At 38.1% G+C, this 72089-nt stretch overlaps 2 protein-coding genes and 1 pseudogene across 2 annotated transcripts; all 3 read left to right on the top strand.

Moving 5' to 3' along the window:
- The first annotated feature begins 7866 nt into the window (after window positions 1–7866).
- LOC125190995 (mitochondrial pyruvate carrier 3-like) lies at window positions 7867–9921 on the top strand. The gene is made up of 5 exons (XM_048088444.2): window positions 7867–7917; window positions 8035–8133; window positions 8202–8254; window positions 9138–9211; window positions 9735–9921. The coding sequence occupies exons 1-5, from the start codon at window positions 7872–7874 to the stop codon at window positions 9778–9780; spliced, it is 318 nt and encodes a 105-aa protein (XP_047944401.1). The 5' UTR covers window positions 7867–7871; the 3' UTR covers window positions 9781–9921.
- Window positions 9922–28106: 18185 nt separating this feature from the next.
- LOC148926578 (uncharacterized) lies at window positions 28107–29566 on the top strand (annotated as a pseudogene).
- A 13270-nt stretch (window positions 29567–42836) lies between these two features.
- LOC125189573 (calcium-transporting ATPase 12, plasma membrane-type-like) lies at window positions 42837–45569 on the top strand. Its single transcript, XM_048086837.1, has one exon. The coding sequence runs from the start codon at window positions 42837–42839 to the stop codon at window positions 45567–45569; it is 2733 nt and encodes a 910-aa protein (XP_047942794.1).
- The last annotated feature ends 26520 nt before the right edge of the window (window positions 45570–72089 follow it).

Below are 72089 nucleotides of genomic sequence, written 5' to 3'. Positions count from 1 at the left end.
CATGGGGAATTCCACCAACCCCTGAAGTGTGTATTGGTCCCTCGCGACGGAACCCCGGCATCGGACGGAAGGAACACATCAGTCAGCGGCGACTTTCGCCTCGTGATGACGCCTCGCTGGAGCCGTTACCTGTGACAGAACAACAGCCGCTCGACTCCCTAACCCAGGGTTTCGATTGCATCATGGCCCGATTCGACAAGTTGGAATCACGTTGGGAAGAAATCAATCGCCGGCGTCGAAACGTTGTTTATCAGCAATGGCAGCAGGAACAGTACACACCGCGTCGCACATGGCAGCACGATCACTCCTCCTGGCACGAACAGCCTCCCGGCTGGCCGCCACTGCTACGACAACGCTCGCCCCCAACCGGCTGGCCCACACAGCGGCGTCTGCACGCCTACGAGCAGCAGGAGCGGCGCTATGCCTACGGGCAGCAGCAGCAGCAAAATCCCAATACCGAAATCATAATGCTGCTTGACTACCAGCCCCCGTGTCCACCATATACAGACCCGGATTCATATGGGCAGCCACGGAATTTCGATGATGGTTATCATCCACTTCCGCTGCCGGAATATCAGCCCCCACGCCCGCTGCCGGTCTCTGACTGTTCGTTGCACCCGCCTCAACAACCCAAGAAGTTTATTCAATCGTCCCAGCAGCGAGGTCTCACCAATAATCCCGCCCTCAAGGTTCGATCGCTCTCGCCTGTCCAACAAGCCGCCATCGACGATTACAATGAGAAATTACGTGTTTATAGGTTGGAGCAAGCTGCATTGCTTACCCATTTGAACGCGTGGTTTGAGGAGAACACTAGTGACGAAAATCTAGCCGAAGAGAAAACCAATATCACTCCCGTAATAGTATTGGGTGATGATCCTCCCAATGACATTACCGGTGTTCCCAATGATGGCGCTACTCTTGATATTCCAAACAACGAGTCCGTTGAAGAGAACCTCAAGAATGAAAATGAGTTACTGCCAGTGCTCGTCAAGGCATATGATGACAAGATTGGTGATCTTTTTGTTCCAACACATCCGAAAGTGGAGATAAAAGTTGATTTGGAGACTTTACTTGACAAGTATGTTTCTTGCCATGGGGATTTCACTATGATTCTAGTTCACAGTCAATCGAATGGTCATATTAGAGCAACAAATGTTCACTCCAAGTGCTCAAGATCCCATATTTTGTTCACAGCCAAAATTAAATCATGGTTCAGTTTTCGGATACAAAGTCTTATCTATTACCAACATTGACCGTGCGTATTTGATCCAGGAGGAGAACTTTCGACTCTCTTTGTTTCGAAGTTTCCACCTTGAGGACAAGGTGAATTTCAACTGCGAGGGAGTTGATACGAGACCATTCCATATCTCCCATATCTTTTTATTTAATCTAGTATTTTGATTCACCATATCATTCCCATATAAGTTAGGTTCGAATTCTAGACTTATAAATAGGTCTCTTGTTATCATTTGGATTCAATCAATCAATTATTGAAATACAATATCATTTTGTTTAGTGTGCTATACGCCACTCTATTTGTCTCACCGCCGACCCATGCGAGCAGTGGCGGACCTAAAGAGGGTCATGGGGGACCCATGGAAACCCCAACCATTTTACTAATGATTATGTATTATCTATATTAAAAGCTTTTTTAAATAGTTCAATAGCCCAGTTGGCTTTTTACCAGCCCTGGCAAGTGATTGCCCAGATATCAATTCCAATCAGAACCAACCCCCCTATTTAAGGTTTTAGCCTTTTTTACTGATTCTTCCTATTATTTTTATTTTCCCTTATTTTTCTTATTTACTTTTCCTTATGTTTCTTATTTACAATAGATCTTATAAAAATTATACTTTAATATATGCCTTTTAGAATCTTATTCTCGCTATACTAAAAAAATTTCATACATTTTATATTGATTCTCTATTATTTATTTTATGTGTTCTTATTTGTAGTATCACTTTTTTGTTTTACATTTTTATTTAGCTATAATTAGAGTACAATTCAAGTCTTTTCTTACAATAATTTATTTTTTATTTTTTGACAGTTATTTTTTGACGTTGCATCTATCAACAATCACCTTACCCATATCTCTATCTTTTGTAATTGATTCTCTAAATTATCGACACAAAAAATACCCTAGTACTAGGAATACGTTTGGACCCCCCACCTTTAAAATCCTGCGTCCGCCACTGCTTGCGAGGGCGCCGGACTTTATCGTTTCATTGTTTAGCACCGCCGACCCTTCTCCGGGTGCCGGTTTTGACTTTTATCCAACGAGAAGTTAGCTTCCCGGACTTGTTACGGAGCACGTCTGTAACAAAAATCCTCGTGAATCTGGCCGGAATTTCGATCTGAATGTTTCCGGAAACATCGATGCGAAGGGAGGTGGTGGACTTGAACGAGGGAGTACTGAACTACATTCTCAACGGAGAAATCGATTCCACACCAAAAATCCAGAGAAATCGATCTGAATCTAGATTTTACAGCTATGGATTATCAATTGTATGTGGGGTCCAATCGTCTCATGCAATTCCAAGCACCGGCTTCTTCCACCAGTCTGGATATCGGTGGAGCTTCTATGGTAGATTTCCTCTCAGTCTACGCGTTTGTGAGATACTTCAGTGTCGCGCTGCTCGTGAGCCCGTTCCAGATCGCAATGACTCGACGCCGCTGTTCGACGCTGTACATCTGGCGCTCAGATCACATCTCACATCCCTCGCTGATGGAGAATTCGCGTTTGCATCTGTGTGCCTCAGGTAGAAGTTGCATGACATCAAATTGTTTTTAATTTTAAACAAATTAAAAGATGACATACCAATATTTTCAATTTCATCTGATTTTGCTAAATTTGCCTTCATGTTAAAAAACGACGATGTTTTAGTAACTTATTCGGAACTTAGTAACTAAAATGCTATTCTTCCTTTGGTTTTCTAATAATTTTAACCATGATGTTAAGGATATAAATTCAATTAAATTTTCGATTAATTTTTTAATCTTGGTCAAATTAAGTTGAATAATTTAGTCAATATATTTTAAATGAAAATGTTTTAATTTAATTCTTAATTTTAAAAAAAATTAATTTAAATTTTATTTTTAGTGATGATTCAAATAAACGACCTATGGATAAACAAGAAACAGTTTTTATCATGATGCTAAGGCTCAAAACTATTACTAACAATTTTTGACAACGCAGGTGGGATTTGCTGGACTTGATAACGTGGCCGGTATTCCTTATAGAGTACCTCCTCTTCCACAGTCCAAAGCACATCCCTGGTTTGGATCTCTTCCAGAGCGAGTACTACGCAATGCCGGCCCCAGCAAAGGTCGCCATCCTACGCCATCTCTGCGACGACGTCTTTGAATCAAAGGCTTTCAAGGCCGAGGCCCACAAGAGGGCGCTCATGGCGGAGAAGCAGAGCTGGAACTCTCGCTATTTCAGCTTCAAAGGAAAGAAGAATAAGCGGAAGGAGTTTCTGAACGACTTCGTAGCCGATGGGAATGGCGACGAGTGCTATCTGTGTAAAACAGATGGTAACTTGATCTGCTGTGACGGCTGCCCTGCTGCGTTTCATGCTAGATGCGTTGGGGTCGTCACCAGCCAATTGCCCGATGGCGATTGGATTTTCCCTGAGTGCACCATTGAGAGGGATGCGTCTTACCAGCTGAGTAAGTCTATCTGAGGAATGGAGCTGCTCGGGGTTGATGCTTATGCCCGACACTACTACAACTGATGCGGTTACTTGTTCGTGTAAGTTGTCACAACAACAAATTCGTATATACACTCTAACTTTATGTAACTACCTTTCAGTGTTTTTAACATATGGTCCGAACTTACATATAGCTCACACTCTACCGCGATTATTTGCAGGGTGGACTTGTGTGAAGACAACTACTGGTTTTCATTGTACAACAAAGACGATATGTCAGCTGTTGTTGCAGCGCTAGAGGCATCATCCAGTGTGTATGACGTAATAGCAAGTGCAATCCGGAGGAACTGGAACTTAATTCTTGGAGTCAGTTCTGAAGTTCCCGAGGACACGGTAAACCCTAGAGATGAAGGAGCTGGTGCCGGTGCATCAACCAGCTCTTCGGAAGTGGCAAACTACGCCAATCTCTACGGGTTTGCTCGTATGTCATACAAGTTCTCCAAGGGGTTGGCCTCAAAATGGTCAGAAGAAGAGCAAGCGACGAAATCAGCAGGAGAGATAACTGGGAGGCAGATGAGGGTGATCTCCAACAAGTATGCTGCATTTTTGTGGCCGAATCTTAGAGATATGGCTCTGGCCACCACCATGAGGGAGAACTGCGGATGGTGCATCTGCTGCAAAATTCCGCAATTGGAAAAAGATTGCTTGTTAATTGCCGGTGATAATGTTCAAGCATCACACAATTTTACGAGCCAGGATTTTGGGTATTGTGCCAGGTCCGGATAGTAGGAAGAGCCATCAAGTTGATGTCATATGCCATCTTATCTGGATCGAGGATCGCCTCGGTAGCCTTCTATCCGGCCTCTGGTTGGATCAAAGCTATTCCGGCCGTTGGCGGAACAATGCAGTTGAGGCTGCCCATATTGGAAGCCTGAAGCATTTGCTCCTTGAGGTTGGTCTAGTTTCTTTAATGTGTATTAATCAATTTTCTTGTATTTTAGTATTCATAATAGAGAAATTGTATTAAAGTAGATTGTGGTGTTAAAAGAGTTTCTATAGTTGTACCTTTATTTATGGCCCGGGAAGCGCCTTGCAGCGCTGTCCGGGCCATTTTTTTTTTCAAAATATAGGGATGAAACGACGTTGTTTGGTCATTTTATTTTTCTCTTATTTAACTATTCTTTCCATTTATTTCCCTTTTACATTTTTTATCTTTTAAAAACGGCGTTGCCTGAGCCTTTTTTTATTTTATTTTTAAATGTAAGGTCAAAACGATGTCGTTTGTTATTTTTTTTAAATGTACGGCCAAAACGACGTCGTTTGTTCTTTTTGAATTTTCTCCTATTTTGTTATACAATCAAAATGGCGACTCATTGTTCGTGCCTCCTTTTTATATCTTCTATTTTTATATCTTCTAAAGGTGGCCTTGCCTGAACTTTTTCTTTTAAAACGTAAGGCAAAACGACGTCGTTTGTTCTTTTTAATTTTTCTCCTATTTTGTTATATAATCAAAATGATGACACATAATCCGTGCCTTCTAAAGCTAAAATTTCGTCGTCCTTAGCACAATTTTCAGTTTAAAACCTAAAGCTAAAATGTCTCCGTTTGCTCTTTCCATTTATTTTCTTTTTTTTTTCCTTTTTATATTATATAAAAGCGGCAATGCTTGAACCTTTTTATTAAACCATAAGGCCAAAACGGCGTCGTTTGTTCTTTTCCATTTATCTATCCATTTGGTGCATATAAGGTCAAAACGGTGTCGTTTGTTCTTTTTATTTTTATTTTTAAAATATATGGCCAAAACAACGTCGTTTGTTCTTTTTGATTTCTCCTATTTTTTTATATAATCAAAATGACGACTCATTGTTCGTGCCTCCTTTTTATATCTTCTAAAGGTGGCCTTGCCTGAACTTTCTTTTTAAACGTAAGGCAAAACGACGTCATTTGTTCTTTTTAATTTTTCTCCTATCTTGTTATATAATCAAAATGATGACACATAATCCGTGCCTTCTAAAGCTAAAATTTTGTCGTCGTTTGCCCAATTTCCAGCCCAATTTCCAGTTTAAAACCTAAAGCTAAAATGTCTCCGCTTGCTTTAGTTGTTGATTTTCAGTTTACTTTTGATGTTATCGACTCCGGATGTTTTCGTTTTAGTAATTTTAGAGTTATGGTTTCATTTTCAGTTGATATGTTCTCTTTTCATGCATGTATTTCTGATCTGTTTTCTGTTTCCGTTTTATGTTGCTTGTCTTAGCTCAAAATGTTTTGTTTCGCGTTGATTTGGTCAGATTTGAGTTTTTGAGTTCAGTTTCTGTTTAGTTGTGAAGGAAAGTATGGGTAAATATGTTTAGGATGTCTAGATCTAGTAGCTAATGTTTTATTTCTGCATGATCTTGGGTTAGTTTCGAGTTTACGTACTCGTACTTTAGATTTTAGGATTAGATTTAAGTTTTCAAGTTGTTATGATGTTTCGTTTTTCGTAACCTTTCAGATCTGTTTTTCACTCTACTTTTCATGTTGATCTTGTGAGGAAGATGAAGTTGTTAGAAAAGTTTTATTTTACAGTACTTTTTGCAGGAGACTGACAGTCGTTCATTTTATGTTGTTTGTCCATTTATGAAAAGTTTAGTTGAGTTGATCAAGTAGTTTTAGTTTTGTCTAGTGAGTAGATCAGTTTGAATTGTTTAATCTCTCAAGTCAAGTGGTTTAACTTAACCCACCCCTAGAAAGTGTGGCCGCAGCCATTCCCATTTCGTGTCTAGCAATCAAATGTTAAACACATCATCTCTGTGGGATCGATCCTTACTTCCCTATATTAGTTAATAGTATTGTGGGTTAAGGTTTTGAAAACACGCTTTCGAGTTCTTCCATTCATCTCACTCAAGTCAGATTGAGTACAGTTTATCAGCCTGAATCTCCACTGGACCCACTCATCTGTGTTCACAGGTAGAAGGTGTACAATTGGCCATCCAGATCAGTTTGACAATCCAACTTGAACAAGCCACAATGATAAACAAAGATGATACGAGTGAAGAAAGCGAAAATGCACAAAAACCGAGTTTTCAGATTTCAATGTAGTTCTCATAAATCTTTCTAATCTGGGTTTATATTATTTTCATCGAATTTTTCGTACATTATAAAATTTGATGTTATTAAAATGGCCAAAGTTAAACCATGTTTTAGGATTCTACTAATTTTCCAATAATTAATGAATTAATGACCCACTCATTAATTTGGTTCAAACCTTGAACATTAATCATAAAATTAATGAATGAAAAAAATAGGACTAGTTGTTGTATTTTATCGCTGGAGGTTTGACTTCAAAAGTTCTGTCGTATTAGTATAAATATATTCCATTCGTCCCATAAAAATATGTATACTTTTTATTTCCGCCCGTCCCATAAGAATATATACATTTTTATTTATAAAAAGTTATCCCCACTTTATTATCTATATACATCAATTTATTTATAACTTATACTACTATAACCACCTTTTTATACAGAAGAAGCAATATAGAAATTAATTTTATACAATATAGAAATTATTGAGTTAAACTAATGTTGATTTGACTGCACCAAATAAAAACTTTGGTAGTCATTGAAATAAAGTATAGACATTATTGCACAAGTAGTCTGAGTTTTGAAGAAAACAGATTTTTTATGTGTAGTTGTTAATACGAAAAAAATTAATTAAGTTGGTTAAGATTAGACTTGGCCCAAGGTTTACAGAATCGGCGGTTAAAACCGAAATCGTAACCGCCAGTTGCGATTCCGAACCGAAACCGTGAGAATTTTCCCCTTTTCAAAACTGTCAATTTTTGAACCGTGGTTCGGTTCATGTTAAAAAATTTTCGAATCGAAACCGTGCCGGAACAACCGGTTCCAAATCGGAACCGCGAAAGACTGCCGGAAAACCATGAAACCAAGCCGGAACCGCAAAAAACCGGCGGTTCGGAACCATGAAAAACCATAAAAAAAACCGCCGGATCGGAACCGCTGGGAGTTTTGGAACCGGAACCGTAACCGCGAAACTCCCTCGCAGTTCGGTTCCGGTTCTGCAATTTCTAAAACCGTAACCGCCGGTTCCGGAACTGTGGGCACCTCTAGTTAAGATAGTTGACTTTGATTTTTGTTTAATGAGGGAGGCAGTATTCATTCAATTAAGCTCTATATAAATAGAGGTGTATTAATTGATGTTTGAGTTCCAAGTCAACCATTAATGGCAGCCTCCTCCTTGTGGAATCATCCTGCCGGCCCCAAAACCAGTAGTTCTCCTATCCTTTCTCTCCATCTAATTAGGAATTAATGTTTTATTTTGTGTTTCAATAGCTAGTGGAATGTCAATTTAATCTTAACTAGTAATACTATTACACATTATGCAGTTCACTTCTGGGCCCCAACCTTCAAATGGGGTTTAACAATAGCAAACGTTGCAGATTTTAGTAAGCCACATGAAAGCATCTCATATCCTCAACAAATAGGTATGCTTTGCGTTTATAATTCTTGTCAATTTAATTAAATACTTAAAACCGAATGATGTCTTTTATAGCTCTTGCTGCTTCTGGACTCATATGGGCTCGTTACAGTACTATAGTTACCCCGGTTAGTAAACCCACCACTCTCCTAAAAAATAAATAAATACATACTTCCTCCATCCCAAAATAAGCGAATCACTTCTTTTGAACAAGAGAACTAAGGAATTGATATTTAAAGAGTTGAAGTAGAGAAAGTAATATATGAAAGAGAGAAAAAGTAGAGAAGTAACGAGAGAATAAAGTAAGGGAAAGCTTTTTTGCTAAATTGTGACTCATTTATAGTAGGACATTTCAAAAAGGAATATGACTCGCTTATTTTGGGACGAAGGGAGTATCACTTTTTTTGTATGTTTAGGTGTATATATTGTTGAAACAAATTATGGTCTATACATAAAATGCACAATGTTTAACATAAAAATTTAATAACTTCACATTTGTTTGGAATTGTTCAACATAAGAATTAAACTAACAGCTTGCAATATTAATACTTGCATCGGATTGGAATTGGAAATAAAACGAGATCTTCCCAAAATGCATGAATATATCTATCTCAATAACTAAATTGATATAATTTGAATTAAGAGATATAGAGAGCGAATTGATATAGTTTGAATTCAGAGATAGAGATAGAGATATATGATTATAGCGCAAATAAAAAGAAAACAATCAAATTAATTTTGTATAAAATGTAGCCATAAGACCGACAAAATTGAGTTGGAGATATGCTCAATTTTATTTATTATCAAATTAACTGAGTATAGTAGCAATGATGATTATTTTTAGTTTACTAGTACAAATTGATCTAAGTAAAACCGAATGTGTACGACATAGTTGAACTAGGTCTACCAATATAAATATTCTCTGTATTCATTGAAGTGTATTAATTGTAGTTGTAAAGCAATTAAAGAAAATACTACTAGTAATTGAAAATGATCAATTTGTTGTCAAAGAAAAATTGGAACTTATTCGGTGTGAGCTTGGGAATGTCAGCCACAGGGATTTGTCAACTTGCCCGCAAGTCTTGGTAAGTACTCTATATGTTAATTTAGGTTTGCGACTTTATAATTAATTATATGATTTCATATTACACATATGTATGTTAATGTTACTTTTATCCTGATCAAATTATAATTATGACTATGCTTAGTTAAGGATTGATCATTTTTATGTGAGAATTCATAATAAATTATGCATGGTGCTCGCTATTTAGGAGATATTATCAGGCTTTTTACAATGTAGTCATTTCCCTAACTCTCATATTATTTATAAAGCTTCTAAAGTTTAGAAAATTTAATAGTATTTTCAGGTAATAACTTTTTGTTAATATTACCTTATATTATAATTTTACTTGTCCCAGTCCGCGAGCGAGTACACAAGGTGTTGTAGCTCTAATTAAATTTTTTTAACTGTAAATGTCAGCTTATAAAAAGTACTAAGTTAATGTATTCTTCAAGTGTTTCAACTAATTTAATAATTTTTTTATATCTATTATCTACGTCTACGTGATCAATATTCTGAAACATGGATATGGAAATTTTCAATTTCAGGCACGACTTCTACTCTGAGAAGAATACAACTAAAGCAGAGGAGTAATGTCACTTGCCAAATAATATAGTTCACCGTTCAAATTACATTAATGAGTGCACCTTTATTTTGCAATTGCATGCATGGATATACACACTTAATACTTACTCTATGTTTCTTCAGTAATAATAAAGGCTATTTTTCTGTTAAATGAAATGTTATTCTATTTAACTTTGCATCTATCAACATACCTCGAATCAGGAAAGTGATCAATCGCTAACTCAATCTTTAATTGCTAATTACAATTAATTTAAAAAAACAATAACATATGTAGAGATTTAGTGGTCTAGAAATTGTCATGTGTAATTGATGCACTATTTTTTAGCACTAAATAAACCTACAAATATACAGAGTATATATAGTATAACTAACGGTCAGTACCGGATATCGAACACGGGGAAGGCAAACACGGACTATCTATTTCCTACTAAAACTCAATTACTATATGGAAGAACGGAAGGTTTTGAAAACTTTTTGAAAACTGAAAACAATTGAAAGCAAATAACAACTAAATGCAATTAAGACACAGAGACAAACGATAGAGATAAGGAAATTTCAGGGATGTGCGTTCACAGTTATGGTTATACAAATTCCAAAACTACAATACCCTAGCACAGTTATTACTTTGGTAGGACGAGTCACCTAGCTTATGCTCATGCGAACGTTGATTACAAAATTAGGGTTGTCAATCCTAATACGTAACTCCATAAAGCTCCTAAAATCCTTGAAAAGTCCTCACTTTCAATTAACAGTGTCATTTTAAGGGAAGCTAACTGTAGCGTCTACTAAGTGGATCTAACTCGCTAGAACTCTCTCACAGTTATGAAGCAAGCTATATTAAATCATACACGATTGTGTCACTCAATCATGAAGCATCAAGATTAACTTAGGGAATAAAAACAAAACGGATATTAAATAGAAAAAAGAATTGTATAACCAAAGTCGTTACTAACACATCCATAGAATCCTATGAGTTTAGCTATACACATAGATTGAAGGGAAGACAAATTGAACATAAAACTAAAGCTAATAAAACCCGTAGGTTAAATCCTTGTCGTTCTTGATGTTCTTGAAATCCTTCTTCAACTCCTTGCGCGATTGAAGTACTCTAGCTTTCGATCTCTGTGAATTATTTTGCAAAAAAGAACTCTATGGTTGATGAAGCTTGAGGTCCTATTTATAGGGGAAAGCCAATCCTTATTGTAGAAGGAAAAGATCTTCAAAATATGATAAATCTTGGAGCAGATCTAGGGCTAATCGGATTCGTCGCCTTTCTTCAGCGGGCCGCCGCATCTTGGACGACGTTCGCCGCGTTGGAGTCCAGAGTCTCTGTTCCTTCGGCGGCGGACCGCTGCACGACTTCCGGCGGTAGCCGGGCGAGACTCTCTTCCAAGTGTAATTTTTCCGAGGCGGGCTGCTGAATTGCTCTGGCCGCCAGGCGCCGTACAACTTTGCGGCGGTCGCCGGTCGCCGTCTGACTCCAGATTTCCAGACTTGGCATTTTGACTCCCTTTTTCGGCTCAATTATGCACATTTCTCACAAAACACGTCAAAATACCAAAATAGATAAAATATACAAATAATGGACGTGTAGAGTGTCTTTGACATAAAAAACGGACCAAATAATGGCCTTAAAATAGTACAAAATCCGAGCGTATCAGTAATTTCATTTTATTATTATTTACATTTAAAAAGATTAGAAAACTACCAAAATTATGATTTTTTATCAAAAAGTCAATATAGTGTATTAAAAATGTCAATACGATTTATTGAAAATGTCAATACAATTTAGTATTGACATTTTATATGTATTATATTGACATATTATGATAGGTTTATTGACATAAAACTGTACTTGAAAAATACGAAAGTTAAAAAAAAAAAATTCAAATTTTGACATCGGAACATATGCAAGTGAGATCTCGTTAGAAATCCTTATAAAATTATCTTTAATTTGATATATTTTCTATAAAAAAATAATATAAATTGAGAAAGTTATAATCATTTAAAATTTAGAGATATTTTTTAAAAGTTAGTTAAAACTAACTTATTGTTAATTGACACTAATACCCCTAATTGATATTTTTGTGCTTCTTATTGATATTCGCAAATGAATGATCTTGTGCATTGATTTAATGATCCAATGCATATAATTTAGTTGTAGTTAGCAATTTAAGAATTAATTAGCAATATAACACCCCTGTGGTTATTAATAATATTTCTAACTATCTTAATTATTTAGATCTATTTTTACTTCTGTTTTCTAGTATTAACTATATTTGGTTTCAACGATATATGAGGCCCGTCAATCTAATTTCGATCATATTTTTGTTTGAACTATATATATTGTGATGAATAACCCTGTTCACACTTTAATCATCTAATTGATATGTTGTTGGTTATGTTTTCTTTGGATTTTTTTCTACTTCACATGTTACTATTTGATTTTTTAGTATTGATCTCACTAAGAAATTAGGTAGAACATGTTGGAAATTGACATGTTTGATCACATTGTTTGAAAATTTCATATTATGCTCCATAATCGATATATTGTTGATTATGTTTGCATTTGTGATTATTGATGAGTTTAATAATGTATGTTGTGATAACCGTCTCTTTAGTCCAATGTTTATATTGTTAATAATAAGATTGGTTTGGAATATACTAAACTGATAGCACATTATAAGTTCATTCGGTTAATACAAACAATATCATGTGTTGCCCGAGTGAGAGATTGCTAGAATTATTAGACTGCCATATGACTTATTTAATGTGTATAACCATCTTTTAAGTTGATCAATTAAAATAATCTATTAAAGTTTAATTTATGGGCTTAATTGTAGTATTAAATTATTACTATGACCTTAAGTCTGGATACTATACTTAATCTCTATTATGGACTAATTTAATCTATATTTGTTGATGGACGAAATAGAGAATAAATGATCATATATTTTCTATATAAGATAGGATTATGGTGCTGGGGTTTGGTGCCCCTTGCATAGCGGAAGACTTGTACAAAACAAATAAATCAGATGTAGGATCTATTTGACTGATTATGCGATTAATCAATTCACATGTTAAGCAGATAATTGCATGCTAGAACGCAAATAATTCATGCTCAAAGAAAGTAAATCCTAAAACATGAATTCTACGGTTTAGAGTTACCGATTTGATTCTCTAAAGAATCGTCGATTGCTCGCGCCTTCTCCACGTGATGATCTTCAATACTAGACCACGGATCTTCTCTCTGGTTCCCGAACTGTATCTCGATATCAGGGTGGGCTGATCTTATCAAAATACTAGGACTCGAATAAAGAAGATAGAAGAAATCCTTTTGGGAAAAAGGAGTAGAAATCGAAATCTCCTTCAGCTGGGGGGCCGAAAATTTCGAAAATTTCAAGTATGAAAATTGTATTTTTCTGTCTCCTTTATTCTCCTATTTATATTAAGTTCCTTTTGGGCCCAAACAGGGATCTATGGAAGGTTTTGGATATGGGCTCGCCCAATTAGTTTTTTACTAATTAAATTGAACTCAAAATTTAATACAAGCTTATATTGGAATATTACGAGCAGCCACTACAGAAGTAATATTGAACTCTCCCCATCCAAATCCGAAATTACAAGTAATCCGGGTTTCCGTTATTTATTACTTATTTCCCGCGCTTAAGATATAAATGTCCATAATTAATTAATGTCTGCTATGGACTTAATTAATTAATATCTTATTAATTCCAAGAGTGGACTTAGCAAGAAACATTTATTTATTATTCATAGAGTAATAAAACTCCAACTGGCCAGTTTTTCGAATAATAAAACCTTGTTCGAGCTCCTCTTGAGGACATTATCAAACGAGACTCACCTCGCGCACGTTTCAACATAATAGCAATCCTAGCACCGCTAGATATTAATCACCACTACCCAATATATCAGGATTATTGGGTTGCGAAAAACCCGCACCATTTGATAAGTCAAAGTAGTGCATAATCAATACCGTATGCTCAATGCTAACATATGTAGATTAAGAAATAGTATTTTATCAAGACCTAGTCTTTCAGTAGATAGCATAAAGACACGTCTTGCTGTTAGATCCGTTCAGTGCTATACCACACCAATGTCATCTTATTTCAGTAAGGCTTAGAAATATGCGGACTGACATAGCAACCTTTAACGATAGGTAGCCAAAGCCTATCTAGGTTGTGAAATTCTTCTTTTTCTTTTGCAAAGCATTGCATAGATCTGACCGTGTTACCTTAAAGTGGACGACGCCCACAACCGGTCTACTAAGCAAAAGTCTTAGACTTTGTTTGCTTCTTATACATTTAAATGTTTATAAAACATCTTATAAATGTACAAACAAACACAATGTAATAATAATAGTGATTCTATTCGTGCGGAACTGCTCGAATAATACTGAATCGGGTTCAAAGTGGATTGTAGAGTTTTACGTATACAAGCAAGATTCTATTCGAGCGAAACTTGCTCGAAACATGCTTTTCAGTATACCAAACCTAACATATGGTCCATAGATGTTAGAAGAACGTAATCATATTCCTATATTCAATCTACATATATTTTCTATATAAGATAGAGTTATTGTAACAGCCCGCCCTCCTAGGGTACAATAAATGCGGAGACTGCTACCAAAACAGACTCAAAGAAATGAACAAAGGCTAGGGTTCCATTTAAAGAGTGCTGACCAAAAGATTAGAAAGAACTATCAGAGCATGTAACACAACAACTTAAACTAGAAGCTTGAATAAGAAAAAGGAAGGTATCATAAATTACGATAAAAAAATCTCAAGAGTATGACATAGTCTCCAAGATAAAAATCACAAGATGTCTAAGGCCTCTAAACCGAAAGGAGAGTGCAAAATATTCGAAATAAACATAAGTGTATCAAGAACTCAGCGGAAAGCGACCAAGAGAAAGAGTAGCTATGTATGAAGATACAACTACGCTTGAAGTTCAAAACAACCATCTTAATTAATTATCATGCTCAACACCCGCCACCGCTCGTCATCGTTCAACCTGCACATAAGGAAAACACATGCAGGGCTGAGTATTCTGAAATACTCAGTGAGCTCATTGCCAAAATATTTTATAAGTTATGCCACTCTTACCAAGTGAACTCGAGTTTTAAGCAGTTGTAAGAGAATATCACGAGTATCACAAAATATATTTTCCAATAGACTGGCCAGTCAAAAATAACTCCCCACTTTTCTCATCAAAATTCCACAATCACAATCTTTCCATGGTGCGACGAAAGTGTGGCCACACTTTTCGCCCACGAGACCGGCCGACTAGCAAGGACGGCTCCCGATTCCCTCGTGTACACAGCCTGGTAGGGTTTGCGGCCCATACTCAGACCCGAATTCGTTAAACATATCCATAGCCCTATAGCCCAATGGAGCGAACTCTCAAACTGGGCATCAGACGCACAATATCACGATAAAACAGACATAGGCATGGCATAACAGTTAAACCACCCTTATTTCTCCACATTCATAAATTTTGCACATAAAAGAGTTTAAGAGTAAAGCCCACCTCGACTGCTTAGGTTTCAAGTATGTTCTTTCCTTTGTTATCCGGCTTCGCAACTGAGGTTTCACCTTTTTAATCACATAGGCACATATCACAAATCAGATTCAATACAACTCCTAATTCATGCATGTCCCAACGCTTTTTTTTTTCTTTTCCCATCGATTCATCTTATTATCACTAATCAAACTTAAGTCATGATCATCATATAAATTCCATTCGCATCTCAACTCTAGATCTAACATCAACGTATGCCACACAAGAGTATTTTGCCAACATACACACACACACACACACTCACAACACGCACGCACACACACGCACGCACGCACACGCGCACACACACACACACACCACATGCATACATATTTACATATCCCTTTTATCCCACTTTCACTCAAACAAGATGCATGAGGGTTCAAGAATACCGATTAATCGGTTAGAAAGAAGAGGAATCGTGTAGAAAGAAGAAGATTAACATAAGAATACCTTTTTAAGAAAAACGAACGGTAGAAACAAAGTAAAGACTTGGTTCTTCAAGATTCTTGAGGTTCAAACTCTATTTCTTCACAAAAGATGGAGGATTATTGGAGAAAAGTAGAAGAAAATTGAGAGAGAGTGGAGAGATGAGAGGGGGCGAAAATTATGTGATGGCTAGGGTTATGTTTTTGGCTCCTTATTTATAAAGTTAAATAAAATCTTTAGGTAAATAAATAGAATATTTGGTAAGATCTTATTCTCCACAATTAAATAAATAAATATTGTGAAGTAGGGAAGAAGAATTAACAAAAATAGACTCTAGGGCAAAATCCCATGATTTTCGAAAATTAGGCTCTTAATTAGCCAAGATTTCGTTTTGAATATTTTACGGAGTAGAATAAAATATCACGAAGCAAAATAAAATAAAATCCTCCAAGTATATAGGGTAGTAGGCGTGTATTTTGGGGTTCTCCCATAAGGAATATATTTTGAATATTAACTAAAATAAAATAAGGCAAGATCTCTTGAGGTATGGAAAGATTTGGTAGAATATTTAAATTCTAGGTATGGAAGGAAATCAAATAAGGGATTAACTAAAATAAAATAATTCTTTCCTTCCCACAATAGGTGATTTTTGAAAATCACCAAGACACAAGGGGCTCGATTTTTCTCCATAAAAATAAGGAATAATTGGGTTTTGGATTTAATTTGGATAAATATCCCAAGAATTAAATTAAATCCGAAAAATTATAATTCCTCCTCCAAAAGGCCAAGGGGGTCGAAAATCACAAGAATTGGGTGGCAAGTATTTATGGAAATTTTCTCTAATATTCTCACTCACCCTTAAACAAATAATTCATCTCATAAATTAATAAATCACATGCCACATCATATAAGCAACAAGTTTGACTTTTCAAACCTCCAATGCAAACCCTAGACTCGACTCGGCCACATCATCTCATGCAATAAATGCATTCATAAATTAATTCACGTCTCCACGTCATCAAAATAAATTCTAGGGCTCTAAAATTAGGGTTCGGGAAATCGGGATGTTACAGTTATGGTCCCCAGATGTTAGAAGAACGTAATCATATTCCTATATTCAATCTACAGTGTATTGAGAAGAACATTTATGATCGTCTAGAAGACTAAGATCGATTCAAAGCCACCTCAACACAATATCATCACTCATGGAGTCTGACACGTTTCTCCTTTATGATTTATGTTTTTCTCCATGTACCTCAGTTTATCGTAATAGAGAAGATTATATGATTAATTAGTCTAACAGATACTGAAAATGGACGAGTGGTAGAATGATATCTATTGCATACTTTTAACTTTGGTGTTTTCCTGGTTTACAATCTTGTTAATTTTTTAAAGATTAATGTTCAAAATTGGTCTATACATTTCTTCAAAACTACTTTTTGATCCTATACATTAAGTATGTTAACTTTTGGACCTAAATATTTAGTCCGTATTTTAATGATTCCGTAAAAATTAACAGTCAACCGCGTTTAAGGTCTAAAATTGGTCTCTTACAACTGCTCAAAAAACTTATTTGGTTCTATACGTTTAAATATGTTAGTTTTTTTCCTAGATAAATATGTTATCAATGAACTCAGAATGTGATTAACCGTTAATCTATGAAAAAACAGATAAATATGAAGTCTAATATAATGTCTGGGATGAAAAACTAATATTCCTTCATCCCAAGGAAGATGGCTCCTTCCATGGGCGGCACGAGAATTTTATGTAATTTTATTTTGTGTGTTAAGTGAAAAGAGTAAAGTAAGGAAGATGGAATAAAGTAGAGATAAAGATGTTTTCATTTTTAGTAATGAGTCATCTTAATTGGGATAAGCCAAAAAGAAAAGTAAGTCATCTTAAATGAGACGGAGGCAGCATTATATAACATAAATATTTGTTTGTGGCAATGTATGCTACTAGTTTTGAACTTTTATTTTTAAATTTTGCAGCAATTAGCATCCAACGTGTTTTTCTTTGAAAACATATATGCGAATTTCCTCCTTCAAACATTGGTCGGTTAAGTTGGTATTGTTATGTGACATGACATCTTTTAGTAAAGAAACAATTGTTTTCTTATCAAGCACTTTATTGATTAGAGTCCCATTATCCACAAATCCACTCTTAAAGATCGAACCATCGAACCCTATCAAATTAGGGTTTTTAGATCTAATTTTTTATGGATAAGATACAAAAATTTATAAATTATTTTCGCCTTCATCACGAGCCTATTTTAATTCATCTGAAGGTAAATAAGTCATACTAACATGTTACGAAGATTTAACTTCGTTCCAGAATATATTACTTCATTCTAGTAGGTTTTTACTTCATTCTAGTAGGTTTTTACTTCATTCCAGTAGGTTTTTACTTCATTCTAGTAGGTTTTTACTTCATTCCAGTAGGTTTTTACTTCATTCCAGTACGTAAATGTGGTTTCGGCGTCGCGTGCCGTTCTTTCTCTCTACAATATCTATCACCAACGCCATGACGCTAATATGGTTTAATAAACACATGGAATAATGTAATAAATTATTGGAATGAAGTATGTGTAGAAGCATTTGAAGTACAGAATGAAGTAATAAACCTATATAATGAAGTAAAATGGGCTTGTAATGAAGCCGAAAAAATTTTCACAGCAGCACATCTCATAAAAAAAACTAGATCTAATGGCCCAAATTTGGCCTCTAGTTCGGTCTTTAAAATTGGTTCGACATTGATCACAACCCTTATTGATTATATAGGATATTTGACCTGATCTATATCAACCACATTTGAAAATAGAAATGTCAATTTAGTCATAAATGGGGACCAGTCGACTCAAATAGATAGAAAGGGAAAGGGTAGAAATAAGACTGATGCTAAATAGCCATAGTTATAAAAATAAAATATTAATAAAAATCTGTACATTTAATGCTAATCTACTTGAAATTAGTCCATCTTAAGAGTATCAATGATGCTAAATAGCCATAATATGAAAAGTCACAAAAATAAAATATTAATAAAAATCTGTACATTTAATGCTAATCTACTTGAAATTAGTCCATCTTAAAAGTATCAATATTTCAAGACTAATTTACCCTTGTGCATGAATATGAATAGGGGTACAGTAAAATTAAATAGGGAGTATTTATCTTGGAAATAATGAATAGTGTAAGTGCATGTTTCTTTTATGTCATATTTCTTTCCGGTTTTTCTGTTTTACTTTTTCTGTTTATTATTTAATTTTTATTATATAATTACTTTGAAATTAGAATATAAATATATTCATGATATTAGAATTCTAATTGGTATTTACATTCACTTACAAATGAAATAATTTAAACTATTATATATTTAACATATATTTAAATAACTTATAAATAATATAAATAAATAAATTTAAACATTACACTATATAATTATTTTATATAAAATTAATTAAAATATTTTGAGGAAAGATTGTTCCAATATTAAAAGCATATATTGAAATTATATTATTATTAAATAATATACTGGAATAAAATTGATGGTTGGAGATTAATTGAAATCGTTAAATAAATTTGTGTAATTAAATTAGTAACTTAAGTGTAGTAAGGGGACACTTAATAAGAAAATATTTAATTAACTCTTATTAAATAGAAATAATGCAAAGTAGTTTAGGATGAGCCAAAAAAATGATAATAGCATTAGACGGATAAAGTAGTACTCCCTCCGTCCCACTTTAGGAGTCCCGGTTGAGTTCGGCACGTGTTTTAAGAAATGTAAAGAAAAGTTGATGAAAAAAGATAGTGGAATGTGGGTCATACTTTTTTATTTAGTTTTATTATAAAATGTGAGAGGAAAAAGGTGGGTGGAATGTGGAGCATGATACCATTTATGGAATATTCCAATTGGGACTCCTAAAGTGGGACACCCAAAAATGGTAAAACGGGACTCTTAAAGTGGGACAGAGGGAGTAACTAGTACTCTCTTAGTCCACAAATATATGCTCTCTTATTTTATCAATTTTGCATTAAAACTCGTGTCAAACCAAAATGCATATTCTTTAGAGATGGAGGGAATAATAAATTATACCAAGTTAATTGTCATTTAAAGGTACAAATGATACGATAAGGTCCTACAATGCAAGGAATCATTATTGTTATAAACAAACTCAATAATATTACAATATTATATACAATCGAATCTATAATATAACACCATAAATCTATAATATATTGAAATTCACAATCACAAAAACTGAATCAAAGATAAATGGTATTTCCACCTGAAAATTAATCCAAGTATTCCATCCATCACAACTCACGTGATTTATTTATTTTATTATTGTTATTTTGGAAAAAAATGATAACAAATAATGTAGAAGATGACTTCCTCTACATTATTCTCCCTTTCACTTTAGTTTCTATTCACCTTAACTATTTATTACTCCATCCGTTCTAAGATATTAGAAACCTTTCTTTTGGGCACAGGAATTTTGGAGATGTTTAGTGGTGTAAGTGGAGTTGGTAGTAAAGTAAATTTTTACCATAAATAGAAATGGCTCAAATATGTTGGGACATCCCAAAAAGGAATAAGGGTCTAATATCTTGGGACGGAGGGAGTATCATTTTCCCAAAACACGTGCCGAAAACAAGTCAATTACTTAAGCTGGGACGGAGGGAGTATAATTGTTGTTGAATCAATGGCTAGTCTTTGATTGATCTTAAATTCAATTAGATCTCAATTAATCTTCCATGCGATTGTAATTTTTATATGATATTGGATTTATTCCTAATTTCTACTGATCTATTTTGATTTTTTAGTTGTGGACTATTGCATATTATTCCATAGTATATTATTAAATTTGAGTGTTGATTATTAAGCATTACTAGTACTTAAGTTAGTGTAGAAACCGATTAAGATTCGATTATGATTTCGATAATAGGGAGCGAAAATCGATAAGTGGTTAACTGGAATCGATAGACTAAGCATACCTCGTTACAATATACTACTAACATAATAATGTAAATAGAAAAATATGTGCAAATCTCTCTATTTACATGACATTGAGACATATTACTGTTTATAATTCAATTGTTTATAAAAATATAATGATTGTTATGATAATTTGAAAACCTAAGTTGTGGCATTTACACGATTGTAATAATACTTATTATTGAACTCATTTGGGGTCTCGGTTTATATTGATTCAAATGTAAATTTTCAATGTTAATTTGAATTTCAATTGTTCTTGAATTTAAGAGCAATTTTTATTGACATCTAATTCATTTATATAAATAGAAATTTAAATATATGAAAATGTTAAAATACTATATTACTATACTATACTACTCCATAATTTTCATACTAATTACTAAGTGTACACACGTAAACACCTATATAACACTTGGTAGTAATATATTAATCCATTAAGATATACCATTTATATATGATGCTGATAAAATACGGATCGGAATTACATTAATATTATAACTTAATCTAAAAGTTGTTTTTATTTTAAACGGTACAATAGAAGTGCCTACAAAGTACTACTCCCTCCGTCCCAGAAAGATTGTCCCAGTTCATTTTTTGCACTCGTTTTGCAAAAATAATAATAAATAGGTAAAGTTGAAAGAGAGTAAAATAAGAGAAAGAATAATGTAGGTAAGATTATTCTCTATATTATTCTCTCTTTTACTTTACTCTCTCTCTACTTTAACTATTTATTATATTTTTTGCAAAACGGGTGTGAAAACGGAAATGAGACAATCTTTCTGGGACGGAGGGAGTACTACTTAATAAATTAGGTTAAGTAATAGATTAAACTTTATAACTCCCACTCCAGCCATTCCTAAGACCCATTCGCCAGACGTGAGTTTCCGTAACTCAAACTCCATTAATACTGTATTAATTCTGTTAGTTTAGGGCAATTTTGTAAACACAACGTAATAATTTAAATAGACTTATTAATTTATTATTTATTTCTTATATGTTTAATGACCAAAATATCCAATTATGGCCAGCTATAATGTGGCTGCGTGGCTGCATAGCATTAGAAATAAAACTCTAGCTAGAGAAATACTGTTTCAGCCAAGTAAGTTGGTCATATTGACATTTCATTATTCAATAAACGCTATATATTTTAATAACTAGTGGAGTAGTAATTAACTAAGATCCTTGTTTTAAAATTAGAGGCGTTAAATTTTGGAAAATTATAAAACGTAAATAATCTTCACACAAGTGCAAAATTGAACGTGTTTAAAAGTCATACGGGGTACACATATATGGAGTATTTTTACCCCAGCCCCCTATCAGTTTTGATTTTACATCAAAATCGAAAAGAAGGATATAAAAGAAAATAAAATTTGTAGTTCGATCGGATCGGATCGGATATTATACTAACTTGGGTGAGGTGCTTTCAATACAGAATACTAGTATAAAAAAAAAGGCTCCATTGGTACCTCTATTTCCCAGTGACATAGTATTTATTTGTCGTAACAGGAATTTAGGAGTTATCGTATTTAATTTGAGATAACAAAATATAGTTGTATGTATTAAATAGAGAGAAAAAGAGTTAAATATTTTAATTGAAGAAAAAATAGTTAAGCGACTTGGTTAGAGAGAAATTTAGTGTATTATTTAAAAAATAGAAATGTATCTTATCTTAGTTAAGACGAGATATTTATAATATATTCTAAAACTGACACACATAAGTATATTATTGGAAAAGAAGGAGATCAATAATTAATACTCCCTCCGTCCTCATAAAATATACTCATTTCATTTTATAAAAGATATCACACTTGTGAGATGATACGAGATTTTAGGAAGTTTTGTTTTGTGTGTTAAGTTGATAGAGAATATATAATATTTATATTAATATGAGAGTAAACTTTTTCCATAAATGTAAATGTGACATCTTTAGTAGAATACACTAAAAAGAAAAGTGAGATATCTTTTATGGACGGAGGGAGTACAAACTTGTAAATGACACAAGTTTTAATGTGCAATTAGTGAAAAGAGGGAAAATGTATTAGTAGATTGTGTGGCCCACATTATTAGTAGTGTGTAATTTGTTAAAAGTTTTTTATATTTAGACTTTGTCTAGTTTTGTGGAATAATCCATAATGGTAAATTAGTTTTTTTTAGGATGAACGGAGTAGAAATTAATACTCCCTCCGTCTATTAGAAATGAAACATTTGCATTTTGGTACGGAATTCATGTAGTGTTGTTTTGTGAGTTATGAGGAGAGAATAAAGTAAGAGATATGAAAAAGTAGAGATATACTCCCCTCGTCCGGCATTAGGAGTCCCGGTTGAGTTGGGTGCGGATTTTAAGAATGTTTGAGTGTGTAATAATTGGAGTGTGTGATAATGGAATGTGAGACCCATTTATAGGGGGAATTCTTCTTTTGTTCTAGACTGTTAATTGCATTCCATCTTAATGAAGAAGAATAGATTTGTTCCCAGTTAGGGAGTGACACATAAGCATTATGCGTCACTGTAAATGAAACGTATAACAAATATGCGTCTTTATGGGGTGACGCATAACCATTATGCGTCTTTAGGGGGTGACGCATAACCATTATGCGTCTTTCAACTGGTTTTAATCGGGCAGAAGCAGCGCACAGACCAGAACAAATTTCACTTGTTCTTCCTCACGGGTGTTTGCGATTTCCAGTGATGTCCGGCGATTTCGGTCGATTTCCTACATTTTCTCCATAAGTTCCGGTAATTGTTCTTCAATTTAGCTACATTCATCATTATTCATGTTTATTTTGCTCTAGTTTGTTAGTTTTACCCAATTTATTAAATTAGGGTTTATAGAAAAAATGTCCCTAATTGTTGTTTTTGAAAAATATTTTTGATGCAGAAATCATGCAAGTATTTGTGAGTTTGTATAGGGGTGGTAGAGTAGTTCAACTACCACATATGGGTATTGGTTATGATCCACCTCGTGAGATGAGCTCCATCGTATTAAATTCGTGTGTTTCCTATTCTGAATTGGTAGCAATGATATGTGATGCGATGAGAATAGATATGAACCAACACACTATTGAATTATTGTGGAGACAATGTATAATCTTTGCTTCCGGTATGAGTTATACATGTTCTGTGATTTGCAATGATGAAAGTGTAATGTTTATGTTCAACAATGCTCAAAATTCAAGTGGGTGTATTGAATTATTTGTTGAGTATTCACCTGTGACTCAGAAATCCCACTAGTTGTTGATTGTGGTATTGGATCATCTGCGAGGGTTGAACTTATGAGCTCTGATTGTGGTATTGGATCATCTGCGAGGGGTGAACATATGAACTTTGATCATAGTATGAATGAGCAGAGAGATGTTGTAGATGTTGTTGATGTTGGTGTTGGATTGAATGATGAGGTAGATGTAGCAGATGTTCTTAATGAGCCAACAACACTATCTGAGACTGAGCCAGAACCCGATCTCTGTGATGGTCATGGTTCTTCTGATGATGGTGATGGTTCTTCTGATGATAAGCTAATACTATGTAAACCTGTTGTACAAGGTGAACAACCACTTCCGGAATACAACACTAGAGGGTTGAAATTCTTTCGTGAATTACCAAGTCGTCCTTCTGGAGTATCTGATGATGTTGTTGATAATGAACACATCAATTTGTATTGGGATGAAAAAGAGCCGCATCGGATTGTGTTGGGAACAAAATTTGATTCCAAGCTTCATGTGAAGACCGCTATAACTATGTGGAGTTTGTGGCAGGAAAAACAGTTTAAGGTCGTCGAGAGCAAGTTAAGAAGGTGGCATGCCGTATGCAAATTTCCAGCAGGAACGACAGCAACTAGACGTCACCACGGTTCGTGAACCGCCGGTTCCGGTTCCCAAAAATATGGAACCTGAACCGGCCCGCCTAGGGTCAGGCGGTTCCGGTTCCGGTTCACGCACGGTTCCAAGCCGGTTCAAAACCGGCGGTTTCCAAACGGTTCCGGGCCGGTTCCAGTTCGGACCGCCGGTTCAGTGCCGATTTTTTTTTTTTAAAATTTTATTCCGGTATAGTACTAATTGTAGAGTTGTAGTTGTAGTTGTAGTTGTAGTCTTGTACTATCGAATAAATAAATAAAATGAGAATGACAATTGACAAATGGAGTAGAAGTCGACATTGGAGTTGGAACAATTGGAATTTTATTGAAACAATCATACATAACAATCATACAAATTTGAACGATATGTGAATGTCGATATTACAAATACAAATGTTGAAATTTGAAAATTGAAATTACAAAAGAATCAAAAGACTTAAATAAAAAAAAGTTGAAGTAAAAAACAATAAATTATAAATGTAAATAGATAGTATATGTATATACTCTTAGTCGGCGAAGGAGATGTTTCTAGAAACTAAATTGAGGATACCTTTAGAAATTCAACCTTAATTGTTGAGTTTAATTTTAACCATCAACAATCATGGTAGAATTGTCAGAAGTCTCCCGGATTTAGTTTTATAGAGAAGTCTTCTTCACCGATTAGAGTATATACAAATACAATTATGTAATTGTATTTGTATATTTTAAAATTGAAACAAATTGAAAAAAAAAGAAATAAAGGAAAAGGACTTGAGCCCAACTTAAATTTAAAATTTAAGTTGGGTTGCCTACGTATCCTTAATGCCCGATTACATTAAGGAATCAAAGTCCACATAGTTCTCTTACCTTAATTACTTATCCGGCTATCGGCGGACGGCGGTAGACCTCCAACTCATTCTTCTTCTTGTTGTTCATCTTCGTCGGGGTAGTAGTCTTGGTCATTTTGTACTTGGGTGTTCCAATCTGGCTCTTGGTCTCTAATGTCAGCCGAACACCAATCATCAAGTAACATGGTGGCTTCCATATTTTGGCCGGTTAGTCTTCTTCTTCTATCGTCCAAGACGTTGCCTCCAACACTAAAAGCGGACTCGACGGCGACAGTGGAAGCCGGAATTGAAAAAATCTCCTTGGCCATTGATGCAAGTATGGGAAAATCTTTCTCATGTGTTCCCCACCAATCGAGGACGTCGATTTTGGTTGGGAACGGGACCTTCATCTTCATTCAAAGAAAAACGTGAGTCAAAATATAAATCTAGCTCACTTACCGTCCTCGCCGACGAACTGCCGCCGGTGGTGTAACCGTATAGGTCGGCCAATTGGGATTGTGCGTCGGGGTCATCATCTTGAAAGAACCCAAAATTGTGTTGTTGTTGAGGGGTGGGCCGTTGTCTCACTTGGTGGGTACTGTTGTACTTGGCTTCGTATTCGGCAAAGAGAGCTCGTAACTCAAACTCAAATGCATGTTTGATGACGGAGAGATTGGGGAGGTTTATTTGGAATGCTTCGGACAAACGTACATTGTAGCTCTCATTGGTGTCCTTTTGCAAATCTCGAAGTGGTTGAAGATCAATAGAACCAAAATTCGTGTAATAAAATTCTAAAATCTTCAACGTACCGGCTAATTTCCATTTCGGATCCAAAACCTTTGCAATCAAAAACACTGATGGAATCTCACGGAAATACTTAAGCCATTTGTCAATCATATAATATAAAACACACATCAACTCAGGATTTGAGACGGAATTTTTCATAGACGTCTTAAAACCAAGTGATATGTACATGCAATGCTCTAAAACACATACAAATGTGCAATAATAAACACCGGATAACTCAACAGTTGAATTTTTGAAACCTTTGAACAATTTAAACAAACTCATGCTTTGCACAATCTATATTCATTCAAAACTTGAATAATTAAAGCAGCAATTGCGGGTGCGGTATGTGGTGTAGGAAATTGTCTAAAACCAATCAAACGCTTGTGCAGCGTCCAACTATTGTCCAAAAAATGACATGTAATGCCCATATAAGAATTTCTTTTAAAAGCATCAGACCACACATCAGAGCAAATATTTACTTTGTGACCCAGGGTGGACAAAAGACGTATTACTTCTCTTTGTTTTTCAAAAAATTGTCTGTTGTTAGATCTTTGGTGTGAAGTTGCGGGTATTCTTTTAGCACCCACATTAAAAGCGGTTTGCATAGTGACTTCATATTTTTTGTCATCAAAAAAATTGAAAGGCAAATGCTTCATTGCAGCCCATCTAACCATAGCATCTTGAGCGACTTTATGATCATATTTAAAAAGAGGCGTACCTGTTGTTTCAGACGCACCGGTCGGGAAGTTTAGTTGGGTTTGGGATTTAGCGGTCCCATATTCGTCGGATGCTTTGTCTTTAAATGACGATGGAGAGTACCATAGCCCCCACTGGCCGAAAATGGGTAGAATTTATCGCAATAGTTACAATATGCCACAAATTCACCGGTCTCTTCTTGAGTGGTTCCATCTAGTACCGGGACTTTTTTATAATGTTTAACAAAAATATCCGAACGCCTTCTTAGTTTTACATCGCCCGGTTTGAGTTTGAGGAGGAGGAACCGCTTCATCATTTTCACCAACTAGTCCGGCGCTCGTCGGAGGATATTGTTCCGATCCTCCACCTCCAGTTCCACCATTACCATCATCGTCGTCGGATGATAAATGCACGTCCCCATAAGAGTGATAAGACTCGTTGTTAACACAAGAATGGGGTGAGTAGAAATGAAGGGGAAGGGGGGTATTTATAGGAGAAAAAATCAGAATTAATAAAAAAAAAAAAAAAAAAATTGAATTTTTGAAACGGCCGGTTTAACCGCCGAACTGCCGGTTTCTCGCCGAAAACCGGCGATTTGGGCGGTAAACCGCCGGTTCTTCTGACAAAAACCGCCGGTTTTCCTGCCGTTCTGCACCCTACGCCTGCAACCCTAGCCTGCTGCAAAGCTGCCGGAACCGCCGGTTCGGCCGGAAACCGGCGGTTTGGTACACGGTTTCTGACAGAAACCGGCGGTTTCTGCACCCTACGCCTGCATGCCTATACCCTAAACACTAAAAAGTTGTTGGAACCGCCTAACCGGCGGTTTGGAACCGCCGGTTTCCGGTGAACTGCCGGTTACGGTTCTCATTTTGGTGCGAACCTGAACCGGCCCGCCTAAACCGCCGCCCCCTAGCCGGTTCCGAACCGTCACCGCAGTTCCGGTTCCCTGTTCCGAACCGCCGGTGACGGTTCCGGGCCGGTTCGGCTGGGCCGGTTCGGTTTGGGGACGTCTAACAGCAACAGGTATAGGCATCATCAGCACCACCGACGCTGAAAAAGCTAGGGAATGTAAGTGGGAGGTTTCAGTTACACAAAGGGCGCATGACGATGTGTGGGAAGTTAGAAAGTGGGTGGGTCGACATACTTGTGTAGGCCATCGTGCTAACAGAGATCATGCTAACTTCTCATCGGCAATGATTTCTCTATGTATTCGACATCATGTGCGACAATGTGCCGATTTCAAGGTCTTCTCAATAGTAGCTGATGTTCAAGACATATTTGGTGTGTCAATCAGTTATAAGAAGACATGGTATGCAAAGAGAAAGGCTATAGAGTTTGTATATGGTGGATGGGAGGAATCATTTAGGCAATTGTCAAGCTACATGTTTGAACTCCAGTCACAGAATCCGGGCACAATTGTTGAGTGGAAGCACAACGAGCTGTTGAGTCAGAGACGTACAAATGTGTTCAACTATGTTTTTTGGGCATTTGGGCCTACAATACATGCTTTCCAGAAGGCTGCACCGATTTTAACAATACATGCTAACCAGACATGCCTGCCTATTGCATATGCTGTGGTGGATGAAGAAACCAATGATAGTTGGTCGTGGTTTTTGGATCATGTAAGAACTCATGTGGTGAAATACGAGAGGGAGGTCTGCATTATATCAGATAGGCATAAAGGAATCTTCAAAGCAATGAAGTCTCAAATCATGACAAGGGCCCCGCAGATACACCATAAATTTTATTTGGTCCATGTGAGGCAAATGTGTTGAAGAAGCACAAGGGCCCCAGTGTGAAGGCCATGATCTGGAAGTTGGGGGTCAGTACTCAGGTACGTAAATTTGACAGAAGAAGTCGAGCACTATCTGATGTCAGTCGTGGTGCGATGCGAATGCTTGATAGGTTTACAAAAGAATGTTGGTCACTATGCTACGATGGTGGACTTCGATGGGGGTGGCCACAACAAACATGTCGGAGTGCTACAACTACGTGTTGCGGGGTGTTAGAGAGTTGCCAATTAGAGCTTTGGTTGATTTGACATTTTGGAGGACGGTGAAATGGTGGGTGCAGAAGAAGACAAAAATTGAACACACTGAAGGTGAGTTAACCCCGTGGGCGAGGGACATGCTTGCTAAGAATGACTCAAACGGGCGAAAACATTACATTACTGTAGTTGACCGAGATACAGGGAAGTGTCATGTCCGAACTCGAGGAAGAATAGAAAATGGAGTTTCAAAGGGCAACAATGTACAAAAAGTCAGGTATCTAGATTCGACGTGCAGTTGTGGTAAGTGGCAGACGTGGAGAATTCCTTGTTCACATGGTTGTGCAGTTGCTAGAGACAGAGGTCACGTTATGATTGACCTAATAGATAAGTCCTACTACCTAAGTACATGGAGATCACAGTACTATGGTTAAAATTCATTTGATGCACCAAGACACGAAGATTATTGGGTTGAACCTTCATGGAAATTGTGCAATCACCCCTCAGCAGTAGATTCCCAGAAGGCGTGGCCGAATTAGAAGAAGGAGGATACGTAATCAAATGGATGTCCGCGAGGAAGATGAACTGAGAGCTCCCCGTCGTTGCAGAAATTGCGGGAAAGAGGGGCATGACCGAAGAAATTGCACAGACGGTGCTGTTCAGTAATTTCGTGGTATATATTTCCTAGCTTTTGGCATTGAATTGTGCATTTGAGAGCTGTCAGGACCTTTATTGACAATTTTTGTTGATTTGCAGGAACGGCTGACAAGAGAGGGCATGGATATTGTTGATGTTTGTTTTTTGGGCTGACAAGAGAGGGCATGTATATTGTTGATGTTAGTTTTGTGGGCATATGTGATGGATATTATTAAACAGTTACTATCTTTATTTATCAACATTTTGTGGTAGATGCTCACAATTATCATGATTTATATTGACTTTTGTTGACAGTTATTATGTTAGATGAATATTGTTGTCATTTTTTTTAACCAGGTGGAATGAGTATTTGACAATAGATACTTTGTATTGTCAATTTTTTAAAAAAATTTGCAAGAATTTACCTTAATTATGTGACCAAAACCTGTTTCAATATAAACAAATACCAACATAAGTTCACCAAAAACCATTAAAACATATAAGTTCACACTGAAAGCTACATATGAAGCCAACCCCTACCAAAAACCTATTTCCCCGAAGGGGTGAATTTTGTTGGAGCTTTCCCTTTGTTATTCCTTGTTGAAAATCCCCTGAATACATTGTGCATAGCCTTCCCAATCTTGCTTGATGAACTCTTCACAGTTGGTCGTGACGATCCCTCGGTGGGTGGTCGAGATATTACTACTTCATCCCCTTCCCCACTCCCTGATTCCCCGCCCTCTTCTTCGTCGTCCTCTTCTTCCTGTCCCTCTTTGTAACACTCCGACTTTTTCTATCTTTTTATTTGTTCTCGAAAGGACATCGTTGTGCATCTGCAAATTTTTGGCCTTTGTTTCTTTTGTGAAGCTAAGAATTTTACAAATTGGGCTTAACACAATTATTCTTTTCCAAACCCAAATTCTTTTTATTCTATTTAAAAAGTAACTTGTTGTAAGCCCAAATCATATCTTAAATCTGCCACTCAATCACCAATTGAACGCCACCGTTCACTCAACAATTCTGTTCCACAAAATCCGGAACAAATCGGATTCTACCTCCCCATGACCTCATGAAATCGGTTTATACCTATACATATCTCTCCTCTCTATGACTCCACGTTTAATCAGATTCAATCAATTCCAAGAAAAAAATTAGAGAGTTAGAAATTAGAGAAAGAGAGATGATATGCACTATGTTTTGAGAAGAGTTGGGCCAAGGGAAAAGAGATGATGTGAGAGGATGACGGAGAATTTCGCTGAGGAAGCGACGGCAGAGGCGGCGTTGCACCGCTGTGGAAAGTACAGCTGCGACGATCATCGTGGAATAGCCGGCGCATACGGAGTCGAAGGCGGCGGCGTGATTTCGAGTGGAGGAGTGCAGCGGCGGTGCGAAGCTGATCGGGACAGCGATGGCACTGCTTGTACGCTCGATGAATCCCGAACAACAGCAGCAACGATTGAGGGCGGACAGCGGCTGTCTCGATCTGGAGCAGCAGCGGCTGATCTGGCAGCGACGACGCCGACAGTGACAGCATCGACTGCGCCGTGGCAGAGAAGCGCTGGCTGCCGGCGATGGAGACCGATCAGCAGCCTCGCAACCGACGGACGGCAGCAACGCACTGATGAAACTCCGGGGAGACGGTGGCGGCAGCGGTGACGCAGCGGGGGGGGGGGGGGCAGTAGCTGCGCGAGGGACAGCAGTCGTGCAGCGATTCAGTGACGGCGGCGTCGGACTTAGAGGGCAAGAATAGGAAGAGATTTTATTCAAGTTTCATTGGGGATTCTCCTAATTTTGTTTAAAAACAGAGAGTACGACAGAGGGGAGAAAGATAAGTGATTTGGGGCTGTTCTTTTCTTATCTTTGGACCTAAGTAATATTTGGACTTGTGGTATATTAATTTTGCTAGTTTGGGTATGCAATTAGGAGTATTAAAATTAGTGGGCCGATTTGAACCCAAGAATCATTAGAACTCGGGCGGCCCCGAAATAAATGAAAGATAAAACAAGCACGGACTCAAGGAAAAGATGGGATTTATCTGCTAACAAATTGAAGTAGAAGTAAGGAATTCAAATTCAGAAAATTAAATGAACGAGGTGTGCTTTCTTTTTAAATAAGGGCAATGCCCTAAGTATATTTTTATGTGAAAATGAATATTTGTCATGCCGTGTTTTGTTTTATCTATGGAACCTATCTGTTGTGGCTTTTGCCATCTATGGATAATCGAATTCGGGTCTGACTAGGGAGTGAGTCCCTACTCAGGCTAGTGTACACCAATGGGGATCGTGAGCCGTCTTTTGGGTCGGCCGGTCTAGTGACTTGGAATGTGGCCACATTCCATGTCATCAATGGATCAGATGTGGTAGACATCTATGGGAAAATGACTGCACAGTCGAGTTTTACAATGGAAATGATTTTAGTGTCTTGGGCATTTTCAAAACCCCAAGGTCACTCAATGGTGGCATGATAATTATTCTTTTTATAAAATGTTTTCGGCATGACTCCACTGAGTGCATCAAGCACTCAGCCCTGCATTTCTTTTGAAAAATGTGCAGGTTGAGTTGTGACGAGCGCGGTGGGTGTTGAGCATAAAAGTGAAGAAGATAACAAATAAAAGATCTCGAATATATTATGTCTTCATACATAGTATTATTCTTCTCTCGAATGCTTTCGCTGAATGTTGTTTCTTTTATTCCAAGTATTGTACGAATTGTTGAATTGATACTCTGATTTTATTCGAGTTATTCCATTTATGTTGAGCTATGGTCGAGTTTTGTTGTTTTCTCCTTTCTTCCCCGCTTCTTTAACCCACCCCTAGTCGCGATTCACCGTGTTTTCTATCCTTAGAAAATGCGGGCGTGACACTCTTCTTCTCCCACAGGAGCCACAAATTGGTAATTCTGGAAATATGAATCACGTCGTGCTCTAGCTACATCCCAATCAGTACCAGCGTCAAAGAATGAATCACATGATAATCGTGTTCCCCATTGCGAGTAGTCGTGGCTTGAACCACCCATCTGGGACTGTGACCCTGGGTAGACAGACCAACTAGGGGCATCGTACTCTGGACTCAGTGGCTCTGGTTCTGCATACAGGCTGCGGCTGTTGCGACTGCGACAATCTATACTGTCGTGTATACCGGTGTCCACCTACCCGAACACCCGGCACTCCACGACGAATAGAAGTCGGTGGGCGTGTGGGCATGACCGCATCTCGCCGTTGCAACGTGGGATTCTCCATCACATCAGTATGGTTCATCGCACGAAGGGCATCAGCAACCATTTCTCAAATCTGCCGTAACCGAGGATCGGTGTCATGTTCAGAGGTCAAATGCCATACCCCCTGAGCCATCTCAACCTAGATAATACATAATCATTACAACCAATCTATACAAACTTAAAACTGAATACATTTTTATATACAAAAACGTACCAATACTTTCATAGAAGAGGTTGACTCGTTCATCCCAGCAGTTGACTGTGTCCCAGGTTGAGTTAGGTATGACACCGTGATCCTATTGTACCACGCCATATAGCCCAGATTAATGCAACCGCCCATGCTCGCCGTTGCATGGTCAAAAGTTGATTGGAACCTCTCGTGTCTCATATCCCACTCATCAATGAAGAACTTATGTTTCTTTGCCCAATCAGCGCCCTTCATCCCACGATGGTGACTTTTACACAAATGTCCGGCATTCTGTAGCATCCTATCATGGTACTCAGGAATATGCTGGTAGCGGTTAAATTGCCGTCAAACTCGTCCAGCCTCGTGTGCCTCGACAAATGACCAGCACACCAAGTAAGTGTCGCACAAGAAGGATGCAGTCAAATCAATGCAGTAATCAGGCAAGATACAATCTACATACGGTGTCCACAGAAACTACAAACATATAATATAAAAATCATATTACTTTCATAGTATAATAAATTCATTAACTAAGACAACAAAAATAAATTCCACCTGGCCGAGACGAATCAGTGATAATTGATCACGATAGTGAGCAACTGAATATCGGGGAGCATTTCCTATTTCAGTAACTCCGTGCCACCTATACATAAAATTAATGTCAAACATTACCAAAGGAAAATAATTAAGTGAGTTAATGTAAAAAATAAATTACTTGGCTCCACACGGGGTATACGGCGTGTGCGTAGGCGATATCATAAAGGATGGCCTCAATGTCGGCATTATTTCCCACGCCCATAGCTGCAAAAGAACCATAGGTCCACCCAAATCCCTTTTCTGTCTGCCTACAGAAGCCTCCCATAAGTAATGATACAAAAACACCAAAGCAACACTTCCCCAACTGATATTAGCCACTTGGTTAGGATCGTCAAAGGCATTTAACCACATAAAGGGGACCTTGCACCCTGTGGTGTCTGGTATAATAAGTCCCCCTAACAAGATCAGGGCATGTATACGTGCCCTTTGGACTTATGCATAATCATGCAGCCCATCACCCAAAGGTAGCGTCGCTTGGTGGATCAGAGATGTCATTAACAAACCGCCCTGCTTTGTTTCTGTGTCTATGTCAGGTATCCATCCCAACATATCTCGACACTTGCTGGGCCAATCTTAATATCCGGTAGGGTAGTCATAGCCAGTGAAAACACGCCCGTCTGCTCTCAAACCCCACAGGCTTTGCACATCCTGTAAGGTTACGGTAGCTTCTCCAACTGGTAGGTGGAAAGAGTGTGTCTCAGGCCTCCAGCGCTTGATCAGGGCAGTGATAAGCTCATTGTCCATCCTCATTGGCCTATTACATTCCAACATACCTTTGAAACCCCATACATCAAGCCAATACTTCACATTTTCATGTATTGGCACTGCCCAAACCTTACTTTTTGTCCGACGAACTCTGAAAACATTTGATGTGCCATCAACCATCAATGAGGCTAAAATGTGTTCGTTTTGATGAAAGAGTAGTGATGGATCCTCGGGTCCATAGCAAAACTGTCTTTCAGAACTTGAAGATGCCATTTGCTTAATATCATCAATCATACAACATAACATAAGTTGAAAATCTACATATCCAATAAGTAACTATAACAAAAATTTGGAAATATTGTAAAACACAGCCAACATTCAAATTTTATCATAAAAACTCACCAATCCAACAGACATTGCAACTTCAATTGAAAAGCAAAATTCTATATTCCAATTTGAAAAAATAACCAAGATTCAATTTTTAGCTTTGTAAAAAGGGGCACAATTACAAAAATTGAATCAATTACTTTTACCCATTACATTATATACATGTGAAACACACAGATAGACAACAAAACAACAAAAATCGACCCTAAATTCATTAATTTCATCATAAACCCTAATTTTGCAAAATTAGGGAAAACCTACACAAACAAAGCAATAAAGGATGAATGTAGTGAAATAGAAGAACAATTACTGGAATATGTTTGCAAATGGTTGAAATCCGCCGGAAAAGGATAGTATTTCGCCTGAATTCGCCGGAAAAGCCGCTGCCTTCTTGCGAACTGGAAGTGAGAACTGCTATTGTTTCTGGCCGATTTTAATTCACACAAAGGCGCATCTCCTTTATGCGTCATTACGCAAAGACGCATAATGGTTTTGCGTCACTCTATAAAGACGCATAACGAGTATGTGTCACCTAAACACGCATAATGGTTATGCGTCACCCCATAAAGACGCATATTTGTTACACGTTTTATTTACAGTGACGCATAATGCTTATGCGTCACTCCCTAACTTGGAACAAATCTATTCTTCTTCATTAAGATGGAATGCAATTAACAGTCTAGAACAAAAGAAGAATTCTCCCCCCATTTGCATTATCATTTGCTTTATTCTTTGGATGCGTTTTCACTTGTGCTTTTTAGTGTTTTATTTTATAATATTTTTATTTCACTTTTTATGGAAATATCTAATCGGGATTCCTAATATTGAATGGATGAAAATAATCAACCGGGACATTTAATGTCGGACGAAGGAAGTAATTATTTTCCTTTTAAAAAGTATTTCATTTTCAATGGAATAATAAAAAAGAAAAACATTTTATTCCTAAGGGACAAAGGGGAGTATGTGATTCGTGAGATAGTTTGGAGTGGCGGCGGGACTTATTCCACGAAAATCAAGTGGAAACTACTCTTAAAAATTGTTTTCCAAACTGACTTTTCCTTCTCGTCAAATCTCTTTGTATTTGCTATGGTCTTTAAATAATTATATATACTAATTTACAAAGCTAATAAATAGAACAGTTACCCCTGCACAAATATAATATCCCGGATTTTCTTGTAGCATGACCCAGACCTGTTCGAAGAGGCAAACAATATGGAAATTTAATTCCGACAATGATTCGTAGAAGTAGCACTAAATTATCTAATGATGCTTATGTGGAGTACTTAATTAAGCATGCGGCGAGACCTCTAACTTGAGTCATTCTAAAAGTAGATTTTTATGAAAATTTGGAGTTTTTTTAAAGAATTGTTTTAATCTAAACACTGGACTCTTCATGTTTATTAAATTACCAAAGAGTCCATAAACTTTTCATACTTAATAGAGAAAACTATTAATTTATGTCTTGGAAAAGATATACTTCTTCCGTCTTATTCAAAATACACACATTTCTTTTTTAGTTTGTTCCATATAAGATGTTTACTTTCTATATTTAGAAATAAATGACTCTCTTCTCTTTCTTAATTAAAATATTTAACTATCATTTTTCTCTCTATATATTTCACCTAACAATTCTTTCTAAATCTCGTACCATTCAAGAATATGAACATCTTAACGAGACGAAGGATGTACTAATATGATGACATGAGTAAAATTCGTGGATTGAAAAATCCATATTAAATCACAATTCATAACTGATGTCAGGTTTCACAGAAGAGACCCCCATTGTGAGAAGTATTAGGTACGTAACTTAGAGGGAAATGATCATGTAATTTCTTGGGTAATTGAAGAAGCATTCGGCGGTTGATGGAGACGGGTTAGTTTGATATACTACCTCAGTCAATATCCTAACAGTGCACAGTGCACACACGAGTTTTAAGAAATTGTTTGATTTTATAAAATAGAAATATTGACACATAATATCATGGAACATTCAAAAAGTTAGATTTTTCCATAAACTTTAAAATTGGCAAATAATATCACGAACTTTACCCCGAGTTCACTATTTCCCACCAATGAAAAAATTACGTCGTGATACAAATTTTTTTTCGTAATTTCTCGACAACAACTTCGAGAGTTTCAAGTTTTTCAATCTTTGAGAATAATTTTTCTTAAACACACCCTCCAAATTTGTTCTTCAATCTATTAATATAGCCATATTTTTTCATTCGTAGGAAATAACAAACTCAGGGTAAAGTTCGTGATATTATTTGCCAATTTCGAAGTTCGTGGGAAAAACCCAACTTTTTGAAAGTTTCATGATATTAGGTGTCAATATCCCAATAAAATAAAATGGTGAAAAAAGTTAGTCGAAGGTGAATCCTATTTTTACAGTATCATACACCCTCCGTCCCAATGTGCACTTTCCATTTCCGTCCGTTCCATAAAAATATATAAAAATATAGGTACTTTTATTTATGGAAAGTTGTCCCAACTCATTACTCATATAAATTAATTTATTTACCACTTATACCACTATGGCCCATCATTACAACTCTTTAAACACTAATAATAATGTGAGTTCCACTATCAACTAACACTACATTAACTATTCTTCTCATCTCCTAGTTTACCAACTGTGCATTAATTCTCGTGTTATTTCAATTGCACATATTTATATGCGATGAAGCGAGTAGCTTTTATAATAAAATGTGAGTGGAATGAGTTAGTGGAATGTGAGATCTCTTGAATTGTGTGTCAGGCATGGTTTATAGTTTAGGGTAGAGAAGTTGTAGAGAGAAGAGTATGATTGATAATTCCTTGATTATTTTCTTCAATAATATGACACCCTTATATAGGGCATTACAAAGCTTGTGCTCCAAGTATTCTTGGCCACCAAGCTAATATATTTCTTAGCCTCCAAGTTAATATATTTCTTATCCTCCAAGCTAATACATTTTTTTGATCTAATATCTTCTTCTTTTTCTAACACTCCCCCTCAAGCTGAGTAGTGGGATCTCCGAAACTCAACTTGCCAATTACGTTTGTGAGGTTCTTGAATTGATTGCTTTGGTGAGGATATCAGCTAGCTGATCCTCTGACCGGACGAACGGTTGCTCCACAACTCCACTTTCTAGCTTTTCTCTGATGAAGTGTCCGTTAACTTCGACATGCTTTGTTCTATCATGCTGCACTGGATTCTCAGATATGCAGATTGCCGCCTTGTTATCACAATATAGTTGTCTTGTCTTCAATGAGCCCTATTTCACTCATCAGCCTCCTTAGCCATAGGATTTCCATCATTCCACTTCTTATCCCTCTGAACTCAGCTTCTGCACTTGATAATGTCACTATCTCTTACTCCTCCAAGTCACCAGATTACCTTCGACGCATGTGAAGTATCCAGCCGTTGATTTTCGATCAACTGGATTACTTTCCCAATCAGAGTCAGTGAACCCATATACTCCTCGATTTTCGTCTTTCTGAGCATTATTCTATGCCCAGCTGTTCCCTTCAGATACCTCACAATCCTTAATGCAGCTTCATAATGGTCTTTTTGTGGTCGATGCATAAACTGACTCACTATTTCCACAGCATAAGCGATATTAGGTCTAGTGTGGGAGAGGTAGATGAGTCAGGCTTCCTTTCAACCTCTCTATTTCCTCAGTATCGTCTCCTGTGATGATCATATCATTTACATATATGATCAGGCATGTGATTTTGTTGTCCCTCCTTTTCAAGAACATGGTATGATCCAAATTGCTCTGCTTGAAACCATACTAGCTCATGACTTCTTTGAATCTCCCAAACCAGACTCTTGGTGACTTGGTGACTGCTTTAATCCATAGAGAGTCTTCTTCAGCCGACATCCTTCTCTCCCCCTTAAATCCCTTAGAGAACCCTGGGGGTGCTTCCAAGTAAACTTCTCGTTTCAGTTCCCCATGTAGGAACGCGTTCGTCACGTCAAATTGGTGGAGTGGCTAGTCCCTATTTGTAGCAACTGAGAGTAAGACTCGAATGGTGTTCATCTTTGCTACAGGGGAGAACGTCTCATCGTAGTCAACTCTGTAGGTTTGTGTGTATCCTTTTGCAACCAGTCGTGCCTTGTATCTTTCTATCGACCCATCTGGTCTTCGTTTGATAGTGAACACCCACTTGCACCCAACTGCCTTCTTCCCATCGGGTATTTTGCATTTTTCCAAGGTGCCGTTTCTTTCTAGAGCTTCCATCTCCTTCAACATTGCCTCGCGCTAGTGTTTGTGTCTCCAAGCTTCTTCAACAGTACAAGGAATCTCCTCTTACTCATATAGCGCAGCCTCAAATGCGTGAGCCATTTCTGAAAGGTCGCCTTTAGCCAAGTTCACCACGGAGTACTTAGATTTCCTGCCGATGATCTCTGGGCTATATCAACTCCTCTGTTGGGACTTGGTGGCAATTTATATCCTCCAACTCTCTCACCCACCTGTTCCTCCAGTAAACCGCAAATTTCAGCTTCATTTTGCGACTCGGTGTCGGGCTCGATATTTGTCTCAGGGTCAGTCTCACCAAATATAGGAACATCATCGCCAATGCTAGTATTGATATGCTAAGGAGAGTTATCAGGAGTACTTACAGCAGATACCAGTAGGGGAACTTCTTGGATGGGGACACTCTTTGGCGATGGCTGTATTTCTGGTCCTTGTTCTGGTGATGTCGGTGCTGCTGGAGGGCTTGATGTTGGCAACCGGCTTAGTGGGTCACTTTTACTCTCCCCCTGACCACTAAGGTGGTGGAAAAAATATTTTGTTTCGAGGAAATCACAGTTCAGGGTGGTGTTCATGCGATTGGACTTGGGATCAAAGCATCGATACCCCTTTTGAGAATGTCCATACCCCACGAAGACACATTTTATGGCACAAGGTGAGAGTTTGGTTCACTCATGTTTCGGTATATGGAGAAAAACTGAGCATCCGAATACTCGAGGCTTAAGGGTCAAGGGTTGTGGAACTTGGGCTAATTTGAGAGGTGTTTGGATGCAGCAATAGCTTCAGGCCAGAAATTCCTAGGGGTGTTGGATTCAATAAGCATGGCTCGAGCCTTTTCTAGGAGAGTACGGTTTTTTCTTTCATATACACCATTTTGCTCTGGGGTATATGGGCAAGTAGTTTGGTGGACCAGTCCCTTAACATGGCAGAAAGTTTTCATTTTTGAGTTGACGAATTCCCCCCCTCCCCATTGTCAGATCGAAGGATTTTTTATATTTTTCTGGAATTGGGCTTGAACAAGGGCGTGAAAGTGGGTAAAATGTTCAAAAACTTCGTTCTTGTGTTTCATAAAGTAGACCCAGGTCATACGAGTACAATCATCTATAAAGAGAAGGAAATATTTGAACCCTTGTCCCCCTATCACTGGAGACGGACCCCACACATCAGAATGGACAAGAGAAAACAAGGAATCAACAGGGGTGGTATTGGATTAATAAGAATGTCTATGGATTTTGGCCAACACACAAGTTTCACAACTCAAATCTTGACTAAATTTAGGAAAAAGAATTTTCAGATAACCCGTAGACGAATGTCCTAAATGGCGATGCCAGAGCCAGGCTTCTCTATCAGCATTCCCTTGAGTTAGCAGAGCAGTTCCTTGTTCCGCTATCTCGTCCACATAATACAACACATCCCTTTCAGTGCCACGTCCAATAATTTCCCTTGTCCTGATATCCTGCAGTAGAAAAAATTTGGTTGCATTAGGAGAGTACAATTTAATTCTTTTGTCACATGACTAATTGACAACAGTTTATGCGACATGGAGGGAACATATAAGCAGTTAGATAAAGTCAGAGCAGATGAAATTCTGACAGTTCCTGCTCCCTCCACAGGGGTAAACTCTCCACTGGCCGTTTGAATGTGACTTTTCGGGGCCCTATGCATAACAGATATATTAGAAATATCATAAGTAATAATATCAATGGCTTCGCAGACAAAAATCCACCTATCATTTTTACTTTCAGAGGAAACGGACAAGGGATATGAGATAGGCAAGTTTTCAAGTATTTGAAATCTGTTTTTGCAAAGTAACGGGGTTGTCTGGGGATTTTCACCAAATGTAGGGTCTGTTTTGTCAATTTTCGGTTTTATGGTCTTCTTTGCGGTATTTTTGTAAGTGTAGGGGTGCATTTGCAATTTTTCAAGATCTGGCGAGTAGCATTTAGTATTACTAGAATGCTGGGGTTGGTTATATGAAGATGTAAAGGGTTGAGGGTTTGAAAATAAAACACCAAACCCTAAATTACCTTCCACCAAATTCGGCGCCTCCACCTCCATTTCCCCCATGTTCACCAAATTCTCACTGCCTCCTCCTCTAGCGATTGATGCCACTCCGTCCACCGTCCCTTCTGTTCCCGAGTTTCCGCCTCGGTTGTTAGCAGCCTCTTGGTTGCTCCTGATGGTGGTGATGGGAGCTCCTTCTCCTCCGGCTATAGCTGCAGCCGCACGACCCCCTCTGAACGGCGCCGACGAAGAATGGTTCTTAGCTTTCTTCTCCTGTCACCACTCCGGGTATCCATGGAGTTCAAAACATGTCTCGCGCGTGTGTTTTTTCTTTCCACAGTGAGAGCACACTAGCTTCGATTTGTCCTCGTCCGGTTGTCTGCTCCAATTTCCACCATTTCCACCACCACTTCGTTGAGTGGGGTTCCGGTGCGCTGCCGGATTCGACCATGGCTGAGTCACAGCTCGCCTGGCGCGGATTCCTTGAGTGCTGACGGAGTCTCCCGACTGTAGGACATTAAATCTGGCATCTTCTCGCCGGAGGATGGAGTATGCGACATCCACGGAGGGAAGTGGTTCGGTCCTGAGGATCTCCTTTTTGATGCCTTCGTATTTGCTGCTTAGGGCTACAACAATTGAAATAATCTCTGTTCTTGTTTCTCAGTATTGTAAATCTCTATATCCTCTACATACTTCATTGGATTTGGGTGTCTCCGATCTATGGAAATCCATATATCATTCAGAGACGTCCATAGATCCTCTAGAGATTCCTCCTTTTGCTTTAATGTGATTGCTTTCATGTACAGGTCGTACACTTGAATTTTATCGCCTCCACTGGCATAGGTGGTCTTCAGGCTGCTCCATATGTCTCTGGCCGTCGGGTATTGAGACATACGGCTGACTTATTTCGATTCCATGTTGTGAACTAACCACGTGAAAACACAGTGGTCCTGTTGCTGCCATTGTTTGAAGGCTTGGTCGGTCTTTGCCGGAGGGGATGAGACTCCATTGATGTGAGAGATCATTCCCCTCCCACTAATTGCCGCCTTCATAAGGACAGCCCAAAGAGGGTAGTTTTCGCCGTTTAATCTTTCTGAGATTACTAACGGCGTGGAGTCAATCCTGTAGGCTTCTGGTTTCGGTTCTGGAGGATTTATGGGAATTATTTGTTGTTGGTTGTGCGCTATTGTTGTGCGCATCAGTTCGACAAACATTCGAGCAAATTGCTCTGTTTTCGATGACTTTGGCGGTTCGTTGTTATCTGAAATTTTGCTGGTTTAGACAGGATTCTGCCGGATTTTGGTTTAGAGGGTTCGAGATTGGTCCGAGACAGTATGAGACTACTCTGAGTCTCACCCCTGCTCCGATACCATCTTGAATTGTGTATCAGGCATGGTTTATAGTTTAGGGTTGAGAAGTTGTAGAGAGAAGAGTATGATTGATAATTCCTTGATTATTTTCTTCAATAATATGACACCCTTATATAGGGCATTACAAAGCTTGTGCTCCAAGTATTCTTGGTCATCAAACTACTGTATTTCTTAGCCTCCAAGTTAATATATTTCTTATCCTCCAAGCTAATACGTTTTTTTGATCTAATATCTTTTTCTTTTCCTAACAAGATCCACTTATGTAAAAGTGAAATGAGACATTTATTGGCGGACGAACGAAAAAAAAATTGCGACATTTAATGGCGGACCAATGAAGTATAAACAATAGGTAGAAAGTAGAAAGCATGCGTTGCATGGCCTGGCTATATATAACAGATTCGCTCCACAGTCAACACTACTAACTACCAAAACTTATTATAGTAGTAATATACTTTCACGCCCATCTACTTGTAAATTTCTCACAATAATTTATCATCCAAACTCTGATCTCTGTTTCTAGCGTACATTCTTTTAGAATATATACAGTTTTCCGTTCATCAACTTCCATGTGAGTACTACTTTTTGAGAGAGAGAATGCTGCAGAGTGAAGAATACTTAGTCACTAGAGAAATTCTTGCAGAAGCAGTTGAAAGAAACTGCAGAGACGCCCTTGACCACTACGGCGGCATCGAATACATTGCTTCTGCGTTGAGAACAAATCTCGAAGCCGGAATCATAGGCGATCCAACCGACCTTAAATCCCGATGTGAAGCCTTTGGTTCAAACAAGCCTACTTCACAGCCACGGTGGCCATTGGCTCATACCATAAAACGCATCCTGTGGGATGCTTTACGGGACACGACCATCCTTCTCTTGTTGTGTTGTGCAATGCTTTCCCTGGCCATTGGCATCAAGATCAACGGTGCAGCAGAGGGTATTGTCTATGCCCTTTTTTTTATACTAGCCTTGTCTTTTGTTGTCTGCTTTGGTGTCGTCGCTCGCTTTCTTAGGGAGAGATGGATGCTCAGGAAATTCTCCAAACGGAACGGTGACGTTTTGGTTGTGAGGAATGGCTTGGTTGATGCGATCCTCGAATCCGACCTCGTTGTTGGCGACATTGTGTGGTTGACTACCGGTGATCGAGTCCCTGCTGATGGCATTTTCATAAACGGCGATGATTCATTTAAGCTCAACGCTGATTTGGAGGTGGATTATTCCCAAAGTCCTTCTCTGTTTACCGGCGGGGAAGTGTCTCAAGGCCGGTGCTGTATGCTCGTGACGTCAGTGGGTGACAACACTGAGAGAAACAGGCTAATGAGAAATATTGGGGATGATCATCGCCTTCAACTGTTGGATGCTATTGAGAAAACCAGCTCTAAATTCGATAAGATTTGGCTGAGCCTTTGGCTGGTCCTTCTGGTGGTGCAATTTGTCCGTTGTTTCGTTGCGAAGAAGGTTCAAGCTGATAAGGATCCCAAGGGAGTGAAGAACAGAATGGAGGATTTGATGAAGGAAGTGGTGAAGAAGGAGAGGTTGAAGGCTAAGGGCTTGTTTATGATGCTATTGGTGCTTGTCTTCGCGAGCAGAGAGGGCTTACCTTTAGCCCTCTTCGTCTCCTTGTCGTATGCCTCTCACAGAATCAAGTCTTGCAAGGCCACTGTAGCGCAGCTTCAAGCTAGCGCCACGGTCGGCTTGATCACCACTATCTGCGCCACGGGTTTAGTTTTGAAGCATTCAGATATGGCAGAATTGTGGATCGGTTTTGACCTCGTTCACCATCATCTGCAAGTGGACGCACAACTTGTTGAAGCTTTGCGCCAAGGAATATTACTCCACTCATCAACAAATGGGTGTTTTGAGGAAATCTGTCTTCTTAGTTGGGCCAGGGCTGTGCTAGGACTTACTAACACGGAGACGGAGTGCTACTATAACTATACATCCATGGTTCGATACCAAATCGCTGCGAATTTATGGTGTTCGATTCTGGAAAGCGAATGCCAAGTCGAAGATAAAGTAATGGTGCATGTCCACTGGAGAGGATCACCAGACTCCATCTTGCCAATCTGCTCCCATTACTACACCTTACAAGGGAACATCGAAAGCCTAGACGCCCTCAAGGCCACAGCCTTTAAACAACTACTCGCTCCATACGGACAATGCTGCTTCGCTTTCGCTCACAAACGCGAGATTCAGGACGAGGAAAACAACATCAAAACCCTGCAAACTGGCCTAATTTTGTTAGGCCTTGTGTGTTTGAAGAATCCCTATTCGGCCGAGTTTATACAATCCATCCAACATTGCCAGGAATCCGGAGTTAGCGTCAGATTCGTGGTCGACAACGACATAAACACGGCCAGGATCATCGCCGTGTACTCGGGACTACTGAGGCGCGAAGACGATGGGAAAATAGTCGATGCACGCGATTTCCGGAACCAGTCCGAAGCGGACCGCCTGAAGATGGTGGATGACATTCTGGTGATGGCCAACGCCACTCCCGGAGACAAGATGCTGATGGTGAAGTACCTACAGAAACGCCACGTTGTAGCGGCGGCATCAGCCGCTATCAGAGACTCGCCTCTGCTCAAACAAGCCGACGTTGGCATCTTCCTCGGAACGTCTAACGAAGACGCCGACATCTTCGTCCCGAGCAGCGGCTTCACGCAAATCCCCGCAATCCTGAATTTGGGGAGGCGAGTTTGCAGAAGCATCGGAAAAATCGTGCAGCTGAAGCTCATAATGGAGGTCTCTGCTTTCACCATCAACATCGTTTCTCTGTTAGCTGGAAATGGCAGGGAGGCGCTGGGCTCGTTGCAGCTGCTGTGGATCAATCTCGTCATGGAAATTCTGGGAGCTGCGGCGGTTGCCGTGACTACTATTTACGGAAGCTCGGCTCGGGCAAATACGGACCCGGTTTACGGTTCGGGTCGGATCATTACCGGGCCCATGTGGATGAGCATAGCCGTACAGTCCTCGTTTCAGGTGGCGGTTATTCTCATCTTGCTTTTGAAGGGGGAAACCGTTTTTCAGGTGAGTGAATCGGCGGTGGGGACCATGGTCTTCAACTGCTACGCCTTCTGTCAGGTTTGCTTGCTGATTCCGGCTATTGAGATTAGAAGAGGCGATGTTGCGGCGGGGCAGAGTTGCGTTTTTCTTTGCATTGTGGTGGTCATCGGAATTCTTCAGGTGGCGGTGGTCGAGATTGTCGGAGCTATTGCTCGTCGCCCCAGATTGGGCATCAACTTATGGTGCATTTGCGTTGGGATTTCGTCCTTGTCTCTGCCGTTGAGCTGGGCTGCTAATTTGATAATTAGGATATCACGATTGTGATACATAATTTTGATTCTTATATTTATAGATGTGTACATCTCTATTGGTCATGTAAATAATTGATTAGCATGTAAATTGTTCTTGTAAATTATTGATTAGCATGTAAATGTTGGAATAATTGAGTGAACAATTATATAAAGCTCTCTATGATGATTAGCCAAGAACGAAGAAGGAATATAAACTGTAGAGCGGAAGCGTACCTTGATCCATATCGAATTGAAAGGCGGAATTGCTTTGCAACGGCTATGGATCTTTCAAACAATCAGAGACGTCATTTATAATAATTTGCCGATAGAATACAGAGATATTGAACAATCCTAGCTTATATTTATATTAAATATAAACCCCTTTATTTCTATTCGGTCCCTCATCAAATAGAAAATCTCATAGTATCTATACTTATTTCTATAACAAAATAAATACACTTTAGTCCAAATTTTAATCTTTATTGAACCACTTTAATTTGGACAACTGAAAGATAGCCATATACATTAAATTAGTCATGTGAAAGCCCAAATTTCTAACAGTAAATTGTTCTTGTAATTACAATTACAATTGATCTACGGATATGAAATAGTGTCAATTTCTTTGTTTCAATATTATTATAGTAGGAGTAGTAAATAATAAGGGACTAAACTCAAATCCTTTTATGTAGTAAATAATAAGGGACTAAACTCAAATCCTTTTTTTTAAAGTAAAATGATAAGGGACTAAACTCAAACCATCTGATTACCTAGTAAATACTTCTTCCATCTCTTAAATTTTACTCCCTCCATTCCAAGGAAGATGACCTATTTCTTAAGCGGCACGAGAATTTATGCAGTTTTATTTGTGTAATTAAGTAGGAAGAGTAAAGTAAGAGAGATAGAATAAAGTATAGATAAAAAAAGTATTTTCATTTTAAATAATGAGTCATCTTAGTTGGGACAAACCAAAAAGGAAAGTGGTCATCTTCAATGGGACAGAGGGAGTACCACATTTTGATCAGACACAAGTTATAAGTGGAAAATAGGTTAAAAAAGTAATGGAATGTGAATCCTACTTTAAATATAGTTTTATAATAAAATTTGAGTGAGAACAAGTTAGTGGAACGTGAATGCCACTATAAAAAATGGTAAAAAATGAAATGTGACAAATTTTGAGGAGGGACGAAAATGAAAATATGTACTCCCTCCATCCCACAAAAGATGTCACATTTTCCTTTTTAGTTTGTTCAACAAAAGATGTCACATTTCCCCTTTTGGAAAAAGTTCTCTCTCACATGAATATAAAAATTATATTTTCTCTCTCCATTTAACACACAAAACAAAACCTCCTAAAATCCCATGCCGTCCCACAAGTGTGACATCTTTTGTGGGACGGAGGGAGTAACAAATTTTCAGGGATATATAGAGGATATGTTAGTATTACATTTTTATATATATACATATACAAATGAATTATAAGGATGTTGTAAAATAAACTATTAATTCATCCGTCCCGCTTAAGATGACACATTTTTTTTTAGTTTGTCCCAATTAAGATGACACATTTCATTTTTTGGAAACTTTCTCTCTTCAATTAATATACTCAACCACTTTTTTTTCACTCCTAATAAAATATTCATCTTTCTTTCTCTCTCTATTTTAATACTTACAGCCACTCTTTCTCTCTCCAATTAAACACTTTAACCAATAATTCATAAAATCTCGTGCCGGCCAAGAAATGTGTCATCTTAGCTGGGACAGAGAGAGTAAAATACTACTCCCTCCGTCCGAATAAGATGACACATTTTCCTATTAATCCAGTAACGCCTAAGAAATGTGTCATATTAACTTGAACGGATGGAGTAATTTATATATAAATATAACTCTAATAAATTATAATTATATAAATTAATACACATAATATTACATACTCCTTCACTGAAAATTTACACACATATTATTACATACCAACGTCATAATTTTTATTGGCTGTAAAGTAAAACAAATCAATACTTTGATTGGAAAATTAGAATAAGATAAAAAGCTTGACCCTCCAAAATAAGTAGTCAAATATTCTGGACAATAGATTTTGTAGAATGACGTGGAGTAATCTGCACGTCGGGCATTTGTATGGCTCTGAATGTTAACATGAAAATGGCATAGACGTGACAAGGCGATACATTATTGAGAGATGTTGGGTGCTCAAAACATTTTCCCAAGTTCGACCATCGTGACTGTGAATCCCAAGATCGACCGTCGTTGCACAAACAAACCGAGCAACGTTATCCAAATCCGATCAAGGGCCGTGACCGTGAACGATGCCATCACTTCCGATCCCGAGCTAACTTGGCAAATTGTGGTTGGAGCTATAGGTAAACCTTTTTTCTTTTTTTCTTTTTTTAAAAATTTCTGTTAGTATTTAAACAAATAAAATAAAATAATTATGCGGGCACGGCGTGCGCGTGCAGCGGGTGTTGCTCCATTTGTGGTGGCCGGGGTCGAGTTCAGCAAGAGAATTGTGGAACAGAGAAATTGCAAGGTGTGTAGAGGCTCTGGCCTTGTATTGAGGGACAACAAGTATTATTTTCGATGCCCTGCTTGCGGTATGAATTCATCATTCATGGATACTGACTGCTTTTAGATGTAGTTTTCAAATATAATTATATAGTGGATGTTAATATAATTGGTGGTACAGGTGGCTTTCTGCCATGGCAATCTTGGAGGAGATTCTTTACTGGTTAAATTAATGTCATAAGACAATACCTTATCCTCATAAGTGGTGAAAGATTCCAATTGTTGGCGTTCATCAAGATTCCAATTCAAAATCAAACAAGAGATTACTGTTGCATTATGTAACAATCCATTCAGGACCACTATTTTCTTCGTTAATGTAACAGTGGCGAAAGATTAGGATTGTTGTTATGTTGTAACAGTGGTAAAAGATAATGGTCGGAACTGGAATCTTTGAGAATTTAACATGAGAATTTGAATGCTTCGGGGAAGAAAGGTGAGAAACAGAGAAGCTACGCGTTTTGGGATTTTGGAGTGTATTGGTGTGTTTTACTTTTTAAATCTTTATTTCCTATCTTTAAGTTTTCAAATGGGTTTATTTTTGGGCCTTGTTCTTTTATTTGAATTTAGTGTTGGGCCAATTGGCTAATACTCCCTCCGTCTCAGTTTTGGAGTCATATTTTGCCATAAAAGTCCGTCCTAGTTTTAGAGTTACATTTAGAATTTTCCATATTTGGTCATATAATTTTACCCCATTATTCATCAAAATTACATCAAAATGTCATTATTACATTAAAATAAACCAAAACTAAAATAAAAAATCAAAAAGTCAAAAAGGGACTCACATTCAACCAACTCACTTCATTTATTACATACACACTCCATCATTTCACTTTATTTATTACATACTCCACCATCTCACTTCATTAATTACACACTCCACCAATTCCTTAAAATCTGTGACATAACTAAATGTGACTCCAAATGTGGGATGGAGGGAGTATATAATTTGAGTCTCTTAGAATTATATTGACAAAGAAAGGAGTATTGACTGTAGAACCACTTCGTCTGTCTTGCAAAAAATACGGACAATTCATTATGTACCAAACTATAAGTATTTCGCTGCTTCATAAGAGTAAGCATCAAATTAGTCAAAAATATCAAGAGCAAAGATATGTTTCTACGAAAAATTTGGATGAAACCATTTTACCACATCAAAGAATAACCGAAAATAGAGACAAAAAGCATTTTAATTTACTTGTCTCGGAAAATGTTTTATCGTTTAAATGCCGTAGTAAGTGAGAATTCTAATTTGTTTCAAGTCAAAGAATATAAATTATATAGATAGTAATATTTTGGATGTAACGAACGTATCAGAATAACAAACTTTGATGAAGATTCATTGTGAAAGGTTCTGCAACTTTGCTAGCAAACTTTGTAATGTAGAAAAAGAAGTAGCAATACTAATAAATGGAGTTTGCATGTAACCTCCATAACAAATCTTCCCCAATATATATAAATACGTGTACAAATTAAAACAAGCTCGATCCAATTTAACAATATATTTTATTCATGTAGGCATTCATAATGAATGCTTACATACAACAATAGCAGCATACTTATTGCTTATTCATATTCATTACTACAATTAGAAGAGTATATCAGCAATGAGAACTCATCAAATATTAATCCTGATGAAAAGCGTCACCGCTGTATTCAGAATGAATCCAAGCACCGGCGAAAGCACAGAGCCAACAATAACCGGAATGGCGGTTAAGACACCGGTGGCAGTGTTAAGGACTGGGCAGATGGTTTGGTTGAGAGGAAGGGTGATGATGAGGCTGCATGGTAGGGTTCCACCGAGGATGGCGGGGATGGTGAATAGCGTGTCATTTATTAGGTTGGGTACAGTAATGTTAAGGACTCCGTTCACACCGGTGACGCCCCTCCCAACCGTGATCGTGCCACCGCCGATTGAGGCGGAGCAGTTCAGCACCACAGGCACTCCCGGTATCCCCGTTGCACCTGGCAAGCAGTTACCGGAGGGCGTGCAGCAAACTCGGCCCCCGACTGTGATTGTATTCAGCGGTTGGCCGTGGGCCGGAGGAGTTGCAACGGCGAAGAGGAGGAGAGCCACCATAATTAAGGCCATTTCTAAGGATGTTTTTGGTGTGGGATGTTTTTTGTTTTGCTGTGTTAAAATATGAGGGACTCGCCCCTATTTATAGTAAACCTTGTTTTTGGTATGCTCTATTATTGGAATTAAGTATTGATGAGAATGGAATTATATTTAATTTACCTCTAGAGATTAAATTATTTGATTAAGAGATAATACACCTCTAATCCAAACAGTTTACCTACTGCGCCAAACCTACACTATTGTAGTCTACTTTCATTATGAATTGTTATTACTATATGATTTTTCTTTGAGGGGATACTAGCTACATGATATCCATATAGTTATATTCAAATATAGATAATTTTTAATATGTTTTATTCATAAAATCTCAATCATTAATAAATTACTTTTATAAAAATTGTAAAATTGAAAATATCAATAATATTTTTTAATGTATTATAATAAAAGTATATGTATAAAATAGAACAAACAATGCAAACCAATGCATTAAAGTACAGATAACACTCTAGTGCATAATCAATACCAATCAATGGCCATTAGATCTGAAAATGAGTTCACAATATTAAAGCTTTCAGATATTAATATATTTTAACACAAAATATCAACTAACATTAAAAAGAAAAACTAATTTTTAATGATAATTAAGAAAAAATTAAGACACAATTACTTCCCTAGGATTTTTTTTAAAAATAACAACAATTTAAGAGGTAAAAGAAAACATTCATAAATTAAGGATAAATTAACTTAATCTTTGGACAAATTAACTTAATCTTTTGCTTCTTTAGGACACTTCCATTATTTTCATCCTCTAATTTAAGTTGGGACATTAACAATGAGAACATTTTTGGAAGCGTTGGTGGTAAATTTAGAAACACAAATTAGCATTCTTAATTGTATTAAAAATGTCCTTAACAGTTTATTTTGTTGTAGTGAAAGGTGTAAAATTATCAATTTGTTGAATCTAATAATTTTTGTGGTTATCTTTGATGTCAGTGTAATACATTAGAAATATTAAAACAATGACATGACACAACTACACGAGTGTATCAACACAATTTTATTGAAATTGTACCATACTTGTTTAAAAATGACGATTTCCAACGTATCTAAGTTATGCATAGCACCATGTTTGGAGTAGCTAGGGTTACTGTAAATATTATAAATACTAGAAGTCAGATTGCCCTTTTTTTTATCAATCAAACAAGTTTCTTTAAGTATATGGTGTAGCCTAAATTTGTCTGACAATTAATTCTTTTAGTTTACTTTGAGCTATAGGAATACTTTTTAGAAGTATCACACACATCCTTATCAACTTATTTTATACTGATTATATCTATAATTAGATGGTTAAGTAATTCAATGAATCACATGTGGAGTTAATATGCCGAAATTGATCGCCTTTCACCAAAAAACAAATTTTAAATATAATATTTTCAAATTTCAAATAAACATAAAAATCAAACTTTAAAAATGTGTACTTAATACAGAAAATCACTAATATAAAATAGATAATAAAAAAAACTTATAATCTATACATATATAAAACAAGAGTTTTGAAGACATTTATAAAAATATTATTTTAAATTAAAAATTATAATTAAGTTAAAATTGTATTTAGTATAATCCACGATAGCTTCAGAAATATTCTTACTATTTGTTAATATATATATGATTTATATTAATTACACAAATATTAATTACTATTATTAGTGTGATTTAAATGTAGGATAATCATCACCACAAAACGTACGTTAATCACAGATATGTAATTTAAAAATAATATTTTTATTTTTATCTTAAATGGGACAAGTAAAAGGATAAAATTAAAATTGTAACTAAAAAATTCCAATATTTAAGTAGACTTTTTTTAAATTCTTATTTTAGAGCTTGCAAGGATAATCGATCGTTTAATACATTACAGAGTAAATGTCAATTTTGGTCCTAAACATACGACCAAAATACGAATTTGGTCCAAAACATTCACTTTTTGAAAAACAGGTCCATAACAAATGAAATTCTTGTCGGAGTAGTCTTTTTTTGACGGTTCCGTAAAAAAAAGCAATTAACTTTGACCGTTAGTTTTTTGACGGAACTGTAAAAAAATGACTATTTCGTCGACATTTTCATTTGTTATGGACCTGTTTTTCAAAAAGTGAATGTTTTGGACCAAATTTATATTTTGGTCATATATTTAAGACCAACATTGACCTTTATTCTACGTCACGTGTTCAAAAGTTAATTTTTTGTTCAATATATATATATATGTTGTTGTAGTTCTTTTCCTTTAATCTTAGGAAAGTGAAAAGGTTTCTTTTAACATTATCCTTAAGTGAGACAAGTCAAAGGTTGTGGAATATATATTTGATTATAAATATATACTACCTCCGTCCCCTAAAATTTGCTACACTTTGACACGACACGGGTTTTAAGAAATGTAATGGAAAGTGAGTTGAAAAAGTTGGTGGGATGTGGGTCCTACTTTTAAAGTATTAGTTTTATAATAAAATGTGAGTAGGAATGAGTTAGTGGAATATGGGGTCCTACCAAAAATGGTAAAAGTGAAGTGTATCAAATTTTCAGGGACGGACCGAAATGGTAATATGTATCAAATTTTCAGGGACAGAGGTAGTAACTTTTTTTTATTCTAATTTTAATTTTAATTCTTTTTCTTTCACTATAGATATGTGGCATGCGGTAGCTATAACGATGACCGACATTTGGAGGTTTTCTGGATCTATTGTGAAGACGAGACGCTTGTGAGACAATGTGCGTGCATTTGGGGATATTGCTAGGTGTCAGAGTGCATATATGGAGGTAGTTTTATAAACAAATCAGAGATTTGATTTCATATTCGTGAGTATTTTAATTAAAATGATATTTGAGTTGTCTGTATTTTCAATTTCAATATTCACTAGTCTCGAATTGAACAAATATTTTAAAACTAGTTTATATGTAGGAGCATTATAATAGTAAATGTGATTTGTATTTGAATCAAGATAATAATCGAATTATCAGTTATTGATTAGAATATTTACGAATAACGAGTATATATGTACATTTATAATTATTGAATATTGAATCAAATATCATAATTCTATCATAATTCTATATTTTTATATAAATACAAATATATGTGTTAGAGCTTCGCAAGGTTAGGTAGGGGATAATGGATGAGAAGGATAATATGTGACAATGCACGATGTGATGGTTGCACAGTGGGTTGTATGATAATTACATAGACGAGATCTACCTAAGGAGGGTGATTATGTTGTAGGATATTATTTTGACCGACTGTAAATGCAATTTTGCATGGGGTAAAGCTCACGATTCAGGGTTATTGTAGTTTGAAAGTGCTATCAGAGTTGGAGTGAATGTCATGTTCAACTTGATAATATAGTTTTATTTGATTTTGGGTAATTAATACAATATATATTTAGTGATGAAAATCAATTGAGTTGTATATCGCACGGATGTGATACTAATCTATCAACATATAAAGTGACAGTTTTAGAGAAACAAATTTGGACGGGAAAATGAGATACATATTTGTATATTATCGAAAAAAGCATTAGAGAAAGGAGAGAATGAATCCTCATTTTGCATATTACCGAGAAATTGAGCGGCGACGAGCTGGGTGGTGTTGAGCTAAATTTGAAGTCTGGTTGATTTTTTATTTGAACTTCGAGTGTCGTCGTGTCATCATACATGATGTCACTCTCTCTCTTAAATGCTTCCGCTGAGATATTATTACCTTTCACAATTACGTTTTGGAGCCCCATTTACTGTTAGATTATTTATTTTGATAACCCTTGTCTTTGGATTTAAATGTTACGGCATTACTCTGATTTTTTCTCTGTTATTTGAATATTAAATATTTTAGTCAAATTCTTTATTGAAACTCACCCAAAAAAATTTATATTTCTTAAAAGTTCCATTAGTTGCGACCACCTGTATTTATTAACCACAGAAAGGGTGGTCGTGACAGTTTGGTATCAGATCCAAGTTTCATTCCGCTTTGGACCCAAGAGTCTTTTGTGAGTAATAGTCTAGACTTGTATCGATAGACTAAAGTATTAACGTCGAAGCCTCAAAACCACAACTCGTCACGCCCAACTCCGAAAGAAGAGGTAACAATATTTTCATGACTTTTGAGATGAATGATTGAATTTTTGGAATTGAACTGAAAAAGATTGTCTTTGTGAAAATGGCAGTTTTGTTTATTGGGAATTTAAAGTTAATGCTATGGCTTTTGAAAAAAATGTTGGAATAATATGGAATGTGAGATGCTATGTGAATATTTAATTGTTTTTACTTGACTATAAAGCATGATGATGTCGAATGTGATGGATATTATAGTATGCATGTGAATGATTACTTGATGGGGAGATTTATTAATAAATGTTTAAACTGCGAATTAATTTAAGTTGAAGAACATACTTATTACTTCCATGAGTGACGAAATATCTTTATATATAGATATATGATTGGAGTTACATGATTATGAAGTTGTCAAACACAAAGCATAACCCTTGTTTAGTTGCAATTATTTGATTATGATATAGATGGATACGAACTGCATGATTTATGAAACTAGTTTTCCACCCACGCTATGCGCGGTTCCATATATATAAGTATTTTTAATTTAGACATTGTTCTTTAATTTCACAGTACATAAGCTATCACAAACGTATACAAATATAAATATTAGCACTAAATTAATGAAAGAGAAATAAAATTTATAAAAATAAAATAAATATATAAAATAAGACTGGACCCTTAAAGAAAGAAGATAATTTTGGCTCTACAAATTCAATCAATATACAATAAGACCATAAGAAACCAATCAAATTAAGTCGAATCCAATCCAATTACCAGCTGCAATATATAATAAAAAATTCAATATATAAAGAACCAATTTATGCTCAAATGCTATTGTTTATATGTAGCAATATCTACACAAATTCACTAGTAAGATCCAAAAATAACTTCTCTATAAATATATCTACATGCTCAAACATCTTAAATTTTACAACAACCAATCATTCGATACTTGAGAACTAACGAATGAATCACACTAAATTAACAAAGACAATACCAATAATTATATAAAACATAATATCTATAATTTTATGATTCTAAATAACCAATGCTAATAAAACACAAAATGATCAATATCTAGAGTCTAAAAGTTAATATTGACTCTGCTAATAAATTCACTCGCTTTAAATGGATAACAATTTCAAAGTTTCGTGATTAAATTATTCGGGCCTTACGGGCATGGGTTGGGCCTGCATAGCCCATTTGGCCAATTTAGCTTCACTATAAAATCATCTATTTTGATGGCACCGTTGAGCAAGCGGCTGTCGCTTCCATCTTACACAGCATGGGCTTCGCCTCCTTCAGTCAAACCCATGAATTATCTCTACCTTACGCTAAGTCTCACTGCGACATACTTCTCCGGCATCCGTCTCTAGCTCCACCTCACCCTCGATTGTTGTATGGTCTCGCTAACACAATTGATCGATTGGTGCGTGGCCTCGCTAACACAACTGATCGATTGCTGCGTGGCCTCTCGATTGTTAAGAGTCTTTGAAATTAAATTATTATTCAAATTTGTTGCATGGGATAATGCTCACAGATTTTGGCTTTGGGATGAAGCTAGGAGAATAAGCTATTTTTTTACCTTAGATACAACCCTCTCTTTTTACCCTATTTTACGGTATGTGAAAAAAGAAAATTGTGCCTTTATGCAGGGGCGGAGGCACGATGGGGCCGGGGGCCCCTGGCCCCTCACCCATTTCAATAATTACTATATATAATATATGTAATTATCATTTACCACATGAAGTGTTAGTGCAGATGGATTGATATTTGGTCACTTGACTGGGAGCTACCAAGTTCGAATCCTTTTTCACAATAGTAACTTTTATTGATTCTTTCACTAGTAATTTTGTAAATATATCATTTTATTTTATAATCATAAAAAAATGGTTTCTAATTCATTTTTGTCTTTTTTTTCTTCTATTTGTTTATGTCTTTTTTTCTTCTATTTGTTTATGTCTTATGGATTTTTTCACATTAGTAACTTTTATTGATTTTTTCACTAGTAATTTTGTAAATATATCATTTTATTTTATAATCATAAAAGAATGGTTTTTATAATTCAAGAAGATAAAATAATTCTTTGATTTCATAAACATTGTTAAATAATACTCTATCCGTCCCACAAAATATGCACTTTCCAATTTTAGAAACTCTTTTCTCTATAATGTGGTATGGCCTATTTCCCACTAACAATACTGACAGGTCCTCAAAGTGCAGTGCAGGTTTGTACTGTGATATGTGTCACTCGATCTAACAGGTCCAGAGGATTCGACTAGACTTCAGAGGCTAGAAGATCATGAAACTTATCAGAAAGGGGTCGTTGGGTGCACTCTGTCCCTTCAAAAACCTCAACCCACTATACTACAACTTAGCACAGGGAAGTAAAGGATCGATCCCACGAGGAAGTAGGTGTTACGAAACTGCATTTGAGGATGTTTTGGAAAAGAAAGGGGTTGGCTGCTGCCACGCAATTTTTGTGGGTCGAGAACTTAAAACTACTGGGTCTGAGAGATAAGCGAAACTTTACTCTACCTATTGGGTCTAATAGATCAGAAGAACTTTACTCTACCTACTTGGTCTAAAGGATCAGAAGAACTTTACTCTACCTATTGGGTCTAAGAAACGAAAGTGTACGGAACATACATGACTCAGAGAAAATGAGATATTTTTAAGTTCTGAGACAGCTGGGGTAAACTTAATTAGAAAGGCTTTCCTAATTTGGGCAAACAAGCATAAAGCAAAAAGCAAGACAAAATTCCTTAAACTACCAGGGTCTGGAAAAGCATGCAGAAAGGTAAAAGAGACAAAGTAGATCGTACTGACAGGTCTAGCAGATATGCAGAAAAAGTAAAGTACATGCAGAAAAGTACTGACATAAAGCAGATCTGGTTCTAACTACCAACAACTTCATCTTCTTCGGGAATCAAACGAGAATAGCAGAGAAAACAGAGTATTAAACACCATGAAAACAAAGCAAACTCTAGATCTAGACTTAAAATGAGAAATTAAAGCCTAAAGTAACAGATCTACGCTACTGGACCTAAAGGATGCAGAAACGAAAGTAAATAGCCATAATCATGCACAACGTAAACATCAAGCACCAAATATGCGAAACTTCAACTTCAAAACACCACGATTCAACAAATCCAAACATCTCCTTATGCAAATCCCCAACCTCTAACAACAAAACAATAGATCTCAACTCCAAACATCCAACAACAAACAAAGAACGAAAGCTAAATACAAGAGATTAACATAAACTCAGAGATATCCAACCAAAAGCAAACATAAACTTCCATAATAACTATAAATAAGTCTGAATCCAGCAGATCAAAGCAAGAAACTAGAGTTGCGAAACTTAAAAAACCAACAAGGTACTAAACGAAAGCAAATAAAATTGTTTCTTCGCCTCCACAAGGCGGTGTTACACAGCAAAATGACAATGACGACGATGAGAACCACGGTGGCCAGAATCCTCCATGTCCAAGTGCGCAGCAGTCGAAGATGAAAATTTGAAGTAGGGAACTAGAACTAGAGCTAGGAGAGCGTAGAAGTGGCTGTTCACGGATGTCTTGTTCTTCAAGGTCGAGCTCTTTATATATGTGAGGCTCTGATCCCTAGGGTATCCCTCTGGTGATTTTACGCCCTTGCCCTTTAGTAAGACTCTTTTAAAATAATCTGCTCTCGCTCCATTCTGCTCCTGTCGCCAACTTTTGATTCTCCCAGGTCCGAACGACGACTTCTGATTTTGCTTCAATTTCATCTCTTTTGCATCTGCCAGGTCCGGTAACAGCAACTCCTGGGTCCGGCAGATTTACTTCGCACCTGAACTCAATAACGCACATTAGCGCCCCAAATGCACAGAATTTTAACCCTAAACCGATGCATGAAACGAGCCTTATCAAACTGCTCACACTTAAACCATACTTGCCCTCAAGTATGAAGACAAGAAAAAGGAATAAGGCACGTTTCAATGCATGGTTTCCCTTTAACCGACTCTACTAAAAAAAAAAGACTCAAACTACTAGACCTAGACGCTAAGGACTTAGACAAAGAAAACAGATAAAAACACATATCAACACATAAACATATAAATGCATAAACTGGTTTATTTTCTAGCAGCCATCCCCACAAGATTAAGGTCAATTCAAGAACCTAAAGTCTCCGAATCTTCCCCTTCCCTTCTTATATCTAACCGGCTTGTCAGTTTGTCAAGATAGCCCCTAACTTTACTAACTGTTGGATTCGCTCGATCACTCATTCCTCACCAGGGATGTTAGGATCGTTCGCTCTTTATATGCCATACCACTGATGCCTCGGGTCAGATAGTTCCCCTGTCTTAGCTCTTATTATAATTTTCTCCTTCCCTCCCTTCGTCCAGCTTATACCTCCCTGGACTTCGTCCAGCTTATAACTCCATTTTTTTTTTTATCTGGACCTTGTTCCAGTTTATTCCTCCCTTTTTAGACCCTGGACTTCGTCCAGCTTATACCTCCAGTACCCTTCCCCTAGGCCCGAGAGGTTACTTCTATCACCAAAAACTTTCTCCTTCTAAGTTCTTTCCCTAAGCATCAAGTGGCAACCCTCTCATTTTGTGTTAGTATGAAGTGTTTAAGGCTTATAACTCACTTTTGTGGAGGGCTTCACAGCTAGATTAGTCGAGGCATATTCTTTCGTCCTTACTTCATCCAAACCGATTTTGATTTATTAAGGAAAAGGACATCAAAGTTGACATGCATTCTCTCTTCAATCACTCTCACTAAGGGGCTTTGCTTTCTATTCACCAGTTATGCATAAACACATAATTTCCTACTAACTAACTACTACTAACTCCTAGACCTAGTAAACAGACACATATAATTGACACTAACTTGCACTAACTCCCTCCCCCCTCCCACTTCACCATGCTTGTCCCCAAGCATTTTTTGTGAAGTGGAAAACAGGGCTAAGTTAGTGCGACACCTAACAGACTCACAAAACACATATTATATAAAAACAAACTTCTCACACTTAGACCGAACATCGGGCTAAGTGGGAGAAGATAGCTAACACATATATACATAAAGATAACACAAATATTCACAGACACATAAAAAAAACGGCATGCTTTGTAAAAAAAATGAACTAGAACATACTTCTTGGGCACCGTCTTTGCTTTCTTCTGGCTGGGTTTGGGTTCATCATCCTTCTTGGATTTCTGTTCCCCTGGCCTGGGGGTATCCTTCTTCACTGGTACGCTGGTGGTGGTCTCGCTGTCCTTTTTCTTCTTCTCTGGTGGTATTCCTTGGGTGCTGGGGGCTGGCTTCTCTGGGGTGACTCCTGGGGTCAGCTGCCTAGATTCTGTGGCCAACTTCGGAGGCATGCGCGGCTGCTGGGCCCAGAGGATCTTCTGGTCAACCACGGTGACCATTTTCATCAGTCTCCACGGCCTGGGCCATCTTGTCAGCTTGCGCGGCCATCATCTCCTTTTGAGTTACCGCCTCATGGTGCAGCTTCAGCAAGATCTCCTGTTGCTGCACCGTATTTGCTCCCAGTTTCAACATTGTTTCTTCCATCCTTGTCTGCCACCCTTCACATGTCGTTTTCTCATCACTTTCTTCATCCACCTTCTCTGTCTTTATCTTCACTCCGTCAGCTTTCCCTACTTCGTAAAATCTCAACACGCCGTCCTTCATTATCGTCAATCCCTTGTTGAAGAAGAACGGGAGATCGAAGTATCCTGAGTCGCTACACATTGGCAGGTTGGTGACTGAGTTGGCTATCTTCATTGACACATTTCTCTGGAGGTATGATCCCAGCAAGTTGCACGTGTAGAGATGGCGGTTGGAGTGAGTTCTGACTCTCTGGCATGCATAAGCAGTCCAGTACCCGAGGTGGACTCTCACGTTGTTCAGCATGCACCACATGAAATACAGCTCTGGAGTAGTGAGGGTTGCACCCACTTGACCCAAGAGATTGTACCCGATATATACTTGTGCCAATCGGAGTACAGGGTCAGTGATGTGTATCCCCTTCGATGTGCTTGTCTTGAACTTGGCCACCTTCTTGTGGGCAACCATCCTCCAGGCCTCCTCAGCATCGAAGCCAGCTGTATACTTGGGTGCGCCGATCTCTCTCTCATTCCACGCTCCTTCTTCCTCCTCCTCGGGTGTCAGTAGTCCCAGTCTCAGCGACCACTCCCTTATACTCATCTCCATCTCCTCGTTGAACATCCTGAAAGAGATTGTGTCTGCATCGAGATCCGTAGATTGTTTGAACTTAAAGGATGTGAAGAACTCCTTTGCCAGAGCCACCGGCACCTCCGCATTGTTGTGGTTGAGAAGCCACTCAAACCCGATGCTTTTGAAGTAGGAGATGAACTTCTTCTCCACTCCCAGATCCTCCAGGTCCGAGAGGCACAGCTTCTTTCCGGATTTTGCCGATTTTCCATTCGTGGCTCGGCCATCACATGCCTTCTGCAGCTTTGGGTCCTCAAACTGGACCATGGCTTCCAACAACCTCTTAGTCACAAGGACCTCCATTGTTTCGAAAGGGCTCTCCTCCACGGCTGGTATCTAAGCCTCCTCTTCTTCAGTTGGATGGGCAAACGGCACACGGATCGCCTCCGGTTCGCTAATCACCACAGTGGTGTTTGCGGGGCGAGATTTCTTCTGCTGGGGCTTAGCAGTATGCTTCCCCTTCCTTTTCCTTTCCGCTTCGTATCTCGTCTCCATAGCCTCCGGAGAGATTTCCTTCTCGGCTGCCACAGTCTCTTGGACCAGGGGGATATCATCCCCTGCCTCCTCTGTGTCCTCCAGCCTTAGGCGCTCGGGCCTGCCTACCTCTGCCTCATCCACTTGCTTCCTATTACGACGGGAGTGCCTCCTCGTCAGCTTCTCATCAGTTGGTGTCCCTTGGTCATCAGTAGTTATATCGTCTATCACGACGATGTCAGTTTCTATCTCTTCACACACTTTCTCGGCATCTTGTTCATCGCCGTCTCTTTCTTCCTCCTTCTCAACATCCTCTCCTTTAGCCTTTTCTTCCTCCTCAGTCTCCTTCTCAGCAACTTCCTCATCTTCTTCACCTACGCTGCCCTCACTACCCTTCCCATCATCCATAGTCTCCTCTACACCCTGTTCCTCCATCTCTTCCACATCCCCTGTTTCTTCTTGCTCCACTTCCTCTACTTTGTCACCCTCCCCACCATCTTCACCCTCCTCTTTTTCTCCTTCGTCCCATGACCCAGCGGCCTCTACATCCGGTGTTTCTTCTTGCTCACCTAGACTACCCCCTCCCTCCTCTCTCTCTGATTCCTCCGTATCCATCCTATCACCCTCCTCAGCATCAGTTTCTTCTATATTTACAGAGGGTTCGGCATAGGGCTCAATTTCTGTTTGAGGAATATTGTGTGGGGGGTTCGTCTCTTGAGTTAGGGTTTCGGGTAAAATTTGGGGGTTTTCTGTGTGTGTGGGTAAGGCTTGTGCAGTGGGTGTCTCGATTAAGGTTTGGGGTCTTGGTGGAATTGTAAGTGGGGTCAGGGCAGGAATTACCTCTTCTTGTTTCCGGCATGCCTCCGACATTTGTGCGAAGAATTTGCTCGCCTTCGGCCCCTTCCCATACATCCTCATGAATTCTTGTATGATTTCCTCGGGATCTGGTTCCGCTTTGTAAAAAACAACTTATTCATGTGATTTACACCTAAATGTTTAAATATTCTTGGGAATTAACTGGTCCAGTCAGCTGATCGAAAATTTTACCCTATCTACCTGACCCAGTAATTCCCGAAGAATATTTAAACATGGCTTACTAGGCAATAGTGGAAGGTGTGTGGAGTGGAATTTCTTCCACTTCACACAACTCCGAACTATCCCTAAACACTTTCACTCTATGACCATTAACAAGGAACGGAACAGAGTTAGCATTGACTCCCTGAATTTCCACTGCTCCATGCGGTCGAATGCCAACGATTGTGTAAGGCCCTATCCATTTTGACTTCAGCTTCCCATGCATGAGCTTGAGCTTTGATTGAAAAAGGAGTACTTTCTGCCCAACCTGCAGCTTCTTGACCCGGAGGTTTTTGTCGTGCCAGAGTTTGGTCCTCTCCTTATACCACATGGCTGAGTCATATGACTCCATCCTCAATTCCTCCAGTTCCTGCAGTTGCATCTTCCTCTCTTCCTCACAGGCATGAGCCTTCATGTTCATTTCCTTGACTGCCCAATATGCTTTGTGCTCTATCTCCACGGGCAGGTGGCACATTTTTCCAAATACCAATCTGTAGCGTGACATTCCTATTGGTGTCTTGTAAGCGGTTCTGTAGGCCCAGAGAGCATCGTCTAGACGTTTGCTCCAGTCCTTTCTCGAGGTATTCACTGTCTTCTCTAGGATGCTCTTTATTTCTCGATTCGAGATTTCAGCCTGCCCATTGGACTGGGGATGATACAGAGTAGATAACCGATGGTGGACTCCATACTTTCTCATCAGCGCTTCAATCGTCCTATTATAGAAGTGTGTCCCTTGGTCTGAGATGATCGCTCGGGGCACGCCATTTCGGTTGAATATATTGGCCTTTAGGAATCTTGAGACTTCCTTCGCGTCGCTTGAACTTGTAGCTTTGGCCTCGATCCACTTGGACACATAATCTACAGCAACCAATATGTACGTATTTCCATACGAAGATGGGAATGGGCCCATGAAGTCCATGCCCCAAACATCAAAGATCTCGCAAACTATTATTGGAGTCTGTGGCATCTCATCTCTCATAGAAATCCCTCCGGTCAGTTGGCACCTACTGCAGTTCTGGCAGAACTCGTAAGCATCTCTATTCAGCGAAGGCCAGTAGAACCCGCTATCCAGAACTTTTCTCGCCGTTTTTCTTGGGCCGAAATGTCCACCACACGCTAGTGCATGGCAATGGTTTAGCACGTCTCTTTGCTCCCACTCTGGAATACACCTTCTTATAACTTGGTCTGAACCCATCTTCTAGAGGTATGGGTCATCCCAAAAGTAGTACTTAGAGTCACTTTTAATTTTCATCCTCTGGGCCCTAGTGACTTCTTGTGCAGTAGGTAGTTCTCCAGTGACTAAATAATTTGCCATGTCCGCGAACCAAGGCTCGTCATTTGGTTTGCCTTTCCGTTTCTCTGACTCCTCGGGTCCAGTCAATGCTAGCACTGCTACCCATCTGATTGGTCTAATGGACTCCCCTAAGTGATACAAATACACCTCTGGAAAAACATCGGGTACGGCTTCCTTATCTTCTCCTTGGATAATTCTGCTTAAGTGGTCAGCCACTCTATTCTCGGTCCCCCTCTAATCTCTGACTTCCCAGTCGAACTCTTGCAATAGTAACACCCATCTGATTAGCCTTAGTTTAGATTCCTTCTTGGCTAGGAGATATTTAATGGTTGCATGGTCAGTGAAAACTATTGCTTTCGACCCCAGTAGATATGGCCGAAATTTTTCAAATGAGTACACCACAGCCAGCATCTCCTTCTCGGTGGTGTCATAGTTCTTCTGGGCCTGGTTGAGAGTCTTCGAGGCGTAAAATATGACATAACTTTTTCCTTCGATTCTCTGGCCTAAAACTGCTCCTATGGCAAAATCACTCGCATCGCACATTACCTCGAAGGGGTAATCCCAGTTGGGCGAGCGGATTATCGGGGCTGTGACCAAACGATCCTTGAGTAGCTGGAAGGCTTCTTCACATTTATCATCAAATTTAAACTCCACATCATTCTGTAGAAGTCGTGTTAGGGGCTGGGCAATTTTTGCGAAGTCTTTTATGAACCTTCGGTAGAACCCTGCATGTCCCAAGAATCCACGAATTTCCTTCTGATTCGTTGGATATGGAAGCTTAGAGATTACTTCCACCTTTGCTTGATCTACCTCGATGCCCCTCTCTGATACAACATGTCCCAGCACTATCCCCTCCTTGACCATGAAGTGGCACTTCTCGTAGTTTAGCACCAGGTTCTTCTTCCTGCATCTCTCCAAAACAACATCTAGGTGCCCCAGGCAAGCCTCGAAAGAATCTCCATAGACGGTGAAATCATCCATAAAAATTTCTATGCAATCTTCCAGCAAATCTGAGAAAATGCTCATCATGCATCTCTGAAATGTCCCAGGTGCGTTGCATAGACCAAAAGGCATTCTTCGGTAGGCATATGTTCCAAAGGGGCAGGTAAATGTGGTCTTCTCCTGATCCTCTGGGTTGACATAGATTTGAAAATACCCACTGTAACCATCTAGAAAGCAGAAGTATTATTTTCCTGCCAACCTATCCAGCATTTGGTCGATGAAGGGTAGTGGGAAATGATCCTTGCGTGTGGCTGCATTGAGTTTCCTGTAGTCTATGCACATTCTCCATCCCGTGACTAACCTTGTGGGCACAACCTCGTTGCGGTCATTCTTGACTACTTGTATTCCTGATTTCTTAGGCACCATGTGGACAGGACTCACCCATTCACTATCGGGAATAGAGTAAATGATCCCCAGGGCTAGCAGCTTCAATACTTCCTTTAAGACTTCCTCTCTCATGTTGGGGTTGAGTTTTCTTTGTGGATCTCGGTATTCCTTGGCTCCTTCATCCAAACGGATGTGATGCATACATAGGTCGGGGCTGATCCCCACTAGGTCAGACAGAGTCCATCCTATTGCTTTCTGGTTCCTCCCCAGCACTTATAATAGTTTAACTTCCTGCTCCTGGGTCAGAAGGCTGTTGATTATGACAAGCAGAGATTCACCTTCTCCTAGGTAAGCATACTTCAGACCCGGAGGAAGATTCTTCAATTATTTCTTTGGAGGGGGTACTTCAGGGGGTAATGGATTTTTCTCCATACCTTTCTTGACCAGCTCGTCCAACTCTGGCAACTTTTCCATACTGGCCAGTTGAACTGATTCCTTGGACCCAGGGGATCTTGCCTTACCACAGAAATCCATTATTGCCTTTGTGATTTCTCCGTCAGATAGCCCTTGTTCCATAACTGCTTCACACCATCCTGCAACTTCTTTCCTCATGGATTCAGTCATTTCCGAGGTGTCCACCTGTTCCTGCAATAGTTCGGTCTCAAGAAACTCCTGGACCAGGGGGTTAATGACATCAACAAAATGGAGGTTTTCCACGTCTAGTGGTTTCCTCATAGCTTCATCAATGCTAAAAGTGAATTTCTCCCCATTGTAGTCTAAACAGATGGTGCCATCAAAAACATCGATTATAGTCTTAGCGGTCCTCAAAAAGGGTCTCCCTAAAAGAACGCCACTAGACTCAGCTGTTTCGTTGTCACTCATCTTTATCACATGAAAATCAGCAGGGTATAAAAAATTATGAACTTTTACTATCACATTTTCTAATACTCCTTCAGGGCTAATGCATGATCTATCAGCTAGTTGGATTACCACTTTCGTATCAGTCATTCTCGCTCCTACCAGTTTTTTGTATATGGAAAGCGGTAACACATTAATAGATGCACCTAAATCACACATCGCATGCTCGATTCTGACACCTCCTATAGTGATAGGTAAAGTAAACATACCTGGGTCAGTTTGCTTTGAAGGCATTATCCTTTTCTGAATTACTGCAGATACATTCTCCCCGATCACGATCTTCCCGTCATATTTTGCCTTGCCTGCAACGAATTCCTTAATGAATTTGCTGAACGAGGGAAGCTTCAAAGCCTCCAGGAACGGGTGGTTGATCTCCAGCTTTCCAAAGATCTCCATGAAATCCACGGGGTTGTCCTTTTTCTTCTTGGCATCTCCTCGGTAGGGAAAAGGTTTCACCCTCTTTATCGTGTTGGTAGGATCTTCCTTAGAGGGTTCTTCTGCCTCTCCTTCTTCTTTTCTTTCAATTTCTACCTCAGGCTCTGGGTTTAAGAAAAATGGGTCTTCCATCCGAGGTAACGATCCTCCCAAGTTACCGGTTTGAAGATCATCCCCTGCTCTAACTTCTTCTTTTTGTTGGACCGGGTGGATAACCTCTTCGCTCCTTGGCACTGACATTTCATCATTTTCCTTCAGCTTGGGTCCTTCATATGCTTTCCCAGATCTCAGGGTAACCTGGCTGATGTTTGCCCTTTCTGGTGGCTTTACTGAGGCTGGAATCATTCCCTCATTCCCTCGCATATCGCTCAGGGATGTTGTGATCTGAGATAGTTGCTTTGACATCAGATCCATCGCGGCTTTGTGTTCCTGCTGAGCGTCTTGGAGCTTGTGGACCACGTCATTATTTGCCAGTAGATTGTTCTGCATGTGCTGCTGAGAATTCACTAAGTCATGGACCATATCGTCCAGATTCCTCTGGGTCCTGGAGTTCGGTTGACTGCCACTTGGCCCTTGACCATAATTTGGTCCACCCCCTTGATGCTGCCGAAAGTTTCCTTGGCCTCCTTGGTTATTATTGTATTGTGTCCCTGGTCCCTGATAGTTGTTGTTCCTCTGGTGTGGGGGTACATATGAGCTTCCCTGGTTATTTTGATTCCTATTGTTCCAGCTGGGTTGATTTCCTTGGCCTCCTTGACTCCAGTTGCCCTGTCCCTCTTGATTCCTTCCAGACCAGTTGGATTGGTTTCCTTGATTTCCTTCTGAGTTGGTAATCTGAAGTTGGGGTTGTTGATTCCCGTCGGACCACCTGAAACACGGGTTGTCCCTCCATGGAGCGTCCTTAATTTTCCACTGGTTCCAATTACTGGCCTGATTATTTTGGTTCCAATTTCCTACAGCATTTATATGGGCTGGACACTCCATCCCTCCTTGAGGTCCGCACCAATTGTATCCATCCTCTGGACCTAGTGCTTGTTTATCTTTTTCTGGTGAGTTGTTCTTCCCCAAGGCGGTTAGGATAGTCTTCTCCAGCTGTTCCATTCTAACATCCATCCTTGCATCCACTCGGGCATCTAATATTTCTTCATTTTGCACTGTTATTGCATCCACACTTCCTCTTCGTAGAATGGTGCGAGGTGAATCGTATGCCTTTTTTGCATCAATTAATCGTCCCAGTATCTCCCGGGCCTCACTCACCTTCCTCTTGGTGAAATTCCCTCCACTAGCGGTATTCATTAAGTCTTTAGACTCCGGTCTCGCCCCTTCATAGAACAAATAGAAGGTTTCGGTCTCCATCATCCTGTGGTTCGGGCAAGCATCGAGCAGTCCCTTAAACCGAGACCAATATTGACTCAGCGATTCATCATACTCTTGCTTGCATTCCTGAATTTCCTTCTTTAGAGCATTCGTTTTGTTAGATGGGAAAAAGTAATCCAAGAATTCCAACTTGAAGTCCTTCCACGTATGGATTGATTCTGGTGGCAACCTTAGCAACCAAGTGTTCGCCTCTCCCTTCATCGCAAAAGGAATCGCGCGTAGGCGGTAATCCTCCTCTGTTGTATCATTGGGCCTCTTTTGAATACTGCACAGCTTACTGAACTCATTGAGGAATTCATAGGGACATTCATTCCTCTGGCCCGAGAAATTTGGCAGAATACCCAGCACATTAGTTTTGATGTCGATCGCCCTCTGGCGCTGGGTAGAAACGATAGCATGGGCTGGCTCGCCATCCAAATGGCCAGTGAGCCAGCCGATCTCTGGGTCGTCATCTGCGTTGGCTATATCTTCAACGTTTTCCTCCTCTGTTTCTGAGGTTGACTTTGGTTCTCTTTTTACTGACAAAGTTGACTCCTAGACGCTCTCCGAACTCAGGTGAACTGGATCTCCTGTTGTAAGCCCCGATCTGGTGGTGACTGGGAATATAGTTTCCTTGACCCGCCAACTAGTCTGGGCGCTTCTCCAACCAGCTGAGTTGTTCCAGTGTCCGAACCGGTAACTCCTGTTCATAAACTGGAAAAAGAAACAAAAGAAAACATGTTAAATAAATTATTTACACCAAAACATTCGCAAGCACACTAATAACACCATGCATCCCCGGCAACGGCGCCATTTTGACAGGTCCTCAAAGTGCAGTGCAGGTTTGTACTGTGATATGTGTCACTCGATCTAACAGGTCCAGAGGATTCGACTAGACTTCAGAGGCTAGAAGATCATGAAACTTATCAGAAAGGGGTCGTTGGGTGCACTCTGTCCCTTCAAAAACCTCAACCCACTATACTACAACTTAGCACAGGGAAGTAAAGGATCGATCCCACGAGGAAGTAGGTGTTACGAAACTGCATTTGAGGATGTTTTGGAAATGAAAGGGGTTGGCTGCTGCCACGCAATTTTTGTGGGTCGAGAACTTAAAACTACTGGGTCTAAGAGATAAGCGAAACTTTACTCTACCTATTGGGTCTAATAGATCAGAAGAACTTTACTCTACCTACTTGGTCTAAAGGATCAGAAGAACTTTACTCTACCTATTGGGTCTAAGAAATGAAAGCGTACGGAACATACATGACTCAGAGAAAATGAGATATTTTTAAGTTCTGAGACAGCTGGGGTAAACTTAACTAGAAAGGCTTTCCTAATTTGGGCAAACAAGCATAAAGCAAAAAGCAAGACAAAATTCCTTAAACTACCAGGGTCTGGAAAAGCATGCAGAACGGTAATAGAGATAAAGTAGATCGTACTGATAGGTCTAGCAGATATGCAGAAAAAGTAAAGTACAAGCAGAAAAGTACTGACATAAAGCAGATCTGGTTCTAACTACCAACAACTTCATCTTCTTCGGGAATCAAACGAGAATAGCAGAGAAAACAGAGTATTAAACACCATGAAAACAATGCAAACTCTAGATCTAGACTTAAAATGAGAAATTAAAGCCTAAAGTAACAGATCTACGCTACTAGACCTAAAGGATGCAGAAACAGAAAGTAAATAGCCATAATCATGCACAACGTAAACATCAAGCACCAAATATGCGAAACTTCAACTCCAAAACACCACGATTCAACAAATCCAAACATCTCCATATGCAAATCCCCAACTTCTAACAACAAAACAATAGATCTCAACTCCAAACATCCAACAACAAACAAAGAACGAAAGCTAAAAACAAGAGATTAACATAAACTCAGAGATATCCAACCAAAAGCAAACATAAACTTCCATAATAACTATAAATATGTCTGAATCCAGCAGATCAAAGCAAGAAACTAGAGTTGCGAAACTTAAAAAACCAACAAGGTACTAAACGAAAGCAAATAAAATTGTTTCTTCGCCTCCACAAGGCGGTGTTACACAGCAAAATGACAATGACGACGATGAGAACCACGGTGGCCAGAATCCTCCATGTCAAAGTGCGCAGCAGTCGAAGATGAAAATTTGAAGTAGGGAACTAGAACTAGAGCTAGGAGAGCATAGGGAACTAGAACTAGAGCTAGGAGAGCGTAGAAGTGGCTGTTCACGGATGTCTTGTTCTTCAAGGTCGAGCTCTTTATATATGTGAGGCTCTGATCCCTAGGGTATCGCTCTGGTGATTTTACGCCCTTGCCCTTTAGTAAGACTCTTTTAAAATAATCTGCTCTCGCTCCATTCTGCTCCTGTCGCCAACTTTTGATTCTCCCAGGTCCGAACGGCGACTTCTGATTTTGCTTCAATTTCATCTCTTTTGCATCTGCCAGGTCCGGTAACAGCAACTCCTGGGTCCGGCAGATTTACTTCGCACCTGAACTCAATAACGCACATTAGCGCCCCAAATGCACAGAATTTTAACCCTAACCCGATGCATGAAACGAGCCTTATCAAATACTTTAATTACTTTTTCTCTTTACCTCTCTCTTACTTTACCAATTTTGCATTAAAACTCGTGTCGTGTCCAAAGTCCATATTCTTTGGAGACGGAGGGAATATGATATTAATAAAATCAATTTAATGTGATGCTCTTTAATAAAAATATTATAGTTAATAACTCTTTAATCTAATTATAAATACTATTAAAATATGTCATAAAATATTAGTAGTAAAATATGTGCTATGTTCTAAAAAATCTATTCACTAATTAGTTTTCTCTCATCATCCATTTCTCACCCGTGGTTTTTTATTTTTTTTACGTTCGAGTTGTTTCCATTTCGTTAGCACTGAACACACTCAATAAATTTTAATGGTAATTTGGACCCCCCACCGTTAAAATTCTGGCTCCGCCACTGCCTTTATGGTTGGGATGCACACTCTATCTCTGATTTTCTAATTGCCTAATTCAGATTTCACATCGAGATGCAGAGAAGCTCTTTCTCCAAATTAGCGATATTGGATGCCTAATCTATCTCTAAATTCTTTTTTTATTTTTGTATTCGATCACACTTTGCATCACTTTATATAAATTGATTTGCAGCTTTATGTTTACCATTGGTTGACATTGATTTATCATCATCGATCATTTTTATATTTTATGAGCTATATCTACTTTTTCATGCTATTAACTGTTGGTTGAGAAGTTGTAAATGTAGTTTCTTTAAAATAATTCTATTGTCTAATGATTTAAGAAATATATATGCAGTTCTAAAAATACAATTAAAAAAATCGTTATAAATTTTTTGTAAATCTATAATCTATAATTTATAATACTATCTCTGATCTATAATCTATATATATATAAAGTTACATTTTTTTTGGGAAAAATGTTTGGAAGAAATCAAAGAGAGTTTCCGCCAATTTGCAAAATATTTGTATGATTCCTTTTTAGTTGTATCTTCAAACTGCATTTATATTTTTTTAAAACCATTAATATGGAGTAGATATAATTGACAAATTCTGCAAAAATGTATTGAAATATGTGTTTTAATCCTTTTTATGTCATAAACCAATGGTTTATATCTTTCTCACATGTTAAACATTCTACAAAGATTGGCTCAATGTATACATTTGCCTTTTATTTAGGTTTTGTGCAAAGCTTCTTAAACGTCTTCAAGAAGATATGTAATGGATGTAATTTTTGGACTTTTTTATTATCTTTGATTGATTGTAAATCAGTCAATCAATCAAGCTTTGTTTTGTACAATGGACAATTTACTTTTTGCATCGTATATGAATAAGAGAAAAAAAAAATGAATTATAATATTCTAAGATATGCTCAATATTCATCTAACTCAACTATACATTTTGTTTATGATTTATCAGTGACTATCCAACCACACCATTATAGATTTATTTTTATTATTTTTTTATAATAATATTATTACATGAAATATTTATTATTGCATGATAAAAATTGATAAAAAAAAGCACAATAAATGATAAACTAAAAATTACTATAAAATAAACAAATAAACAACATATTACAATTATTGAAACACGAAATTGAAAATACATAATTGGTGCTCAAAACTTAGGATGAAAATTAGTAATAATAATTTTGAGAATCGGAGAATATATTACTCTCATCATCATTCATAGTGAACAACAAAGAAGACTACAAAATTAAAAATTGTGAGGTTAAAGCAACATTTACGAAACACAATGGTTGGCGGTCCATCAACTCATGGGTTGATCGTCATTGTTGTATGGGAGATCACAATTCAAAAGAACATGCTAATCTTACATCATCCATGATAGCTCTCTGTATTCAGAATCAAATTGAAATAGATGTTGAATTCAAGCCTTTTGCGGTAGTTACACATGTCAGTGATAAATTTCACGTGAAAATCAGCTACAAGAAAGCATGGTATGCTCGCAAAAAATCAATACTTAACAAATTTCAATACCAAATTCAATAAAAAATCAATACTTTATATACACAAAATACTTAAACAATAAACCTACATCGATGCACATGGAGTGTTGTCTGTATGCATACGTGTCATCACAAAATCGGGTCTCAAAGTGGGCATTCTCTCCCACACCCACAGTTGTAGGAGTACTATCGGACCTCCAATGTCTTTCCTTTTACCCATA

Source organism: Salvia hispanica, chromosome 5 (genome assembly GCF_029641045.1).
Source record: "Salvia hispanica isolate PSC_SH4W2 chromosome 5, Shi_PSC_v1, whole genome shotgun sequence".
In the NCBI taxonomy this organism is placed as follows: domain Eukaryota; kingdom Viridiplantae; phylum Streptophyta; class Magnoliopsida; order Lamiales; family Lamiaceae; genus Salvia; species Salvia hispanica.
This window is presented reverse-complemented; position numbering and strand designations above follow the sequence as displayed.

Excerpts from the sequence above, each read along its gene's own strand:
- LOC125190995 (XM_048088444.2), top strand. The coding sequence starts at position 7,872 with ATGGCAGCCTCCTCCTTGTGGAATCATCCTGCCGGCCCCAAAACCA. Across the intron at positions 8,134-8,201 it reads CTCATATCCTCAACAAATAG|CTCTTGCTGCTTCTGGACTC; the intron begins GTATGCTTTGCG and ends TGTCTTTTATAG. Across the intron at positions 9,212-9,734 it reads CAACTTGCCCGCAAGTCTTG|GCACGACTTCTACTCTGAGA; the intron begins GTAAGTACTCTA and ends TTTCAATTTCAG.
- LOC125189573 (XM_048086837.1), top strand. The coding sequence starts at position 42,837 with ATGCTGCAGAGTGAAGAATACTTAGTCACTAGAGAAATTCTTGCAGAA.